The 72,089-nt window shown below is 35.5% G+C and overlaps 1 protein-coding gene and 5 long non-coding RNA genes across 7 annotated transcripts; 4 read left to right on the top strand and 2 right to left on the bottom strand.

The window, feature by feature from the left end:
* Window positions 1-25,935: 25,935 nt before the first annotated feature.
* On the bottom strand, window positions 25,936-26,558 carry LOC113328783. Its single transcript, XR_003349552.1, has 2 exons — window positions 26,443-26,558; window positions 25,936-26,315 (listed from the first exon to the last, which is right to left on the bottom strand). It is a non-coding gene; the product is annotated as an uncharacterized LOC113328783 (long non-coding RNA).
* An 8,597-nt stretch (window positions 26,559-35,155) lies between these two features.
* On the bottom strand, window positions 35,156-35,735 carry LOC113328793. The gene is made up of 2 exons (XR_003349556.1): window positions 35,610-35,735; window positions 35,156-35,482 (listed from the first exon to the last, which is right to left on the bottom strand). It is a non-coding gene; the product is annotated as an uncharacterized LOC113328793 (long non-coding RNA).
* Window positions 35,736-54,388: 18,653 nt separating this feature from the next.
* LOC113328774 lies at window positions 54,389-56,062 on the top strand. Its single transcript, XR_003349550.1, has 7 exons — window positions 54,389-54,413; window positions 54,569-54,634; window positions 54,742-54,806; window positions 54,908-54,943; window positions 55,420-55,604; window positions 55,694-55,790; window positions 55,981-56,062. It is a non-coding gene; the product is annotated as an uncharacterized LOC113328774 (long non-coding RNA).
* A 7-nt stretch (window positions 56,063-56,069) lies between these two features.
* LOC113328773 lies at window positions 56,070-57,951 on the top strand. 2 transcript variants are annotated; one of them, XR_003349549.1, is made up of 3 exons: window positions 56,070-56,144; window positions 56,377-56,503; window positions 57,847-57,951. It is a non-coding gene; the product is annotated as an uncharacterized LOC113328773 (long non-coding RNA). The 2 variants fall into 2 exon arrangements; XR_003349548.1 differs by having other exon boundaries at window positions 56,075-56,278.
* A 1,727-nt stretch (window positions 57,952-59,678) lies between these two features.
* Window positions 59,679-60,465, top strand: LOC113328822 (luminal-binding protein 4-like). Its single transcript, XM_026575828.1, has 2 exons — window positions 59,679-60,012; window positions 60,121-60,465. Exons 1-2 carry the CDS (start codon window positions 59,972-59,974, stop codon window positions 60,329-60,331), a joined length of 252 nt encoding a protein of 83 aa, XP_026431613.1. The 5' UTR covers window positions 59,679-59,971; the 3' UTR covers window positions 60,332-60,465.
* A 739-nt stretch (window positions 60,466-61,204) lies between these two features.
* LOC113328821 lies at window positions 61,205-63,707 on the top strand. Its single transcript, XR_003349571.1, has 9 exons — window positions 61,205-61,387; window positions 61,606-61,698; window positions 61,827-61,955; window positions 62,053-62,120; window positions 62,243-62,315; window positions 62,403-62,502; window positions 62,803-62,875; window positions 63,242-63,445; window positions 63,572-63,707. It is a non-coding gene; the product is annotated as an uncharacterized LOC113328821 (long non-coding RNA).
* The last annotated feature ends 8,382 nt before the right edge of the window (window positions 63,708-72,089 follow it).

Here is a 72,089-nt window from a genome sequence, read left to right as displayed (position 1 = left end):
TCCCTAATATTGCTACCTTTAGGAAGATAATGATTGTAACTTTAAATCTTGATTATTTAATCGTAGAACTTCGATTCAAGCTCAGTTGGTGCACAATCAATCAACTGAAGATATATGTGTACTAAACTATGAATTGGGAAAATAAGCCCCATCTAAGATGATATTTTGGGGCTAATAGGTCTTTCCTCTTGCAATCTTGAACTTTAGTAATATTAATGGTGTATGGTTTAGGCCCAACAAACACTAATCCCGAGCGTTGGTATGTTAAAAAGCTAATAATGGATTCGAGATGAGTTGAAACTGGAACATTAAATTCAATCATTTTCTCAAAAAATTGAAAGTAAGAAAATGAATTAAAAACTTTTAGAAACCGAAAAAGATGAGAAAAGGAACACTCAGAGCTTGTGCGCATCTTATTCATTCACTAGTTATTACATAATCTGTTATGATGCTTTAAATATTTGGTATCTTCCTTGGTCAATCATGCTAAGAACAAATCTTCACAATACAATGTTATCGATGTCGTAAAAACACAGAACTAATATCGTCCACTACTACTCACCGATATCCACCACCATAAAAATCACCGGTTGCCATTATTTCTTCCACGATAACAAATGTTACCTTCTATACCACTCAACCGCATCCACCCCTCACTAACACCCTCCACCGCTTCTACCGCCGCTACTTATTCAACTACCATTAATAATGTCTATTGATATAATTTTTATTATGTATTATTATTTACTCATCGAATATATATTTATTATATTAATTAAGCGAAATGAAAAATTAATAAACCATTCATTATTAGAAATTAATGAGACACCACAAATTAATAACTCATTTATGCTAATATTAAAGTTGAACAAACCACGACGATAGATTTAACTTTTTCCTAGATAAATCTTGACCACTCTTTATCTAAGCTAAGTTAGCCAAACTGTGTTTTATATTCTAGATATTTATCTGAGAAACTAGTTATCACCTACTTTATGAATATTTCGTGTTCGCCAAAAAGATAGTTATAATTAAAGTTAATAGAGCATTGCTCGGTTGTACCCACCAAGCGTTGGTATGTCAAGGTTGTCATATTTTAGTGTCAAAACTCAATTAGAGTCGCTTGATTAAATGTACTAGAAACCAACTTCGTTTTAGTTAAACTAGAAAGTCTAAGAATGTTGAGACATACAAGTATTATTCTGAAGATCGTGAAGACGTGTAAAAGGGTAAATATGATTTTATTAATCACTTAAAAAATGTGAGGAAATTCCCAGCCGAAACACTTATCATCCAATTTTTTTTTGAAGACACTGGAAAACTTACGGTTGGGAAAGTACCACCGTATAAAATAACTAACGGTTGGGATCTCAATTTTTACAAAATTAACGCCTGGGAGTTCTTGATGTCCAAAGCGTTATACATAAGTTACGGCTAGGATACGATATCCTAGCCGTGATCGTCTTAGAAACCCTAAAATAATCAATAGAACCTATTTTTTCAATCTAATGGTAAAATAACTGCTGGGTTTTTGGATTCTTACCTGGTAGGATCCATTTGTGGAGGATTTGAAGGTGTTTGAATATATTGGTTCACCATATCTCCATTAAAAGGAACATCAATAACTTGCCAAGTTTTAGAATCAGGGTTCAATCGGATATATATTGTCACTCTTGATCTTGTTGCCATTTTGAGAATCAACTTGAGTAGAATCGAATCACGTTAAGCTGCTTTGGAGAGTGTTTTTGAGAAGAAGAAGAGAGAAAATGAATGCCTTTTGATTTTTTGCTTTGATTTAAGATTAACTTTTGAATTTAATAAATTTTATTATATTAGGATTTGATTTTAAAATTGATTCACCGACAAAGGATATATCTGATTTTTTAATCACTTAAATTTCCCGTTATCCGTATTTTGCCTACCCAAAGTACATTAAACCCCCAAAATTCTATTTGGGTGACGCCCCAGTAATAAATTCTTCATAAAACCCCTTAGATTTGTTACTTTTACACCGGGTGCATTGTTGTTTTGCCTCCTCATGCTTTCAATCGTGTCACCCAGCAGGTAACCAAGATATCAAAATAGACGGTTGGATATTTTTTTTCTGCCACACCTGATTTAATATCAAGTCTTAACCAATTTCATGACAAGAAACATCTTGATGGGGGGAAATTTAGATGGGGATGTGGGAGACAAGTAGGAAGCGACATGTGTCAACTTTATTTTGAAATTTTTTAACTAATTCACCGATCGACTATACAACGACATCTATGTTCATCGATGGAATACTCACTGAAGAGCAAGAATTGATGATCCATTTTGACATCGGTGGAGGCAAAAATTCTTATGTATAATGCTTTGATCATGAATAAACTTAGAGTAATTTTCTCGTAATGAAGAAAGATGGTAAATGAAAAATTTGCTCATAATAGTGATTTGTTGATTCTTGATGTGGATAATAAGACCCAGGGTAGGAGTTTGTGGAAGAACGTTACTAACGTGATGACGATGGTTCAAAATACGACGATTTTCACGGTAAAAAATGGTAAAGGTATTCGCTTTTGGAAGGATCGTTGGCTAGATAGGGGAAAATTGCAAGACCTTTTTCCTGTTGTTTACAAGGCGGCGAAGTCTAAGGACGCAACAATTTATGACATGATAGAAAATGGAGGTTGGGTTTGTGATTTTAGGAGACCACTAAATTCTAGTGAGCAATTAGAATGGGATCTTTTGAGGCGTGACTTAAATCGTGTCCCTGAGTTTGTTGAAGAGGACGATGAATTGGTGATTATGGAAAACTTTAATACCTCTAGGTGTTATGAAAGACTATCAGGAAATCATGAAGAGTGCGGTTTTGATAAGTTCCTTTGGAAAGGTAATTTATTATTTGGGCTACTTTTCTTCATTCGTTACCTACCAGGGATATGCTTCGACATCGAGGTGTGAACATTGATAATGAACTGTGTGTTCTATGCAACGACGTCGGGAGTCAGCTAATCATATGTTCATTCATTGTAAGTACTCTTTTGAGATTTGGAATTATTTCATCAAATCCTTTAGGATATCCTGGCCTCTTCCAAATACTTTGATTCAGCTGTTCGAAGCATGGTCTAACAATGTGTTGCAAGGGAGAGGTAAGGTCGTTTGGCAAATCCTTCATTATGCGGTTTGTTGGATTTTGTGGAAGGAAAGGAACGGAAGAGTTTTTGGAGAACGTCACAAGATTGTGCAAGAAAATATTTATTTGGTTAAGCAATTGGAAGTCTTATGGTCTTGCGACAACGATACTTTTAAGTACGTTGATCCTAACTTAATTTGGAGTAATTGGGACACTTTAATGTGTTTGTAATTTCGTTGTATTAACCTTCGTTTGATCTTTGGTTCTCTTTTTTCTCTTTAATATAATCTTCTCTTCCAAAAAAAAATAAACATAGAGTTGAATCTTTTTCTTCATCTTTTTGTGATTAAAACAAGAACATAACGTTGCTTCATTCTCAAATATTTAGTTTTCATTTTGATCAATTTAGTGTTTAAACTGTTAATATGAAACAGTGCGTATTTATATTGCTGAGGCACAATTGCTTGCTCCATGATGCATCCCTTCAAATCTCCCTATATGCTGTGGAACAACATCACAAGGATATCATTACAGCATTAATTTTCTATGTGCATTTCCTCCATCATTTTAGTCTTCAAATAATTATATAGCATGAGAGTTATCAGCTCATATCAAACAAGAATTTATGATGAGATGCTAAGGTTGATACAATGATTGTTTAGCCATTGAGGGGAGAGAGATAACTAACATGAATACATGTTTTCCGTTTTTTTCTTTAAAAGAACTACTTGAAGACCGAGTATATTAGGCTGGTTTGGTAATGTTTTTGTTTTTCCAAACGCACTTTGAAAATCTATATATGTCAATAATTTTTGAATTTGGTGTTTGGTAAAAAAATATCAAAGTGGGTTTTATCCAAAACACTTCTCAAATTCCTCAATTTTTAAAAACTAAACTATTCTATGATACCATTTCATTTAATTTGTCAAAAATAAAAATAAATATTAAATAAAAAGGTGTTGGAGCGCAAATTGTTGTCCGACTTCCAATCTTTGACCTGTAATTTTTCTTGTTTTTTTTCTCTTTTTCTAATTGTATGCCTTCGGTGGTGTCTTTTTTATTAAATAAATAATTAATTTTTGTTTGATTTTTTTGTTTAAAAATTATATAAATATATATATATTAAAAAGTGGTTAAGTAAAATATTGTTTTTTAACATTCATAATGAAAGTAATAATTTGTAAGTTTAATATTTTATATATTTATATTTAATAGGAAAAAAAATTTAATTATTTTTAAACCCAATAAAATTGAATAAAACTATTTCAGAGATATGTTTGTTTTTGTCATTTGTCACAACAACAGTGTCTGAATATGATATTTTACCAAACACACTTTGATTGCTTTTTTAATCAATTCTAACATTAGTTAATATTTACCAAACATCTAACTGCTTTTTTCTCACAACACAGCATAGCAACGCACATCAGAAAAGTGCTTTTATAAAAGCCGCAACCAAACTAAGCCTTAGTTCACAAATTAAATCACGTTACTAAAATTACCATTAAGATAATTTATATATGTTACTAAAATTAGGAGAATTTAAAGAAGGGTAAATTTGATAGTATAAGATCAAAATATTTATTCATTAAAAACCCTCAAAATACTGTTGACACTGTTAGGAAATGATGGGTTTTCTTCTTAGGCCCAATTGCACACTGGGTGGATTTCCTATTTGGAGTTGGAAATATTTTAGGGAAGAGTTTAGTTCTTATTAGGATACTAATATTTGGTGGTCAAGTTTGTGTTCTCTGTATATAGGACTAGAATTGTAGGTTTGAGGTAATCCAACCTAGAAGAGTGGTAAATCCTTGTACTTAGAATTTTGTTTTCTTTGTTAGGGAGGATTGTGTGCTACTGTGAAGGTCAATATCCGTGTGAGAGAAAAACTTGCAGAGAAAGGATTTTGGTGTTCTAGTGTTTAGGGTTTGGGGCTTTTCCCTAAACCCAGTTTCTAGTGTTTTCATGTTTCTCCTTTGTTACTAGCAGCTGTAAAGAAGATGTAGAAGAGAAGACATGAGTCTGGTTTGAAGAGTGGTTAGAGAGTTGGTTTCTATGGTTTCTTCAATGGTGTTCTCGGGCATGTCTTGTTAACTCTTTGGTCATGTCTTGGATTTCGAAAAGAGCATGTAACGGTGTTTGATTTAATGGAAGTTTTTCTGGTGGTGTTGGCCGTGAATGTAGCATGTAAAGGTGAACCACGTATATCTTGTGTTGTGGTTGTGTGTGCTTCTTTATCTTCTGTCTCTCTTATTATTTCTCTCATGTTTGGTTCAAATCACCAATTACCCTTTGTGATCCTGTGTTCCGCTGCGCTCGGGATGGCAGCTTCCCAACAGACACATGTCGGATTTCTACTTGTTTCCCATGCCCCATCCAATTCTACTCCATCAAATATTTTCCCTTACATGGAAGGACCATCCAAACAATGTCCAACGGATACGACCGCCGATGTTGGGAGACCGGAGCTAGTAGCACCGAAGAGTATCTCGAAAGCTTTGCAACCTTCGGATCGAAAGCACTAGCTGATTTGATTGCAAGAAGACGAAATTCAGATGATTATACTCCGGTAAGCATGTACTCCCTATGTTCTTTTTTAATAGGCCAGTTTCTATAAATAAAAGTTTCAAAAAAATAGGCCAGTTTCTTAATTGGGAAAGTCAAATGTTATTTTAATTTTTTGGGACCACTTTTCTCTTAACTTCTTTTGATGACAAGTGTCATGTGGACCACTTCACTTTACTTCTTTTGCTAACAAGTGTCATTGGGACCATTTCACTTCACTTCTTTTATTGACAAGTGTCATGAGGACCACTTTCAATGATTAGTTCTTTTAATTTCTTTAAATTTCGCTAAAAACAAAACTGGCCTATTAAAAAAGAACGGAGGGAGTAATTTTTTATGATTCATTTGTGGCATGAGTTCAAATGTGACCTAAAAAGTCAACTTGGTTAAAGCTATTTTTTTCTCTTGGTGTTACAAGTATCTATTATTACCTATACCGGGGTCTGCTAAGGGGTATCTATTATTACCGGTACCGGACGGAGATATGATCTCAATTCCAGGATTGCCACGGTTTACGGTTCTGGAGTTACCTTCTTTCGTTTATGACGTAGATTTTTTCGCCCACTATGTACATGACTTGCACCGGCGGTTGAAGTTAGATAAAACCATTGACATCAAAAGGTTTCCAATGAGTGGATAATTCAAATGGGTTTAATTTCCATGAGGCTGGATAGCGAATCGGACACTTCTTTTTGTTGTCGACGTGCACTCAAGCATCTTAGAATATTGTTTTAGTCATGTCTTTTGTCCAAGAAGTACACATCATATGGCTTGGTTCGCATAAAATCTTAGTCAATGTAATCGTCATTCTCCAATGCACATCATCACAACAAGTGTAGGATCAATAGAACGGTCAGCTAGAGTTTAATTAAGAGATCAGAAATTAAAGTATTTTTGAACGAATAAATGCAGAATGTCTGTACCTGTAAACTTAGTAGTTGGTGGTGGTAGGTAGGTGCTCCTAACATATATATATATATATATATATATATATATATATATATAAATATAGACATCAGAAATATTGCGAGTATTATTGTCGCAAAAAATGCAAAATTTTGACTTTAGCTCTTTACAACTTGTTTTGTTCTGTAGCGGTCCTAGTGCAGGAGAACTGAGCTTAAAAACCCCAGATTGACTTTAAGACCTCACTTCTTGATTAAGGTAGGTGAATTTTAAGATGAAAATGATCTGCACTACTACAAAAAAAGACCCCAACATATGAGAACTTGTGCATCGGTAGGTCTTTGAGAAGATTACTTGTAATTCAACAACTGCTCAAGTATTTGAGTCTACAAAATCAGTTTTCAGATAATGGCATGCAGCTAGGTGAGGCAAGTGCTCCAAACACTAATTTTAATTTATAAGGCTTTATTTTACAACTGAAATTTTTGATATAAACACTTTGGTAAAACCCTTAAATTTGTTACTTACACACCTGGTGCATTGTTGTTTTGCCTACTCATGCTTTCAATCGTGTCACCCGGTAGCGTAACCATGATTTCAAAATGGAGGGCTAAATTATTATTTTTCTGCCACACCTGAATTATCATCTAACTGTTTTTCAAAATAAAAAACATAGAAAATTGAAACTTAGATTAGGAACCGAGAAGCACTGCTTTTCCTATACATGAATATGTTGTCAATGTGATTTCGAGCTTAAGAAACTCAAGCTTATTAGTGGGTACTACAAAGTGATTTAAAAGTGCGATGTGAAGAAGTACCACTGCAAGTGGCAAAAAGGGATCGTGATATTTGGACGTATATTCAGGCACAAGATTTAGTCAAGAGGTGATCCACTACTTAAAAAACATAATAAAGAGTATTCTTGTTGGCCGCTAAAAAATCAGTTAAAATATAAAACAACAGCTTAGGCAAAATGCCCAGATTGGAAACTATTTGAAGTTTGTGTATTTAGATTTATCAAACTTTACTTGTCTTCTAAAATATATAATCCAAAATCAAAGGTTAATCAACTGAAAATGTGTTAGTTAATATATTATTGGCCACAAAATAAATGACGCCAAAAACTTTGTATACAAAGTTGATTTTTTCCGATAAAACGGTCCTTAGAGTTAGTCATCTGCCATTGACCCCTTTCTGTCTGGTTCATGAAGCTAACGTTTATGATGAACTAGTAGTCCTGTAGACAGAGTTGTTAACGGTTGTGTTTGAGTAATTTTCCAAACTTAGATTTCTTTTAACGACCCCAAATCTACTCCTGTAAACTAAAACCCTGTAAGTGTCCCGTAACATTGTCTTGTTACCTTCTTCTGACCCATAATTATTTTTTATTTTTTTTATTTTTTTGTTTTGACATACAAAGTTACATGTTGACTCAGAGTGCTTGCAACAGCCATGAAGCTGCAAAATTAATGAGTAGCATTGGTCTCACTTTATTAATTATGGACTCCCGTTGATCTTAATTATTTCTAATCACCCGACATAACTCCATTTCCTGGCCAATCTCTGGCATTGGTATTTCAGTTGCAAAGTTGTAGTCTTATAGACTCGCCTCTTTAAAATTGTCTCTAGTTTTTGTAATTACCAAAATAAAGTCCAGATACATAATTATGAACTCACTTTATGGAGGAAAATGAATCAGCAAGAACCAAAAATTGTGACAATAATCATTTGGCATGAGCACGGAAAATGAACTTGCCGATCCATATAGATAAATGAAACTGGCAAATAGCTTGTGAGTGCGTCCAATCAAATGTCGACAAAAATGATAGAAAAGTCTTAGCAAATGGCACAGCCCTTTGCTCTTAGGAAATGAGTTCTTTCAGATGACGAAACGTGGCCCCCTTAAATAGGAGACTCAAGTAATCCATTTTAGGGTTTCTGTTCTAAATCATTACATTTCTTCTTAAACTACATAAGCATGTGTACCTTACTTATACTCCACACACAGACAGACAGACTGCGAACATACAGGCAAAAATGGATATCCATTTCGAACAACAACCAATGAACATGCATCTTGATGTATCCCACCATCAACTATATCCATTTTGGGGTTTTCTAACAACTATTGCTCAATGTGGAGGGCAATTATTGAACCAAATTAAAAGGTTAATTTCTCGTCTGAATGACCTTCTCAGTTAAAAAAAAAGTAGATTCCAGAATCCATAACCATGAAGGGAAATCACTACTGCTCTATACTCTTAGTTAGAGATATAACCCTCATCCAAGGATATTTTTTTTGGGCAGGTAAAAAACTGCAAAAGGAGATAGAAATTTTGATGTAAACAGCTAGACCATTCGAACTATATATTAGACTTTGTCATACAAAACATCGAAGTGGCTCATTAATTGAAAGGCACTAACTTTTCCATTTCCATTTTAAGATATGAAATTAGCTTGTTGTTGTTGGCAGCATTGACGACGTAATAATTCAAAACAGAAAAACCTTCACATTGAAGAAAAAGTTGGAGAAAACAAGGGTTTCCAAGATATTAATGTGAGTGGGTCTGGATTATTAATTCCAACACCTTCCCTGAATTAAAACACACATTTTAGATCATCATCGTTTTCATCCATGTAATCCAGTCCTCATAATTCATTTTAGAGAAGCATAATCCATCATCATACTATGTAACATCATCATCATAGTTCAATACTCCTGCAGACAAATTTTATCTTAATATGATCATCACTCTTTCTCTGTCAGATCACTCTCTATTTCTCTCTCAATTCTCCAATGATAATCTGTTTTGATATTTGGCACAAATCCCCTCAAGAATTTGCAAACCCAATTAAGTCATGATCTGATCATCATTCTTTCTTTCTGATCAACCTCTGTTTCTCAGTCAATTCTGAAACATTTCTTTGGTGATACAAACCTTCCCTGATCACTCCCTCTGTCTGGTGATGATCAGATGATCACTCTCCGTGTCTCGCCACACTCTATCTCTATCTCAATTCTGCTAGCCATGTTTAAACCTAATTCATCCATTATCCTCACTATTTTTCTCTCTCTTCTCATCACCACCGTCGCAAGGCCCGCAACTCTGCCACCACCATCACCCTCATCACCTCAAGGTCTTCAGCAGATACTCCCAAGTAATGGTGCTCGATCGACTACTCAAGAATGGCGTTTCTTAAACATGTCGCTGGCGTTATTGGTACCAGATATCGTTTTTTCCCAACATGCTACAGCAACATTCCGAACAATCACAGAAGCGATTAACGCTGTTCCTGATCATAGTTCAATGCGCACAGTGATTTATATAAAAGCAGGTACAATTGGATTTATCCCAATTTTTTAGGGTTTTCTCCTTATAGGGGCTTTTTTTTTTGGGTATTACATGGTCTAGTTCTTTTAGACTTAAGTAATTGTTTCTATATGACTTTGCATTTCTTTGATGTTTGGCTTTTTAGACTGAGCTGAGTTTACTGTATCTTATATTTTATTGAGAGTTTGTACAATGCACTTACTATTCTATTTTATTTATATAACTAATCATAATTTTTACTGATAAAAAAAAACAGGCAGATACGAAGAAGAGAACCTAGAGGTGGGTTCGCAGAAGACAAATATTGTAATGATCCGAGACGGGATCGGGAAGACGGTAATTACCGGCCACAAGAACGTTAAAGACGACCACGTACACACGTACCACACAACATCTTTTGGTAAGTAACACTCTAAACTAGGATTCTCATCCAATTACCAGAAGAAATTGCTAGGGGTGGGGTGGGCAGTTTTGCTTGGGGGTGTCTTTAGTAATTTGTTTTATATGGGATTTGATATGCATCCCAAAGCAAAATGGTCTCCCTTTTAGCAACCATGAAGCATGATTGACCTTTCCCTAGTTAGTCCAAAATTGACCGCATTGCTTGGTTAACCTTACCCGCACGACCAGCTTGCACATGTGGATGTTAGCATGTGAGCTGCACGTGTAAGTCAAAAACATGGACTCGAGACAGATATTTGGATAAACCTGTCCACGTTTTGCCATCTTAGCTTTGCCCAACAGAGACGAGTATTTCTTCTAGGTGGTGATCCAAATGGTGTTGTCCACTGAAGAGGAAAAATTCATAATTTAGATGGTTTCTATCAAGGGGTTGGAAACAATAAAAGAAGATAGATTTTGGTTTGTAAATGTGGATTTTGTTAAGTACATTTCAGTCTTCTTTGATTTTGTTAAGTACATTTCAGTTTTTTTTTGAGAATGTGATTAGGGCTGCACATGGGTCGGGTTGGGTCGGGTGGTGGGTTACCCGTCATATTTTATATCTTGCGGGAAATTGAAATCAATTTCAAATGAATCCCTAAATTTATTTAGAAAGTCAAGAAAAATCAACAATACATAGAGTTCAACTAGTTGGGAACAAGTTTTAAGTTGATTCATACCTTCAGTTCACTAATCAAGATTCAAGAACAACGAATTGACGAAGGAAGAAGAGTCTCTGTGACTCTGTCTCTGAGAAGGAGAGAAGAAGAGGCCGAAGTGATAGGTGTGGGCTGCGAGTGTGATGCTTAGTTAGGGTTAGGTATTTTATTTTTTCAATCCAATGGCTGAGATTCATTCTAGGATAGAAAATCTAAGGGGTAGCATGCTAGGGAATATTGGGCGGGTTGGTGGGTCGGGTCGGGTGAAGGAAGTTCCTACCCGCAACCGACCCAACATACGGTGGGTTTTCACGTGCCTCACCCATAGTCGACCCATACCTAGGTGGGTCGGTTCGGGTACGGGTATTTTTCGACGGGTGTGGGTCGGGTCGGCGGGTCGAGTCGGTTATGTGCAGCACTAGATGTGATGCCTCCGGGATAACTGACTCGAGGGTCGTGATCCAAAAGTCTAATATTTACACTCGCGCACCATTGATTGGACAACCCACCATTATCACAGCCCATAAGCGGGAAAAGTCAAATGATATCATAATTATTTTCCTACAACTTAGAGCATCTCCAACAGTAGGTCAAAAAAATCCTACGTGGATGTCATTGTTAGATCCCCATTTATACTAAAACTCACCTCCAGTAGTTAAGGTTACAAAATGTATTTTAGATTTAGATAAACACTAACAAAATGATATTTAGTTTGATTCCACATTAAAAATTATTTTTTTAAAATAAAATTGATGACATGGAATTAGTTAAGGGTTATCCCGAAAGTGTAGTTAAGATTTTCTTTAACACCTTCGTATTTAGTATTTGATCCCTCCTAGTTTGTAGGACCTAACCATTAGAGAAACTTTTATACTAAATGGGGATCTAAAATCCTATGTGTCATTCAAAAAAAAACTTTCACCCTCTGTTGGAGATGCTCTTAATTGTTTAATCAAATACACCTACAGTTGTTTGTTATTGAGTTGATCAAAACCAACATCCACGTTATTATGAAAACGGATTTAGTGTTTTAACTTTTAACATTCGCATTTCACGTTTTCTCTTTCACTTTTGTTTTTAAAGTTTAAGTTTGACAAATAACCATGTTTTAGGACATACCTAAAATTTTTAGGGCATACCATATAAAGATGAAAAAGGTTCTTAGAAAGTAATCTTAAAAGCCCCTTATCCAAATATTTTGCTTAATACCAAAACTGTCCTTATTTGCATTTTTAATTCTTAATTTATTTTTCTAAAATTTTTAAAAGAATAAATATTTTAAAAAGATTAAATTTTTTTAAAAATTAATATTTTGAGAAATTTATTTAATTTATTTCTTTTTCTTTTCAGTTATTTTTGTTGTTTTTCTTAAATTATTTTTTTAAGAAAAATATAAAACTAATTTATTTAAATAATATTTTTTTATTTTTTTCTAATATTTTCTTTAAAAGATAGTAAATATTTTTAAAATACATTTCTAAATTTTTTAATTTTATTTAAATTTAAAAAGAATAACAGAAAAATAAAAAAGAAAATTAAAATAAAAAATTAAATAATTCTTTTTAAGTATGGTTATGTTAGTTTCTTAAGCCCAGCCGAGTTAAAAGAACACTAAATCACCTTAATCAGTTTAACTTCGATTTTCTTTTCTCAACTAAATCACCTTAACCAATTTGAATTGGATTTTCTTTTCTCAACTGAATCATCTTAACCAGTTTGACCTGGATTATCAAGACACAACAACAAACCAACTTTTTTTGTGTGATTTACATGCTAACCAATTCATATTTTTTGGGAAACAGGTATTATTGTTCATGATTCTCGAATTCTTCCCGCGCCACAGTTCGTGCAATCCAAGAAGATCTTCCAAACCTATCTTGGACGACCGTGGGCTAACTATTCTCGAGTAGTGTACATGTCTTGTTGGATGGATGATCATATCAGTCCTCAGGGATGGATTCCTTGGAGTACTATAAAAAATGACACTGTCCCGGATACTCTTTTCTATGGTGAGTTCAATAATTCAGGTCCTGGTGCTTCAGTGTTCCCCCGAGCGAATTGGACGAGCTACCATAGGATTACTGCTCCAGAAGAAGTTCAGAGGTTTACCGTCACTCAATTCATTCTTGGATCGGCATGATTGCCTTCGACTGGAGTACCTGTTACTCCAGGATTATCAGATTGAAAGATTGTAAGAATAGTTGAGATTTGATAAAATCATAGTATTGATATATTCTTATGTATTAGACAACATGATACAATATTTATCATATGAAAATTTTCTTTACTTGCATGTCTTTTATTTTAATAGTTTGTTTTAATGTTCCCTGATAAATATTCCGTTCACCAAGTATGACCCCATAAAAAGAGAACCCATACAACCAAAAGTAACTTATCGAGTATCAAAAATATTTCCTTCAACTTTATAATAACATCATTGAGATAGATACCAGGAAAAGATATAGTCGAGAAACGTCTGTGATGGTTTCATCGAATCTTTTCAGCTTGGACATCAAATTTTAGAGCTTCTTTCGACCCAAATTGACCAAAAATAAGCATCAGCATGAAATCCTTTTCCAGATTTACGGGCCTTTAAGAGTGGAGGATAAACTTTCCCAGAATTGCATAACTTCAAGAACCGAGTCCTAGAGCCTATAGGACTCTGCGTGTTGACAACTGCAATGAAGAAATTCTCTTAACGAAACTGCATTCCAAAAAGATGTGAGCACTTGCAGCATGAAACAATTTGAGAAAAAGGAAAATATTAGCAATTGGCAGACTATTTCCATATACAAAAGCACTGTTTAGACTGATGAGTGTCACTAAACACAACTTCCAGAGAGATAATCCCACTTTGTGAGCGAGGCAAACTTTTTGCCCAAATCTTCATTTTAGGGAAAGAAAAACAAACATACATACTAGCTTGATTACGATAAGATGATTTAATCGAGAAAGCTCCAGAACTTTCACCTACACAAAAGATCTCGCAACCACTATCGAGAAAGGGGATCACATAATCAAAAATACTCTAAGGGAAAAAACTAGGTAATTCAGATATTTCATCACCATAAATCTTCGTCTGGAGAAACCTGAATTCCAAGAAAAAAACTTATCAAATAGATAAGGAAAAAAACTTATCAATGAGATAACACTTGAAAGAAAAAAAACTAACATATTCTTCAAAGTTGAAGCGGAGAATAGATTTGGGAACAAGTCTATCATGATGAATCCATGAATATACCGCCTATCCTCCCAGAACCTAGTAGCCAAACCGTTGCCCAGATTGATTTGAGTGAACTTGAAGAAATCATCTTAAATATGCACAAATGTTCTTCCCCGCTGACCCCATGAACCAACTTAGGCACAACAATGCTCCAATCCAAGTCTTGCAACCCATAAATTTCATGCACGATCCTGAAACAAAGAACTTTTATTTGTCATTTCCTAATCTCTTCCACCACTTCACTAAGTGAGATTTGGTTATATATGCTTAAGCCTCGTAATGCCTAAGCTCATTTTATCTATTGTCTTGGAGAGAGAGGTCCAGTTAACCTAATTACGTGTCTTCCTTTTTTTAGCATCATTCCAAAGAAAACTCTAATAGTATTTGCTAAGAAACTTATGATTGATTGAGGAGCCATGAATAAGTAATAAACAGGATTAATTTTCAGTACAGATTTGATCACAATAAGGTTACCTTCCCTTTTTTTCATCAAAGAATCCATCCCCTTGACTTGGAAATCTCGGTAACTTTATCTCATTTAGACTTAGAAATAACTTTGTCTCCGAAAGGCATAACCAGATAGATGGAAGGAAACTCATTGCACGCACAACCAGGATATCGGTAAATTTATCCTATTTAGACTTATAAATAACCTACAGCACAAGTGATTATATTTGCTGAAGAAATTTTGAGCCCAGAGGTGAATTCGAAAAGAATAAGAATAAAATGTAAATACTTCACTTGCGAAAGGTATGTGTCTATAAACACCAGAGTTTTAACACCCCATGTTTTTAGCACGGCGCATGCGCAAAGATGCGTCATGACATGAGATGAATCTTTATCTCAATCTCCATTCGTGTTAAGAGGACATTTGGTGTAGAGCCAATATGGCGCCAAGTAAGGAGCATTAAAAAAATATATGGGCCAAGTGACAATGTCACACCAAAAGGGTACAAGTTGTAATTTGTATTGGCCAAAAGACGATGTCGCACCAAAGATGCTTGAGGTCAGTTGGGTGGTTTTCCAAGAAAAAAGTAGCGTGAGAATGACGCATAACGCAGGTCATTGGCATATGGTCAATATCGCAATAAGCTAGAGAAGGATGGCCTTGGAAATATACACCCATCACGGCTGAATATTGGAGTGCCCTATATGCCAAAGACGTATATACATCCATCATGTCCCTTCACTGGACCTGTCTAAGGAAATGTCAGCCATCATGGACGAACATTGGAACTATCTTGTGAGCCAGATTTGAATGTATAGCCATCAAGGTAGTTGTGACAGACCATAAAATTACGCCTAGCGCACTAGGGCGCGCAGGCCATAACACCCATGATGCACCATGATGATGCTACAAACCGGGCCTTAACATTAGGAAAATACACGTTCATTTTCCCTTGCAATCATGCTTATGGAACATGATGCAAATAACTTAGCTTCCACACTATCCCAACTTCCCACAGAAATCCCTTGCAATCATGCTTATGGAACATGATGCGAATAACTTAGCTTCCACACTATCCCAACTTCCCACAGTATTTTCCAAGAATAAGGATAATAATCACCAGAACTTAGGAATATGACGCTTTGAATTTTTTGTCGCTTACCAATTTAGCTAACTTTCATGGCCATGCCCAATGCGTTGTTGTTTGAGGACTACGTCGAACGCCTTGATAGGAAGTATGAGCATCCAAGAAATTGAATGCAACTTTCCTCATCAATCTCGTCCACAATCATATCTTGCGTCGCAACACTATGCATCCCATCGTCGCAACCAGAAGAGTATAATAATCTTGTATCAAATCCCATGGACGTGGATTCAAGGCGATGCAATGAAAATAGGCTACACATGGGGACTACCAGCACGGGGCGCTTTCACCCCACCTCGACTAGGTTATTTCTGATTTCAACATCACTGTCGAAGTTTTACGAGCCGAAGGAATTTCTCAACAAGAAGCCGTACATGTGCATCGAAGACTCCAAAAGCACGCCACAGATATACATTCACATGTTCGGCCGTGCCATCAGATCTAACAGAAATATAACTGGGGACTGCTCACCGCATCCCATTCCATACGATAGTCTAATATTCAGAAGATGGTTCGAAGGATGTCTTTTGGAACAAAGTCCTTGAAGACTTGATAGCAGCACGTCAGTAACGAAACGTCTCCCAACTCATCTATTTCATCTAGTGTCTATAGATGCTTTCGACCATGCAAGCATTCACAGCACATCATCATCACGATCAGAAGGTCCAGACACTGAACAACCTAAAGTCGAGGATGGACCGACAACGCAACCACAATCTCCAAGATTATCCCTGACATGATCGTTTCCGAGCGTATATTTTATCCATCCGTCCCAAGAATGCGATGTAGTTTGGAAAATTTTGGAATCCACTAGAGAGACTGCAGACGAAAGCACGGATCCGGATGAGCAACAGAAAAACAGAAGAGGGTCAATACCTCTTTTCATACGGACGGAGTTTCTAGAGTTTTCGCAGAATAAAGTTTCCTTCTTGCTCCATGAACGGGAATAGAGGACTCGGCACGACTATGCTACCCCGGGCCCGCAACATCCCTTTTGAATTCTTACTAAATTTCACTGTCGGGTTGTTTTCACCTCCTAAACGAGGTCAAAACCTAAACGAGGTCAAAACCTAATTTCACTGTCGGGCTGTTTTCACCTCATAATGTCTCAACTTGTATAATGTGAAGAGTCTAAGAACATCTTTTTTGACTTGATTTTTCTTTTCTTACGAAGGAGTGTCAATTTTGTAAACAATTTGATTTTTGAGTATACACCCTTTTTTTTTCCTCTGGTTGTCAGTTCTCACTTATGTTGATGTGTCACCGGAAAAATGAATGGTTGGAACACCGGAAAAAGGAATGACGTTCCGGTAAGAAACTTTTCTGGTGGTTACCGCAATTGGTAGTTAGTTGGACAGTAGTGGCGGTTTTAAAGGCGTCAGAATAACAAAAATCTATAATCCACCCAAAGTTTTCCAGACCGTCCCTAAAACTAAAAAGTCGTCATAAATAGTATTTGTTACGGTGGCTATTTGGACGGATAGCACACCGTCCTAACTGATTATTCGGGACGGCTTTTTGGCTTTTGGGACTGTCTTTTAGGCGTCCTTAGAACCCCCTGTTTTATAGTGTTACCTGAATGGACAATTTTGTCATTGTTCGAGAAAATGAGTTTTTTAATAGTTTTGGTTTGGATTTGATCTTGTTACCTATGAGTCAATAGGGTTTTCTCATTTTCTTATGAGTGAATGAAAAAGGTAAATGTCCTCTATTTGTACCATGAGTAAATTTGTCACATATAGGGCCAGAATGTTGACTGGGCCACTATTCTGTTGTCATCCAGCCCGCTAACCAGTCAACCAAAGCATCCCACCAGCCTGCCCAGTATTACAATGACCGATCAATGGTCAAAGTCAACGCCTGGTCAACGATCAAAGTCAGTCATTGGTCAACTGTCTAAGTCAGGATGCACATCACACTTCTAGACAAATTTTCAACCATATTTCCAGCAATACTGCTAACCAATTTCCAGTCTGCCAGCCAGCATCCATCCACGCCGCCAGCCGCTGTCAACCATCAATCCAGTCTGTCAGCATGCAGAATTTATCATGGAAGCATGAATGAGCAGTTTCATGCAGAATTCATCATGGAAGCATGAATGAGTAGTTTCAAGCAGAATTCATCATGGAGGCATAAATGTGCAGTATCATGCAGAATTAAATAGAGAGGCATGAATGAGAAGTTATGACCATTTAAGTTTATATTGAAATTATGTATTCAAACTGTATAAATAAAGAGGAGCATAAATCAGAAGGAGGGAAGAGCAGAAAGGAGACTAGCTCATACTGAAAAATAGAGTGTCATTATATTATCAATAATACAATTCTCTCCAAGGGGATTCACCCCGTGGATGTAGGAAAACCATGCCGAACCACGTAAAAACCCGTGTCTCATTCTTTGTTCTTCAATTCGTCTCCTAACCCAAAATACATACCAAATCATCGATTACATTGTGTTTCGTGCCCAAAAGTAATTTTGAGTATAAACAGTCCTCCATATATGCTGAGTATCTTAATTAGTTACCAATATAGATGGGCGGGCACGAGTGAGAAGACAATACTTGTTATCGCTAAGGTTTTGGGCTTAGGGATCGGGCTTGTGCCTGCGCCATGGACATATGTCAACCAACAAAGGTCTATTTTTTTTAGTCAAAGTTATTTTGAATTATCTTAAAGAATTTAAAATGAATTTTTGATTCTCTATTAATTGATTTGCTTAACTTGGGGCTTATGACTTGGTTGAAAGTTATTTCAGTTATTTACTTACCAAAATAAGCTTTATAACTTATGTCAACATTATGACAGAATATTTCCTAAACGTTTTTTAATTAATTTCTGTCATAATCTATGACTTAATTTGTCCTTAATTAGTGCACTGAATTAACTCTCTTTTTTGCCTATAAAAAAAATGAATTTCTCATTTGCAAAGTGTGTCCAGAAGAGCTACTATCCTCTTCTTTTTGTCTCTCTCCCTCTGTGTGATTTTTTACATTGTTTGTGCCATTGTTGTTGAGTTCGTAAGAGTGGGAAAGTATTGTAGTGCTAACAGTGCTTGCATCGGGAAGTTTTATCTTGGATACGACCTGACCACAGGGTATAGGCATCAATCATTCTTGAGGCGTACCGGTCAACTATCGTGTTAAGGACATCGTGTTGAACACGTGACTCCGTCCTATGTTTGCTATCAACAATTTGAGTGTTTGTTTAAGCTTTCCAGAAAATCATTTCTAACATTTTTATTTGAGTTTTATTGTTACAGCTGCAACAATCTTAACACGATAGTTCTTTTCTGTATGTAACAATGGGTAAGAACGATGTTGAAAGGCCTGCAAAGTTCAATGAGAAAGACTTCAAAAGATGGCAATCAAAGATGTTATTTTTTCTGAGTTATCATGAGTTGGATCATTATGTTTTGGTTCCTTTTGATGAGGTCTTGAAGGATATGGGACGTGAACTTGAGTTGGAGGGTTGGGTTAGGCGGAACTATATGGCCAAAAATCATATTCTCAATTGTTTAGAAGATGGTATGTATGACTTCTATATTGCAAAGATAACTTTAATGCTTTTGATTTATGGGCTTATTTAGAGGCAAAATACCAAGATGAAACTGCTGGAAGTAAGAAATTCTTGGTATCTAGGTTCATGGAATACAAAATGTCGAATGACAAATCTGTGGTTGATCAATTCCTTGAATTCCATCAAATTATCAATGAAATTCTTGCGGAAGGTATGGTGATTGATGAAACTTTTCAAGTGTCTGCTGTCATTGAGAAATTTCCTTCTTCCTGGTCTGAGTACAAGAAGAAACTGAGACATGAAATTGGTGAAGTCTTTATGGTTGATTTGGGTAAGAAGATTCAAGTTGAAGAATTGTTGTGCTCCAAGGACAAAAATGTATCTTCTGCAAGGGACATGTCTAATAAAGCTCATGTGACCGAACACGAAGGTTCCAATGCTGATAAGAACTGAAACAACTCCAAGAAACCTCCAGGCAAGAAACGTATGTTTCAGAAACCTAAATCTAGCATTAATAAAAACCTTAAGGATCTTAAAAAGAAAAATAATGCTAATTTGGTTGATAACAATAAAGATGAATTTTCTAGCACGGTGTCGTAAATCAATTTGGTAACAAATGTGAGAGACTGGTGGGTAGACTCTGGTGCTACCAAACATGTCTGTGGAAACGGAGATATGTTCACCTCCTATAATAAGGTAGGGGAAGGCGAGAAACTCTATATGGGTAACTCATCTGCAGCTTCGGTTGTAGGAAAAGGAAAAGTTGAGCTCAAACTCACTTCTGGCAAGACTCTCACTTTGATGAAGTTCTTCATGTTCCGGACATCTGCAAAAATCTTGTTTCTTGTGGTGTTTTAGATTATAAGGGTTTTAAAATTATAATAGAATCTGGGAAATGTGTTGTAACTAAGGGTAAGGATTATGTGGAGCAGGGTTATAAGACTGAGGGTCTGTATAAGATTAATGTAAACTCTGCTGTAATGAATAAGAATGATTCTTCTGCTTATGTTTGTGAGTCTTTCAATGTTTGGCATGGTAAACTTGGACATGTAAATTATAAGTCAATGCTTAAACTGGCTAATGTAGGCTGCATACCGAAATTTAGTTTGGAAAAGGAACACAAATGTGAAATATGCGTAGAATCAAAGTATGCTAGAAAACCATTTAGCAAAAATGTTCATAGAAATTCTAAACCCTTAGAATTCATTCACTCAGACCTAGTTAACATGAAATCGGTTCAAACTAGAGGTGGTAAGAAATGGTTTGTTACTTTTATAGACGATTGTACGAGGTAGTTTCATATATATATGCTTAGAGGTAAAGATGATGCCTTAGAAGCCTTTAAGATGTATAAACTAGAAGTTGAAAACCAATTGAATGCTACCATTAAACCAATTGGCCGTGGTGGTGAGTACATAGTTTCGATAGGAAATTGTTGTGTAGAACATGGCATAATACACGAGGTTACCCCTCCTTATTCACCTTAGTCCAATGGTGTAGCTGAACGTAAGAATCGTACCATTAAGGAGATGATGAATGCCATGTTAATTAGTTCAGGAATACCTTCGAACTTGTGGGGGGAAGTTGTCCTCTCAGCCTGCTATATCCTGAATAGAGTAACCTTTAAAGGATCAGATAAAACTCCATATGAATTGTGGAAAGGTAGACAACCTTCTTTTGCATACTTCAAAGTGTAGGGGTGTTTGGATAAGGTTCGGATCCCTAAATCTAAAGCAACCAAGATAGTACCCAAAACTGTTGACTTTGTCTTCATAGGGTATCCTGAGCATACTCCTGCATATAGATTTATGGTTGTGAGTTCTGAAATTTCTGAAATTGGTGTAAATACTATTATGGATTTTAGGGATGCTGTGTTTTTTGAAAATATTTTTTCTTTGAAAACTGACTCTCGTAAGAGAGGTGTTGATCCCCTAGATGTCCCTTCAACCAGTCAAACTTTACCTTTAGTGGAATACGAAGTAGATATTGATCCAAGGAGAAGTAAAAGGGCAAGAACCAAAACCTCATTTGGACCTGACTTCGTAACTCTAGCAGAGTCTGATCCTCAGACTTATAGAGAAGCCATGACTTCTTCTGAAGCTCTAGGGTGGAAAGAGTCTTCTATTAGTGAAATGGAATCCATGAAAGAAAATGATACGTGGGAGATGGTAGATTTACCTCAAGGGTGTAAGTCCATAGGATGTAAATGGATCTTCAGGAGGAAACGTAACATAGATGAAACTGTTCAAAAGTACAAGGCTAGGTTAGTAGCTAAAGTCTATAAACAACAGCAAGGTGTAGATTTCTTTGATACTTACTCATCCGTTACAAGAATTACTTCCATTAGGATGTTAATTGCGATAGCTGCGGTTCATAACCTATAGATACCTTAAATGGATGTAAAGACAACTTTTCTGAAGGGTGATTAAGAAGAAATTTACATGGAACAACCTGAGGGCTTTGTAGTGAAAGGTTGTGAAAACAAAGTTTGTAAACTGAAAAATCTTAGTATGGATTGAAACAAGCACCTAAACAATGGAATGAAAAAATTGATCATGTAATGTTTTCTAGTGGTTCTAAAATCAATGAATCTGACAAGTGTGTCTATACTAAACTTGTGAATGATGCCTGTGTGATTGTATGCTTGTATGTTGATGATATGCTTATACTTGGTACAAACATGGATGTAATTAATTCCACTAAGAGCTTGCTAAATGATAACTTTGACATGAAAGACTTAGGCCCCGCAGATGTAATCTTAGGGATGAAAGTTAGAAGAAATTCTAACGGTCATAGTCTTAGTCAATCTCATTATGTTGAATCTATACATAGAAAATTCAATCATTTTGATTGTAAACCTGCTTTTACTCCGTATGATCCTTGTTTTAAAATCAAAAATAATAAGGGTAATGGAGTTTCACAACATGAATACTCACGAGTTTAAGGATGTATGATGTATTTGATGAACTGTACTAGGCCAGACATTGCTTATGACATGATTAGGTTAAGTAGGTATACTTGTAATCCAGGGAAGGAACACTAGGGTGCACTTTTTAGAGTGTTGAGGTATTTGAAATACAATTTGACCTTTTGTTTAAATTATGAAGGGTACCCTGCGGTCCTTGAGGGATTTTATGATGCAAACTGGATATTAGATTCAGAGGAGACTAATTCTACGAGTGGATATGATTTCACTCTAGAAAGTGGGGATGTTTCTTGGAAGAGTTCCAAGCAGACCTGCATATCTCGATCCACTGTGGAATACGATTTTATTGCGTTAGATAAAGCAGGAGAGGAAGCCGCTTGGCTAAGATGCTTTATAGAAGACATTCATCTCTGGCATAGGCCTGTGCCATCTATATATATACATTGTGATAATCAAACTGCTATAACTAAGGCTAAAAGAAAAGCTATTATAATGGGAAGTCTATACATATTAAAATAAGACGCGATACCCTGAAAAAAAATCTAATCTCAAAAGGCGTTTTTCCATTGAATGGGTAAAATCCAAGGAGAATATCGCGGACCCTTTGACGAAAAGTTTTTCCAATGAGATAGTTAATATTGCATCGAGGGGGATGGGGCTTAGGCTCATTAAATAAACTTGCCATGAAGGATACTCAACCTTGCTGACTGAAGATCCCAAGATCAAGGTTTTGAATGAGATAACTAATTTGTGGCGGGTCCAGGTAAACACTATCAGAGAATCTCATTCTATGCCCCTTCCCTATAGTGTACGTGATAGTGTGACTGCATGTGAAGGATGACTTTTTACTAAGTCTTAATGAGTTATATAGTTTCAATTTAAGATTGAAGTGAGGTATAGCAGTAAACACTCTTGATGGAACTCACCTATTTGAATGTGGAAGTAGGTTGCTTCCTATGAGAATAGAGCAGATTCTCTAGAGAATTATGAGAAACGGGATTTGTCCAGGGTCAAAAAGGACACAACGACACGAACTTGGAAGCACTTAGAGAGATATCACGCGTGGTTATTATCGCGGATTACACCAAACGATGGCTGTTCAAGACATCACGTTCACTGTCCATCAAGTAGTTCCGGCAATTTTTCACTAATCAAAGGTTCAAGACCTCATTGACACCTTTTGCCTAAGTGGTATTTCTCGCTTTCCATTTTCTGGTTTTTTTTTTTGATCGGTATTTCATTCATGTGGGGGATTGTTGGAGAAAATGAGTTTTTTAATAGTCTTGGTTTGGATTTGATCTTGTGACCTATGATTCACTAGGGGATTGCTCATTTTCTTATGAGTGAATGAAAGAGGTAAATGTCCTCCATATATGCTGAGTATCTTAATTAGTTACCAATATGGATGGGCGGGCATGAGTGAGAAGACAATACTTGTTCTCGCTTAGGTTTTGGGCTTAGGGCTCGGGCTTGTGCCTGCTCCGTGGACATATGTCAACCAACCAACGTCTATTTCTTTTATTCAAAATTATTTTGAATTATCTTAAAGAATTTAAAATGAATTTTTTATTCTTTATTAATTGATTTGCTTAACTTGGGGCTTATGACTTGGTTGAGAGATATTTAAGTTATTCACTTACCAAAATGAGTTTTATAACTTATGTCAACATTATGACAAAATATTTTCTAAACGTTTTTTAATTAATTTCTGTCATAATTTACGACTTAATTTGTCCTTAATTAGTGCACTGAATTAACTCTCCTTTTTTCCTATAAAAGAAAATGAATTTCTCATTTGCAAAGTGTGTCCAGAAGATCTACTATCCTCTTCTTTTCGTTTCTCTCCCTCTATGTGGTTTTTTATATTCTTTGTGCCATTGTTGTTGAGTTCATAAGAGCTGGCCAGTACTGTAGTGCTAATAGTGCTTGCATCGGGCAGTTTTATCCTGGATACGACTTGACCACAGGGTATAGAAATCAATCATTATTGAAGTGTACCGGTCAACTATCGTGTTAAGGATAACGTGTTGAACACGTGACTCAGTCCTCTGTTTGTTGTTGACAATTTGCGTGTTTGTTTAAGCTTTCCAGAAAATCATTTCTAACATTTTTCTTTGAGTTTTATTCTTACAGTTGCAACAATCATTCGACGAATCGCGAAGCATATTTCTCGAGACTTACATCAGCAAGAAGTATTTGATACCAGGAATAGAGACGCTATTCAGTCTAAAGTGAAAATAGGAAAAGAGTTAAACAAGTCAAGTGACGCCATGGAGAACAGTGTGAAACGATCTTGCTGGGAGAATAAGTGAAAGAAATCTAATTCACGCGTTCAATAATGCATTATGGGCAACAATCTTGCTATACACTTGGATATTTAAACTAAAAGATAAGTTGAATATGAAAGAACTAAGAGGGTATCAAGAAGAATACATCGCTTTAGAAGAAAGATGGATAGAGGCGATAATATATACAACAACCTACAACGAAATAAGGTGCTTCGCGAATTCTTCCGCAAACAAATAATACAGTAGAAAATACTTCCCAAACTGAACAAGGAGAACCATCAACTGATAATCGACAAAAGTAGGTAGCCATGTCAAGATTAGACGAGAAAATGTTCATGCGTTTTAGGGAGAAAAACCAGGAAGGAAGATATGACGATTAAAGGGAAAGGTATAATTATCCAATAGGAAGATACAACAACCACAAGTTTGGGAAGCGTAGACCAAACGCACAGACGTTCGAAGAGGTGAAACTTACGAAGCTAAACACAACAATAGAGGGCATTATTTTTCTTTTAACAATAATTTGTATTTGGTGTGCGAATTTCCTTTTTTTTTTCTTTTTTTTTTGCACATGATATGTTTGTTTTTTTTCTCTTTATTATATTTTTTTCTTTTTAGTTACAAAGTTATTGGAGTAATCAACACCTAATATAATTATTTGTGGGTTTTTCATACATATAATTTTAACGGTGGGTTTGTGATAAAAAAAAATTAGATAGAAGAAAAATATGGTGAAATTAAAATAAATAGGAACATCTTTCTACCTGTAGCATCGGTATGTCGTAAACTGATGCAATCTATGAAAGTTGTAAGTAAATAATTTGATACAACAAAAACGGAGTTCTTGATTTTGTATGTTTTATTTTATTCATATTTTTAAAGGAGGAGTATATTTATTAATTTCGTAAAATCTAAATCAAATGCATCAGGGATGAAAAACACTAAAAAAAATGCATACATCAAGTATTACAAAAATATCAACATTTTAATACAATACAAGTATCAACAACATGATTTTCGCATAAAATATTGATGATATTGAGGGGTGGATAAGGTTTTCATGAATTCTGATTCTTTCATGTGAAGGTTTGGATGATAAAACACCGTAGAATTGACAAAAATTTACCATACCCATCAAAATAATGGAAAATTAAAAAAACATAATAAATAATATTATTTCCGATTAAATCTGAGCAAATCAAGGTTTGGATGAAGCAAAAGGGAAAAAGAAAAGATAATATCTAGGGAAAAATGATTATGCATAAAGAAAAGAGAGAGTATATTTTAATCTTCATCTTAATGTTCATCGTTATAATTTCCGTATGGAAATCGGCCGAAAAAAAGTGAAGTAATTAAAGGACACCAACATGTGCAGTGCACGGTCTAATAGACCTTGTTTATTCAAAAATGAGATTATTGCAACTTCTCAAGGACATTTTCCTTTTATTGATAACACTGAGATGTGTTACATTCTAGGTAATATGGAAGATGAAGTAAGGATACTTTACTACCATTGATCTTGGATAAAAAGAAGTGTTGCTAATTCATACTAATTAAGCTCTTTGAGGTGGTTTATGGCATCTAGATATACACCCATCCTTTTCCTTGGCACATCCTTGGTACATGTCTTTTTCGTAAACGCAACACCAACATTTTCCTATATCGCATTTTCTCGGGACGCATCCTGAAAAATAAACATTACTGTTCCCTGAAGTAATGATTTCTCCGATCTCTGATATGTCTCTACTTGCTATACAAAAGGAAAAACAAATAATAATCATTAGTCACTTTTGACGATGACAACAATCATACTTTTTTGATATCATTTTTCAAAAACATAATGATCAAACCAATTGAATCATCTTATAACAAAATACCTTGGCTGAGGGCTAATAGAGTCGTGAGAAGAAGTAAAACAAGACCCAAATGTTTGATATTAGAAGTGGCCATTGAAAACAAAATAGATGATTAGTTATTTTTTCTTAGTCGAGGTAAATAATAGATGTACCTTTGCAATAGTGTGAGATCATCTATTTATAACATTTATAAACATAATCAATATGAAAAAGATTGTCACAATCCCTTAGCATTTATTAGAAAGATTTTCCCTGTGATAAGAATTGGTGAGAGAAATTTTTTTTGGTCCAATATCAATATTTGAATCTTACTCCCTCTATTTATGGAATATCGATACAATTACTTTTTCATTTTAGCCACTTTTGACCTAAAGAGAAGAAGCAATCGCTTCTTTTTTCCAGAAATGTGATAGTATTTAATAATCAAGGAAATTAATACAGTACTAATAATCCTATTATAAGAAAATTATTTATTTGGTAGAAACATAACTATGTCAATAATATTCCGTGGCCCAGATAGAAGTCCTTCATCATTTTCGTCGTCGTATTTGTATTTGTTTTTTTTCTTTATTTTGTATTAGTTTTATTTTCAAACATTAATCGACAACTTTGACTCAACTCTCCCTTAGAAACGAAGTCGCTTATCCGTACACTACCAGTTCGTTTAGAAGTAAGGAATTTATTTTTTGCAAATTTGACAACTCATCACAGTTACATAAACATATCTTTCTGGATCTACTATATTTTAGTGAATCAAAACTCATTTAAGAATCACTTGATTATGTACTAGAGTCAACTTCGTATAGGTTAGCTTGAAAGTATTCAGATATGAGACATTACAAGTATTGAGAAGACTTGAAGAAGTAAGAAGCTACAACGACAACATCATCCTTCCGCTTGAGGTTAGTGATATTTGACTTGAACTGTTTCATTCCCTGACGTATCTTTCAAGTCGCGCATATTGAAAACGAAACTGCGAAGCATGTTTGAACTCTAGATAGACATAGTATTAAGGAATACAATACGAGGTTTTATTGCTTAAACATTAAACTTTGTAGATAAGACATCGATATAATCATTTAACTGCTATTGTGATTATGTATGGGTATGAGGTGAGGATTTCATCCTAGGAAACAATGTTTTACATGTGTTTTAAGGAAGTAAGTTCATAAACTTGTTTATGAATCGAAAAGGAAACCGCCGGGCGCTTGGTATCTGATTTTTCACAAGAACGAAATGGCTTGCGGAAGTAGAAGGAGAAGTTGCAGCGAAAATACCAATCATTTAGGGAGCGGGCTAGCCGGAGGTATTCGAAGGCAACTCAGCGTCGTGTGAATGAAGAGAGTCAGGTTGCGGTTAACTGGATTGGCGATAAGCATGGGCTTCCGCGGGAAGAGTACCCTCAGGTTTCCGTCAGTGATGATGAAGAAGAGGAAGATGTTACTGTGGGTATTTCTGAATGCGAGCACGCTGATGGTAATAAGTTTGGTTTAATTCTGATAGTATCGTGAGGGAAGAATATCGCTCCCAGGCTGGTGACATACCGAATCAGCAAGTCGTTGATGGTGTTAGTGCTTTGACACTCCAAGTCACTGATTCTTCTTTGGTTGTTCCTGATGTTACTCCCTCTTAGGTTTTTGTTCTTTTCTTCATTTCGCGAACATCCTTGTCCTGGTTTTGGATGATTTTTTGGGTGCTCCCAAGCTTGGGGGGGAGAAACTTATCTTTGGTTGCCTCTTTTCCCTGTGCTTTAAAAATATAACAAGTAATCCAAATTTTATCGTTATTTGTTATGTTTTTCATTTTCGAAGTATTTCTCAGTATGCTCCTACGTGTCTGACTGAGAAGGCGAAAAGCACGGAAATTTTAATATTCCGCTACTTGCCTCTGCTTTCCAACTTCGAAGGAGGGTTATTGTCTTAAATATTATGTTAAGGGGTTGATGCTAGTATTCCTACATGCGAAATAAATGAGGTTCTGAAATAAGAATAGAGTGCGAATGTTTATTTATAATTTATGCGAATATTGAATTCAGATATATGCGAACCAACAAAGTAATATGAAACAACACAGTAATGCGAATGATAAGTTAGTACTAAAACTAAATTCTTATTTGTATCCTGTCGTGTTATTTAGGCGTGCAAATTCACATTATTTTCTTATGGTTTGAAGTTTATACGAAAATAATTTGTATTCTTATGTTGCAGTTCAATTGCATATAGTGTGTGTCCATAGTAATTGGGTGATCATGGATGTGTATCCAGCTACTACCTAGCATTCATTGGCAAGTAAGTATGTCAGAATTTATAATGATTTGAAGTGTACTTAGCTTAGATGGAGCGTGTTTCCTTGTTGCTCCTCTCGTGTCTCAGCGCCACCTATTCATTGCCTCAGTTTCCTTCGCGCTCCTTAGGTTATTTTTATTCGCACGAACTTTTATAGGTCTTATTTTCCTCCTAAGTAAGGTCTTACTTCCTTACTCCACATAGAGAATATAAAGGACTTATGGTCGCCATGGGTAGGGTCTTCAACATTCGGCGACGAATTCTCAGTTCCATGTGCTCTTGCGAGTTATTGGCCATTGATCTCGCCTTATCTGTGTTAGAATTTTTCCCTCCCCAGGTTATGTCTGCGATAATATACCAAGCCTAAGATACTCCTGTGAGTACAAAGCCTCAACACATTGCCGTCTTTGACACAATTCAGGTCTCTAGTGGAGGGTTCTCTAGTGAAATAAATCTAATTCACGCGTTCAATAATGCATTATGGGCAACAATCTTGCTATACACTTGGATATTTAAACTAAAAGATAAGTTAAATATGAAAGAACTAAGAGGGTATCAAGAAGAATACATCGCTTTAAAAGAAAGATGGATAGAGGCGAAAATATACAACAACCTACAACGAAATAAGGTGCTTCGCGAATTCTTCCGCAAACAATAATACAGTAGAAAATATTTCCCAAACTGAAAAAGGAGAACCATCAACTAATAATCGACAAAACTAGGTAGCCATGTCAAGCTTAGACGAGAAAATGTTCATGCGTTTTAGGGAGAACAACTAGGAAGGAAGATATGATGATTAAAGGGAAAGGTATAATTACCCAATAGGAAGATACAACAACCACAGGTTTGGGTAGCGTAGACCAAACGCACAGACGTTCAAAGAGGTGAAACTTACGAAGCTAAACACAACAATAGGGGGCATTATTTTTATTTTAACAATAATTTTTATTTGGTGTGCGAATTTCATTTATTTATTTTTTCTTTTATTTTTGCAGAAGATATGCTTGTTTTTTTTCTCTTTATTATATTTTTTCTTTTTAGTTACAAAGTTATTGGAGTAATCGACACCTATTATAATTATTTGTGGGTTTTTCATACATATAATTTTAACGGTGGGTTTGTGATAAAAAAAATTAGATAGAAGAGAAATTCGGTGAAATTAAAAGAAATAAGAACATCTTTCTACATGTAGCATCGGTATGTCGTAAACTGATGCAATCTATGAAAGTTGTAAGTAAATAATTTGATACAACAAAAACGGGGTTCTTGACTTTGTATGTTTTAGTTTATTCATATTTTTAAAGCAGGAGTATATTTATTAATTTCAGAAAATCTAAATCAAATGCATCAGGGATGAAAAACACTAAAAAAATGCATACATAAAGAATTACAAAAATATCAACATTTTAATACAATACAAGTATCAACAACATGATTTTCGCATAAAAAATTGATGATATTGAGGGGTGGATAAGGTTTTCATGAATTCTGACTCTTTCATGTGAAGAAAAAAGATAAATCAGAATAGTAAACGGAATTCAAGCTATGATAAAACACCGTGGAATTGACAAAAATTTACCATACCCATCAAAATAATGGAAAATTAAAAAAACATAATAAATAATATTATTTCCGATTAAATGTGAGCAAATCAAGGTTTGGATGAAGAAAAAGGGAAAAAGAAAAGATAATTTCTAGGGAAAAATGATTATGCATAAAGAAAAGAGAGAGTATATTTTAATCTTCATTGTTATAATTTTCGTATGGAAATCGACAAAAAAAAAGTGAAGTAATTCAAGGACACCAACATGTGCAGTGCACGGTCTAACAAACCTTGTTTACTCAAAAATGAAATCATTGCAACTTCTCAAGGACATTTTCCTTTTATTGATAACAATGAGATGTATTACATGCTAGGTAATATGGAAGATGAAGTAAGGATACTTTACTATCACTGATCTTGGATAAAAAGAAGTATTGCTAATTCATACTAATTAAGCTCTTTGAGGTGGTTTATGGCATCTAGATATACACCCATCCTTTTCCTTGGCACATCCTTGGTACATGTCTTTTTCGTAAACGCAACACCAACATTTTCCTATATCGCATTTTCTTGGGACGCATCCTGAAAAATAAACATTACTGTTCCCTGAAGTAATGATTTCTCCCATCTCTGATATGTCTCTACTTGCTATACAAAAAGAAAAACAAATAATAATCATTAGTCACTTTTGACGATGACAACAATCATACTTTTTCGATATCATTTGTCAAAAACATAATGATCAAACCAATTGAATCATCTTATAACAAAATACCTTGGCTGAGGCTAATAGAGTCGTGAGAAGAAGTAAAATAAGACCCAAATGTTTGATATTAGAAGTGGCCATTGCAAACAAAATAGATGATTACTTATTTTTTTCTTAGTTGAGGTAAATAATAGATGTACCTTTACAATAATGTGAGATCATCTATTTATAACATTTATAAACATAATCAATAAGAAAAAGATTGTCACAATCCCATAGCATTTATTAGAAAGATTTTCCCTGTGATAAGAACTGATGAGAGAAATTTTTTTTGGTCCAATATCAATATTTGAATCTTACTCCCTCTATTTATGGAATATCGATACAATTACTTTTTCATTTTAGCCACTTTTGACATAAAGAGAAGAAGCAATCGCTTCTTTTTTCCAGATATGTGATAGTATTTGATAATCAAGGAAATTAATAAAGTACTAATAATCCTATTATAAGAAAATTATTTATTTGGCAGAAACATAACTATGTCAATAATATTCCGTGGCCCAGATAGAAGTCCTTCATCATTCTCGTCGTCGTATTTGTATTTGTTTTTTTTCGTTGTTTTGTATTAGTTTTATTTTCAAACATTAATCGACAACTTTTACTCAACTCTCCCTTAGAAACGAAGTCGCTTATCCGTACACTACCAGTTCGTTTAGAAGTAAGGAATTTATTTTGTGCAAATTTGACACCTCATCACAGTTACATAAACATATCTTTCTAGATCTAGTATATTTTAGTGAATCAAAACTCATTTAAGAATCACTTGATTATGTACTAGAGTCAACTTCGTATAGGTTAGCTTAAAAGTATTAAGATATGAGACATTAAAAGTATTGAGAAGACTTGAAGAAGTAAGAAGCTACAACGACAACATCATCCTTCCGCTTGAGGTTAGTGATATTTGACTTGAACTGTTTCATTCCCTGACGTATCTTTCAAGTCGCGCATATTGAAAACGAAACTGCGAAGCATGTTTGAACTCTAGATAGACATAGTATTAAGGAATACAATACGAGGTTTTATTGCTTAAACATTAAACTTTGTAGATAAGACATCGATATAATCATTTAACTGCTATTGTGATTATGTATGGGTATGAGGTGAGGATTTCATCCTAGGAAACAATGTTTTACATGTGTTTTAAGGAAGTAAGTTCATAAACTTGTTTATGAATCGAAAAGGAAACCGCCGGGCGCTTGGTATCTGATTTTTCACAAGAACGAAATGGCTTGCGGAAGTAGAAGGAGAAGTTGCAGCGAAAATACCAATCATTTAGGGAGCGGGCTAGCCGGAGGTATTCGAAGGCAACTCAGCGTCGTGTGAATGAAGAGAGTCAGGTTGCGGTTAACTGGATTGGCGATAAGCATGGGCTTCCGCGGGAAGAGTACCCTCAGGTTTCCGTCAGTGATGATGAAGAAGAGGAAGATGTTACTGTGGGTATTTCTGAATGCGAGCACGCTGATGGTAATAAGTTTGGTTTAATTCTGATAGTATCGTGAGGGAAGAATATCGCTCCCAGGCTGGTGACATACCGAATCAGCAAGTCGTTGATGGTGTTAGTGCTTTGACACTCCAAGTCACTGATTCTTCTTTGGTTGTTCCTGATGTTACTCCCTCTTAGGTTTTTGTTCTTTTCTTCATTTCGCGAACATCCTTGTCCTGGTTTTGGATGATTTTTTGGGTGCTCCCAAGCTTGGGGGGGAGAAACTTATCTTTGGTTGCCTCTTTTCCCTGTGCTTTAAAAATATAACAAGTAATCCAAATTTTATCGTTATTTGTTATGTTTTTCATTTTCGAAGTATTTCTCAGTATGCTCCTACGTGTCTGACTGAGAAGGCGAAAAGCACGGAAATTTTAATATTCCGCTACTTGCCTCTGCTTTCCAACTTCGAAGGAGGGTTATTGTCTTAAATATTATGTTAAGGGGTTGATGCTAGTATTCCTACATGCGAAATAAATGAGGTTCTGAAATAAGAATAGAGTGCGAATGTTTATTTATAATTTATGCGAATATTGAATTCAGATATATGCGAACCAACAAAGTAATGCGAAACAACACAGTAATGCGAATGATAAGTTAGTACTAAAACTAAATTCTTATTTGTATCCTGTCGTGTTATTTAGGCGTGCAAATTCACATTATTTTCTTATGGTTTGAAGTTTATACGAAAATAATTTGTATTCTTATGTTGCAGTTCAATTGCATATAGTGTGTGTCCATAGTAATTGGGTGATCATGGATGTGTATCCAGCTACTACCTAGCATTCATTGGCAAGTAAGTATGTCAGAATTTATAATGATTTGAAGTGTACTTAGCTTAGATGGAGCGTGTTTCCTTGTTGCTCCTCTCGTGTCTCAGCGCCACCTATTCATTGCCTCAGTTTCCTTCGCGCTCCTTAGGTTATTTTTATTCGCACGAACTTTTATAGGTCTTATTTTCCTCCTAAGTAAGGTCTTACTTCCTTACTCCACATAGAGAATATAAAGGACTTATGGTCGCCATGGGTAGGGTCTTCAACATTGGGCGACGAATTCTCAGTTCCATGTGCTCTTGCGAGTTATTGGCCATTGATCTCGCCTTATCTGTGTTAGAATTTTTCCCTCCCCAGGTTATGTCTGCGATAATATACCAAGCCTAAGATACTCCTGTGAGTACAAAGGCTCAACACATTGCCGTCTTTGACACAATTCAGGTCTCTAGTGGAGGGTTCTCTAGTGAAATAAATCTAATTCACGCGTTCAATAATGCATTATGGGCAACAATCTTGCTATACACTTGGATATTTAAACTAAAAGATAAGTTAAATATGAAAGAACTAAGAGGGTATCAAGAAGAATACATCGCTTTAAAAGAAAGATGGATAGAGGCGAAAATATATACAACAACCTACAACGAAATAAGGTGCTTCGCGAATTCTTCCGCAAACAAATAATACAGTAGAAAATATTTCCCAAACTGAAAAAGGAGAACCATCAACTAATAATCGACAAAACTAGGTAGCCATGTCAAGCTTAGACGAGAAAATGTTCATGCGTTTTAGGGAGAACAACTAGGAAGGAAGATATGATGATTAAAGGGAAAGGTATAATTACCCAATAGGAAGATACAACAACCACAGGTTTGGGTAGCGTAGACCAAACGCACAGACGTTCAAAGAGGTGAAACTTACGAAGCTAAACACAACAATAGGGGGCATTATTTTTATTTTAACAATAATTTTTATTTGGTGTGCGAATTTCATTTATTTATTTTTTCTTTTATTTTTGCAGAAGATATGCTTGTTTTTTTTCTCTTTATTATATTTTTTCTTTTTAGTTACAAAGTTATTGGAGTAATCGACACCTATTATAATTATTTGTGGGTTTTTCATACATATAATTTTAACGGTGGGTTTGTGATAAAAAAAATTAGATAGAAGAGAAATTCGGTGAAATTAAAAGAAATAAGAACATCTTTCTACATGTAGCATCGGTATGTCGTAAACTGATGCAATCTATGAAAGTTGTAAGTAAATAATTTGATACAACAAAAACGGGGTTCTTGACTTTGTATGTTTTAGTTTATTCATATTTTTAAAGCAGGAGTATATTTATTAATTTCAGAAAATCTAAATCAAATGCATCAGGGATGAAAAACACTAAAAAAATGCATACATAAAGAATTACAAAAATATCAACATTTTAATACAATACAAGTATCAACAACATGATTTTCGCATAAAAAATTGATGATATTGAGGGGTGGATAAGGTTTTCATGAATTCTGACTCTTTCATGTGAAGAAAAAAGATAAATCAGAATAGTAAACGGAATTCAAGCTATGATAAAACACCGTGGAATTGACAAAAATTTACCATACCCATCAAAATAATGGAAAATTAAAAAAACATAATAAATAATATTATTTCCGATTAAATCTGAGCAAATCAAGGTTTGGATGAAGAAAAAGGGAAAAAGAAAAGATAATTTCTAGGGAAAAATGATTATGCATAAAGAAAAGAGAGAGTATATTTTAATCTTCATTGTTATAATTTTCGTATGGAAATCGACAAAAAAAAAGTGAAGTAATTCAAGGACACCAACATGTGCAGTGCACGGTCTAACAAACCTTGTTTACTCAAAAATGAAATCATTGCAACTTCTCAAGGACATTTTCCTTTTATTGATAACAATGAGATGTATTACATGCTAGGTAATATGGAAGATGAAGTAAGGATACTTTACTATCACTGATCTTGGATAAAAAGAAGTATTGCTAATTCATACTAATTAAGCTCTTTGAGGTGGTTTATGGCATCTAGATATACACCCATCCTTTTCCTTGGCACATCCTCGGTACATGTCTTTTTCGTAAACGCAACACCAACATTTTCCTATATCGCATTTTCTTGGGACGCATCCTGAAAAATAAACATTACTGTTCCCTGAAGTAATGATTTCTCCCATCTCTGATATGTCTCTACTTGCTATACAAAAAGAAAAACAAATAATAATCATTAGTCACTTTTGACGATGACAACAATCATACTTTTTCGATATCATTTGTCAAAAACATAATGATCAAACCAATTGAATCATCTTATAACAAAATACCTTGGCTGAGGGCTAATAGAGTCGTGAGAAGAAGTAAAATAAGACCCAAATGTTTGATATTAGAAGTGGCCATTGCAAACAAAATAGATGATTACTTATTTTTTTCTTAGTTGAGGTAAATAATAGATGTACCTTTACAATAATGTGAGATCATCTATTTATAACATTTATAAACATAATCAATAAGAAAAAGATTGTCACAATCCCATAGCATTTATTAGAAAGATTTTCCATGTGATAAGAACTGATGAGAGAAATTTTTTTTGGTCCAATATCAATATTTGAATCTTACTCCCTCTATTTATGGAATATCGATACAATTACTTTTTCATTTTAGCCACTTTTGACATAAAGAGAAGAAGCAATCGCTTCTTTTTTCCAGATATGTGATAGTATTTGATAATCAAGGAAATTAATAAAGTACTAATAATCCTATTATAAGAAAATTATTTATTTGGCAGAAACATAACTATGTCAATAATATTCCGTGGCCCAGATAGAAGTCCTTCATCATTCTCGTCGTCGTATTTGTATTTGTTTTTTTTCGTTGTTTTGTATTAGTTTTATTTTCAAACATTAATCGACAACTTTTACTCAACTCTCCCTTAGAAACGAAGTCGCTTATCCGTACACTACCAGTTCGTTTAGAAGTAAGGAATTTATTTTGTGCAAATTTGACACCTCATCACAGTTACATAAACATATCTTTCTAGATCTAGTATATTTTAGTGAATCAAAACTCATTTAAGAATCACTTGATTATGTACTAGAGTCAACTTCGTATAGGTTAGCTTAAAAGTATTAAGATATGAGACATTAAAAGTATTGAGAAGACTTGAAGAAGTGAAGAAGTAAGAAGCTACAATGAAAACATCATCCTTCCGCTTGAGGTTAGTGATATTTGACTTGAACTGTTTCATTCCCTAACGTATCTTTCAAGTCGCGCATATTGAAAACGAAAATGCGAAGCATGTTTGAACTCTAGATAGACATAGTATTAAGGAATACAATACGAGGTTTTATTGCTTAACCATTAAACTTTGTAGATAAGACATCGATATAATCATTTAACTGCTATTGTGATTATGTATGGGTATGAGGTGAGGATTTCATCCTAGGAAACAATGTTTTACATGTGTTTTAAGGAAGTAAGATCGAAAAAGAAACCGCCAGGCGCTTGGTATCTGATTTTTCACAAGAACGAGATGGCTTGCGGAAGTAGAAGGAGAAGTTGCAGCGAGAATACCAATCAGTTAGGGAGGGGGCTAGCCGGAGGTATTCGAAGGCAACTCAGCGTCGTGTGAATGAAGAGAGTCAGGTCGCGGTTAACTGGATTTGCGATAAGCATGGCATTCCGCGCGAAGAGTACCCTCAGGTTTCCGTCAGTGATGATGAAGAAGAGGAAGATGTGACTGTGGGTATTTCTGAAGGCGAGCACGCTGATGGTAATAAGTTTGGTCCTGTTAATTCTGATAGTATCGTGAGGGAAGAAGATCGCTCCCAGGCTGGTGACATACCGAATCAGCAAGTTGCTGATGGTGTTAGTGCTTTGATACTCCAAGTCACTGATTCTTCTTTGGTTGTTCCTGATGTTACTCCCTCTTAGGTTTTTATTCTTTTCTTCATTTCGCGAACATCCTTGTCCTGGTTTTGGATGATTTTTTGGGTGCTCCCAAGCTTGGGGGGGAGAAACTTATCTTTGGTTGCCTCTTTTCCCTGTGCTTTAAAAATATAACAAGTAATCCAAATTTTATCGTTATTTGTTATGTTTTTCATTTTCGAAGAATTTCTCAGTATGCTTCTACGTGTCTGACTGAGAAGGCGAAAAGCACAGAAATTTTAATATTCCGCTACTTGCCTCTGCTTTCCAACTTCGAAGGAGGGTTATTGTCTTAAATTTTTTCTTAAGGGGTTGATGCTAGTATTCGTACAGGCGAAATAAATGAGGTTCTGAAAGAAGAATAGAGTGTGAATGTTTATTTATAATTTCTGTGAATATTGAATTCAGATATATGCGAACCAACACAGTAATGCGAAACAACACAATAATGCGAATGATAAGTTAGTACTAAAACTAAATTCTTATTTGTCTCCTATCGTGTTATTTAGGCGTGCGAATGCACATTATTTTATTATAGTTTGAAGTTTATACGAAAATAATCTGTATTCTTATGTTGCTTGCATATAGTGTGTGTCCATAGTAATTGGGTGATCATGGATGTGTATCCAGCTACTACCTAGCATTCATTGGCAAGTAAGTATGTCAGAATTTATAATGATTTGAAGTGTACTTAGCTTAGATGGAGCGTGTTTCCTTGTTGCTCCTCTCGTGTCTCAGCGCTACCTATTCATTGCCTCAGTTTCCTTCGCGCTTCTTAGGTTATTTTTATTCGCACAAACTTTTATAGGTCTTATTTTCCTCCTAAGTAAGGTCTTACTGCCTTCCTCCACATAGACAATATAAAGGACTTATGGTCGCCATGGGTAGGGTCTTCAACATTGGGCGACGAATTCTCAGTTCCATGTGCTCTTGCGAGTTATTGGTCATTGATCTCGCCTTATCTGTGTTAGAATTTTTACCTCCTCAGGTTATATCTGCGATAATATACCAATCCTAAGATACTCCTGAGTGGAGGGTGTTGTCCCTTTATATTCCCTCTGAGTTTCCCCTTCAAGGAAGTCACCCCTAAACATTTCAGTTGGGCTCCTCCCATCCGGTTATGCGACAATTAGTGTTGTCGTGACATCGTTCCTTCTGCCTATTTGGCTTACGGGCGCGAGATCACACTCTAAGTGGGGTTTCTTTGGGACCGAGTGTATCCAAGACGGGAACTCCTTCTACTCCACTGATCATGTTTCTACACCCCATGCCGGAGAACTTATTCGCTGAGTAGTTCGTTCTTAGTTGCCTCCAGCGGATAGGTTTTTTCCGTCCCAATAAGTAACTTCTCTAGGATTCCCCAATATGACGCGTGTTAGGGCTTATGGTCGCCTCTTACACATTGTGTTGTCCTCCAGTCGCACAATTGTGCGAACTAAGTTGACATTCCAAAATTGGGTATCACAGCCTCCCTAATTAGAGGTTTTAAATAGTAACTTACTGCCCCCTATTGAAGTCTTACAAGATTGTCGCGTAGACTTTATTTCGCCTTTGGCTTGTTCGCATATAGAAAGAACTTTGCTTCGCATTAATATTTTTTTAGTTGATACATAAATTTCTTTCTTCATTACATCTCTTCATCATTGCATGTGTCTTTTGGATGGTAACTTAAAATCGACGCATATCTCCGTTGTTGCCTTCAGTTGTTACTTTCAGGAGGTCAATTTTGGTGTTTTTTTGTTGACCCATGGTCCCCTTCTTGCTTATATTTGCAATTGAATACTTGTTGCACGATCAGAAGTTTCATTGTTCTGATTCTTCCACCATAATACCAGTTCTCGCGAGTTCTCGCCTTGATTTCTTTTTAAGCCAAATAGTGTGTCTTTTCCTTCTTTGAGCAAGGCAAGATGTGCATATGCGTTTATAAATGCATTTTGCAATCCTGGGTAAGACAACTATATTCACGTGCAGGATCTCTGGGGATCTCTGGTGACGGAATCTGTTTCAGTTTTTCTTATTCGCCAGGCTTTTGGGAGGTGTCCATGTATGTCGCCCTGCTACTTTCTTCTTCGTGCTTCTTCTATATAGATGATCATCGCCTTGTCTTTATCATGTGGCTCTCTTCGCGCTCTTCTTCTTCTGTCGTGTGATTATTCTTCGTCATATCTCTTGGTAATTATTGTTTCTTCGTGCTAAAGGAGGTTTTGGTTAGAGCGAAATTGTGAATCTTTCTTGTGCGATATTTTGCCCCTACAGAATTTGAGAGACAGATATCATTCGTGATGTTGTGTGTAACAATTCTCATAAAAAAGCAGCACGATTTCATTCCCAACCCCGGATCCCACTATCATTTTGCAGAGAGAAAATTTCGAATCACAGAGAAGTAGGTCTGCAGTAACAAAGAGAGAGAAGTGGATATCGGACAAGGCAGCTAGGTTTTGTTTGCTATAGAGAGATTCTCAAGTAACCCCGTTTATATGGTGATCACCTTCCTAAATCCTAACAAGACGGAATTTAATCAAGTCCGTGAGGCCCAAGTCCATTCTATTCTGAACTCACATGTTAAAATAGCAAACTCTAGTGCAAGTTCAACCGCGAATACCAACCGCACAACAAACAAGTTGGTTTTGATGCTTTATTTTCTTTGTTTCTAAATTCGGATGTTGAAATTATTAGTCCCACCTTGTTGGGCAATATAAGATCATGTGGTTTATAATTCTTAGAGCCTCTCCACTCATTGCCAATTGGTTTTGAGTTGGATGCCCGTATTCTAACATGGTATCAGAGCAGACTATTTGCGACACGTGTTAGACACAACGAGGCTACACGTGAGGGGGCGTGTTGAAATTATTAGTCCCACCTTGTTGGGCAATCTAAGATCTTGTGGTTTATAATCCTTAGGGACTCTCTACTCATTGCCAATTGGTTTTGAGTTGGATGCCCGTATTCTAACATGAAAAGAATCAGCGGGTTCCATGCCAATAGATTACAACTCCGTAACATGCATTGTATTTGCACCAAAACAGATTACAAAGTTGACTTCTGAAATCCTGTGGTTACTCAGAGCCTGATGAATGGAATACTGCTTTACGTCTATTAGCACTCGGTAGACTCTTGTTGTTTAGATTACGACCCCAAATAGTCAATTGTGAAGGTCTTTTTTTCCCTCTTGTCCTAGGTGGACCTATCACATACCATCAGTATCAACATTTCAGGTTATAAAGGTTAGCTCATATATTCATGGTTTCCAAAATTAGAAGACTTGTCATCGTTACAATATTCAGTTATAGATTGATTTGAACAGGAAGTTTGAGTGATGCTACTGACTTCATATGATCTGATCAAACTCTAAACATGTTAAAAGAATGACTCCAGAGAAAGATTATATAACGACCACAGATAAAGATAAACCATGAGAACCATTGGACTAGGAAATATAGTAAGACAGCAAACACTTCCTGGTGTAAAATCAACCAAAGATAAACATACCAAATTCAGCCCTTCTGGATACATACAACTGATGGACTCCTTGGTATTCTGATCTTGGAAGCACATCGATGTAAAAATCAGCATAAAAGAAAAACCTTAACAACCCCAAAAAGTTATAGTGATATATGTTGCACCATACAGGATGTAATTCCCTTCCATCGGCGGGGTAGGCTCTGGAGCAGATTTATGGTCTTGAATGTAATCCTAATAGAGCCTGTAATATGGTGGTGGTATGTTGCTGTTGGCATGCTTTCTCAGTTCTTGTAATTGTAACAGTAATCTATAGTTAAACATTAATACGAATGATACATTAAACCCTAAACTAAAATTATCCCCATTTAAGCCTAAAAAACCTGAATCGGTGTTTACATTTGTAGAATTAAGGTTTAAAGAAGATTAGCAGTACTATCACACAACAGTAATTTCCCCATAGCTAACGCCACAAACCCGTAAAATCGATTAACGGTTTTAATGTCTAACATCAACCATGCCCAACTGAAGCCTAAACTATTTTAATATCCAGGGTTGCATTATGATAGCAATGCTGTGTCATAACAGCTGACTTAGGGTAAATTCAAGATAATTTACATGCAGCAATTCACCAGTTGTGTAAATGAGCTTGATTTCTGCATTACTGACTAATGTTAAGATGGAAATAAGGAGAAATGGGGATAATGCAACTGTAGAACTTCAATAAACTTGATCCCATATAAGACACTACCTCGGTACGCATTTAAGGTGACATGTCTTCTGTAAACTCCAAAACATGTAACAAACTATTTTCTTCTTGTTTACATTTAGAGTATTTATGCGCGGGACACAAATGTTTAATGAACTTTTGAAGTTCGTATTTTCAATTTCATTTACTGGATAAAGCAAGCAGATCTACAGCACATTTGGAATGGAAAAAATGGCCACAAAATAAAATTAATATGCAACACACTTAATTTCTTTTATAGCCATTTTTATCATCCTAAATGAGTTGCAGTCTGCGATATCTAGCAAATGAAATTGAAAGTAAAGAACTTCAAAAGATCAGGTAACATTATAGTCCAAAGCAACGGAAGTTTGTCGGCCCAGCAGCATCTGAATTCCTGCGTGAACAGCCAGACCCGCAAAATACTGATTCTTCAAAAGTGAATTACTTGGGATAACCTATGAAATGTACAGACCACCCAGTCGAACCAAACAGTAACCCCCAAATTCAGCAGCATCTCTGCACAAAAAAAGGACGAATACAGTTGTGCACAATCACTATTGAAATATAGTCATACTGAATACAAAGTGCACCACTACACAATGTACCAAAACCATATAAACTCAATGCTCAGTTTCAGCATACCAAATTTCGTGATCGGTGAGTTATCTGAGGGCAAAAAACAGAATTGCAATAAAGGATTCTCGGTGTCTCCATATATAAAAGAGCTCCTCCACTGAATTCCCACACTTGGGGTAACCTAATGAGTAAAGACCCACAAAAAATTTCGCATGACAACCGATATGAAATCTATAATATACAAGCTGAGTTCAGTTCCACAAAAGTAAACTACAAACTCAATTGGTAATTCATATGAGATCCAATCGCCATCACGTGGCCAATCTCTTACACTTTCTAGCTGAGCTCCAACCTCCATATGACCACATTTTCTAGAAATTAAATCTAAGATGACTTGAATACAGTGATTTACTTCGGATAGCCTACAAAGTGGACAGACCAGTCATGTCAATCGAAAAATATAACGCCCGAACTCAGCAGCATCTCTAGCTCTGCACAACAAAGTCGGAAAATACAATCAACACTGACAACTACGTAGAAGGTTTACATTCCAAATCAAAGCAAAATGCACTATTAAACAATATACCAGAACCATATATACTCAATGTTCTGTCCCAACGTACCAAATTCTACAACAGGAATCACCATTTTCTGAGAGGAAAAATCATTGTTGCAATAATGATGGATTCATAGTGCCTCTTTGAACAAATTAGCTCCTCCACTAAATTTCCACATTATCAGTAACCTAATAATTAAATAACCACAAAGAATTTAAGCATGACAACCAACATGAATCCAAGTGCAGGAGCTTTAATTCAGAACGAAATCAAGAGTTCACCTTTGAATTACCTTGACATACATGATTTTAGAGGGGATCACTCCATGGAAGACCTGCAGAATAACGGCGTTGGATCCCGTTTTAAATAGTGGGATAATCTTCTCCCATAATAAAGAAGCGGGAGTATCTAGTTCAGTACCAAGTTTCTCATTGGGCCAGCAACAAGTTTCTCATTTAAATGAAGATAAAGAAGAACCATTTTTTGGGGACCATGGTTTTTTTTTGGATCATGGTTTTATTTTGGGTAAAGACATTAGAAGTAAATCTAGGTCACCCCTTATCTAGATATATTTATATTAATACCTAAATTACCCTCCTGATTAATTTTGGGTGATGATTAGTTAGTGTTAATAATTGTTAGTGTAATGATTAGTGAGATGATTAAGTTAAAGATAATTAGTGAGATTAAAAAATCAGATGGTTTTTTTTAAAGAAGTAGAATTATTGAGAGACTAAAGTTAGAGAAGATGAAGAAGGAAAACATGAAAAACGATGGATTTTACGAACCACAACCGGAGGAAGGGTATTTGGGTACTCATGTATGCTTCAAACTTAGATAATGTTGGTTGAATTGCTCCAAACTTTCAAAAAAAATGAAATTTTTTATGTAGATTTGGGCCAGTTCGGTTACCATATGTCAAGAACATGTAACCGAACACACCTGAAAGTGTAGTTCGGTTAAGTTTTCCAAACACGCAGGTTACCGAACTCGCTCGTTAATGGAGGTTTTGGTCGTACAATGTAATGTTCGGTTACCTAGGATAAAATGGTAGGTAACCGAACTTTGAACTTCACAATTTATTTGGGTACATCTTGTGTCTTCGGTTAGTTCACAAATTTCAACGCAACCAAATTCCCAACCGAACTGCAGGTTAAAAGTAACCTAGTGTTAGAAGTTCGGTTGGTTCGCAAACTTCAACATATTTTGCGAATCAACCGAACTGGGCTTATATATGCAATTAGGCGAACGTTCGGTTACTACGAAATTTATTTCTTGGCGAATTAGGTAGAGTTCGGTTACAAAGTTTTAAAGGTAGAGTTCGGTTACAAAGAAAACTCAACATTTTTGCGAACAAACCGAACTTGTGGACTTCTCACTATTTTCGTAAACTAAAGTTCGGTCATATCTTTATTTTGTGAAGGAACCGAACTTATGGACTTGTGTTGTTCTAACACAAGGAGTTCGGTTAAAAGTATTTTTTTGCGAATCAACCGAACTCTGAGTTCGGTTGAGAAAAAATTAATTCTTGATAACCGAACTTTTCTCTGAAAAAAAACCCTCCATTAAATCTCTCTGCAACTTCCATTTTCAACTCATTTTAATGATTACTTCTCATTCATTCAACCAAAAACGAATGACAAGTAATGGGTTTGTGAGAATATCTTTGTTAATGTTTTAAATTAAGCTATATATATATATATAGTGGTGGTGGTTGGTGGTGGTGGTAATCGGAGGTGGTGGTGGTAATCGGTGGTTGGTGGTGGTGATAATCGGAGGAGGTGGTGGTGATAATCGGTGGTGGTGGGCGGTGGTGGTGGTAGTAATCAGTGGTTGTGGTGGTGATAATCGGAGGTGGTGGTGGTGGTAATCGGCAATGGTGGGAGGCGGTGGTGGGAGGAGGTGGTGGTTATATATATATATAGGTGGTTATTGGGTTGGTTTTAAATTAAATTAGATTAAGGGTAGGTTAGTCATTTCAATGCTTTAGGACATCCCTTATAATTATAGGGAAGGTGGCCTAATAAAATCATGATCCCTTCAAAAAAAAAACCATGTTCCCAAAAAATGGTTCATAAAGAAGAGGAATTATCTAGTTCAGTACCGTGTGGGTTGGGCCTAGGTGGTCATGCATCGAGTTCTATTTCTTGTTTCCTGGACAATTCATCTCTGAGAAGTCTTAAAAAGAAACTGAAATCCAAATTGTCTAAAGAAGTATCTCATAACCTTACAGACACTTTATCTGGAGACATTTCAAGCAAGAAGGTTGCAAATGGAGAGTTGGTAAGAGGGACCACTACCTCATTGGATAATTGCAACGAAAATGAAGCTAACTCAATGCACAAGGAGAATTCTATTGGTAGTGAAGATGTGGCATCACAAACAAGCAATAGTAAGATGCGGCACGATGACGGTGATGCTTTGGAGATTGCAAAAGGTTTACATGAAAAATTCAAGGTACTATTCGGAAAACTTAAAGAATCCGGTAATAATTCCGGGATCGAGTTCTCGAGTAAAGAACTCATTTTTGTGTCCAATTCAATTTTTCCCCATGTGAATGCCTTTATAGATGAAATGGGTCCGGGAACTAGTGTTACAAACTAAGGTTTTGTTGACTTGGTTGTTGTGTTCATTGGGTTGTCATATTTTTAAATGTTTAAGATAGTTTCTTGGAATGTTAATGGTCTTGGAAACCCGGATAAATGCTCCAAGTTAAAAAAACTTGTAAAACGGTGGAAGCCTACTATTCTTATGATTCAAGAAACAAAACTTAGTGCTTGCACCGATGATATTGTGCATCGATGTTGGGGTGCAACTCCGTGTAGTTGGATTGCATTAAACTCGTATGGAAGATCGGGTGGAATTTTGTTGATTTGGAATTCGGATTTGATTGAAGTTGATGAATTTCTTGAAGGTGTTTTTACTATAAGTATATCTTGTCGTAGTATAGAGGACAACTTCCGTCGGGTTTTAATTGGTGTCTATGGTCAGTGCAATGTGAATGAGAAAAAAAGTTTTCGTATGGAGCTAGCTACATTACATGGTTATTGGCATGGGATGCCTTTGTGTTTCGGTGGAGATTTTAATGAGATAAGATACATGGAGGAGAGAAGAGGTTGTCGTAGAGTGTCAAATTCAATGAAACTCTTTGATGATTTATGTAATGACCTTGATCTTGTGGATTTGCCTCTTTCCGGTGCCAAGTATACTTGGAGTAGACCTCCTAACAAGAAGAGCAAGATTGACCGTTTTCTTTTCTCGCCGGATTGGGAAGATCATTTTCCAAATATCATCTTCAAGCGCCTTGCAAGACCTTTTTCGGATCATTTTCCTATTGTGTTATGCTTATTAGATTCTGATTGGGGTGCTTGCCCTTTTCGATTTCAATTAGCTTGGCTTGAAGGTACTAACATAATCCCTTTAATGAAAGAATGGTGGGAGTATTTTTCCTTTGTAGGTACGGCGGGAGAATGTTTTGCAAAAAAGCTAAATGCTTTGAAGGAGAAATTAAAAGTGTGGAATAGAGAAGTCTTTGGGAGCATTAATAGGTCTATTGACACGGTCTAACCAAGTTGAAAGAATTGGATGATTTAGATGATGATAGGGGTCTCCCCGAAGTTGAAGAAGACATGCTTGTGACGGATAAAGTGGATTTTGAGGTGGCTCATCGTCGTCAAAGCATAATGTTGAGACAAAAATCAAGAATTAAATACTTTAGAGATGGTGACCATAACACAAAACATTTTCATCGAGTAGTGAAAGGTCATAGAGCGTTTAACAACATCAATAACCTTCGTATCAATGGACGTTGGACCGGAAACAAGGAAGAAATCAAGTTGGGTATTTCAAATCATTTTGAGTTAGATTTTAAAGAAATTTCATACAATCGTCCAAGAATCAAGAGTATGTGTCTAAAGCGTATTGATGAGAATGCAAGTATTTGGTTGGAGAGACCTTTTAGTGAAGAGGAAGTCAAGATTGCAATTAAAGATTTGGGAATTGATCGTGCTCCGGGTCCGGATGGATTTCCTATGAAGTTCTTTATTGTTTGTTGGGAATTCATAAAAGAAGATTTGATGAAGGTTTTCAAAGAATTTCATGACAACAACGTTCTTCATTTGTCATTGAAAAATAATTTTATTGCGCTTATCCCTAAAAAGGTGGGCGTTGAAGAAGTAAAAGATTTTCGGCCTATTATTAGCCTTATTGGGAGCGTGTACAAAATCATCTCAAAGGGCGGAGAGTTTAAAGGTATACCTTCGTACTCTAATCTCAACATCTTAATCTAGTTTTATTAAAGGAAGGCAAATCCTTGATGGAGTTTTGATTGCAAATGAGTGTGTGGATTCTAGACTTCGTCAAAATTTACCGGGGTTGGTTTGCAATATTGATTTTGAAAAGGCGTTTGATAATGTGAATTGGAAATTTTAAATGAAGTCTTATTCAAAATGGGGTTTGGTGGTGTTTGTAGGGCTTGGATTAGAAATTGTTTAACATTCTCAAAATTCTCGGTTCTTGTTAATGGGTCATCTTGCGGTTATTTTGGTAGCGAAAAGGGATTACGTCAAGGAGATCCACTTTCTCCTTTTCTCTTTACTATCATTGGTGAAGTCTTAAGTTGTATGTTGAGAAAAGCACAAGAACTTGATCAAATCTCGGGTTTTTCGGTCAAGGAGGGGGGGGGGGGGAATTAATCACTTGCAATTTGCCGATGATACAATCATTTTTCTTGATGCTAAGAGAGAACAAGTTGATGCCCTTCGTTACCTTCTTCCTTGTTTCGAGTTAACTTCGGGTTTGAAGATAAATTTCTCTAAAAGTAGCTTATTTGGTGTCGCGGCCGAAGAGGAAGTTGAAACTTATGCTAACATGTTAGGTTGCAAGTATGCGAGTTTTCCTAGTATATATCTCGGCTAATTTGTGCGAAAAGAGTCACTTCTTGGAACGGAAAAACAATATCAAGAGGAGGTAAGTTAGCTCTCATCAAAAGCATTTTATCTAGTCTCCCCATTTATTATCTCTCTATTTTTCTTGCTCCATGCTCCATAACTAAGAAAATTGATAAAGTTGTGAGAAATTTCTTATGAGATGATGAAAGTAGGAAAAGAATTCACAATATTGGTTGGAAATTGGCTTCAAAACCAAAAGAAAAAGGTGGTGTTGGTATAAGAAGAACTAAGCAAATGAGCTCGGCTTTGCTAAAAAAATGGTGGTGGTGTTTTGGCGTAGAGAAAGATGCATTGTGGAGGAAGCTCATGGTTGAAAAATTTGGAGAAACATTTACCGGTTGGGAAACTCTCCAACCCAAAGGACCAAAAGGTGGTAGCTTGTGGTTTAATATCTACAAAGAACTTGAAGATTTCAACAAAAGTATTAGATTCAAGATCGGAGCGGGCAAGGAAACTAGATTTTGGGAAGATTCTTGGCTTGAAGAAGGAAGATTATGTGATATGTTCCCTTTGGCTTATGAAGCTTCAAGGACCAAGGAGTTTGTGGTGGCTAGTATGTATGAAGTTGGGGAAGGTTGTATAAGGTGGGGGTGTATGTCCAGGCAAAGATACTCTCATACCATTTCAAGTGAAGTAACATCCATATCAAATCTTCTTTCTTCCATCTCTATTCAAGAAGGTGTTTTGGATAGCCGAGTTTGGGTCGGAAATAATCATGGTCAATACACGGTTAAGGATGGAATTAAGAGCGAAAAAGATCAAGGTGAGCCAAATTTTCCAACCGATGTTGTTTGGATCCAGGAGTATCCTTGCAAAATCAATTTTTTTCTTTTCCTTCTTTCTCATGATAGGATAATGACGGCGGATAAGCTTTTAAGAAGGGGTATGGATGTTTCTATCTTATGTTGTTTTTGTGACGAAAACGATGAGACTAGTTCGCATTTATTCTATGAATGTTAGAAAACTCGATGAATTTGGGATTACTTTGTTGAAGGATGCCGTTTTTCTTGGACTTATAATTCAAATGTCACCATAAACGTGAAATCTTAGAAGTTTAATTGGGGTGACGAAAGACTTAATCGAATTCGGAATAACATTCCGGTTGCAATTTGGTGGTGCATATGGAGAGAGCGAAATGCAAGAGTCTTTGAAAACAAAAAGAAAAATTTGGTAAGCCTCATTAGAAACGTTAAACTACAAGCCTTCTTTTGGGCGGAATCGGACACAACGATGCTAGGTCTAACGGCGAATATGGTGATTGCTTTATGAGACTCTTTATTTCAGCCTTTGTGAACTTCATCTTTGTTGTTTTGGGTTTGGCAAATTGCACTTCGCTTTTTTATTTCTTCTTGTATTCATTGGATTGAGGTACCCCTCTTAACTACCTCTCTTATCTCTTGACCGATCAAAAAAAAAAATCTTCTCCCGTAATATTCTTGAGAGGAAATATGATTGTGCTCATTGGATTTAATGTGTTGTCCCTCCATATTCCCATATGAAATCACTTACAAATCTACACGATTCCATTTGTAGATTAAAGAAAAGGAGAAATCACCACCAGAAGATATATGAGAAAGCAAACTAAGCTTTTGCTTGATCCCGGTATTGTACAGGACTCGGATTTGGCGATATTATGGTTTATGGCGGCGTTGAAAGGAGAAAACGAAGAAGTAGAGAGAAGAAGAAGAATAGGATCTAGGGTTCTTGGAGTATTGAATAGTAAGTTGGGTCAAAACTAGTCAAACAAAGTCAAGGTCATGGCCTTTGGGTCTGGTGGTCAGTCATTCAAATCTTTGGCCTAGATTTTATTGATATCTTAGAAATTACGGAAGGAAACATAAGTTGAATTTTACTCGGTTTTGGCCTATTAAGTGTGAAATCATTTACTGGGCTTTGGCCTATCTCAAGTGTCAAATCATTTGTTTGAGAAAACTGATGATTTAAAAAAAAATTTAATGTCTGATCACTCTACTCGAATCATTAGACTAGAGTTTATTAATTTCTTAAAAATAGAAGATTTGAATTTGACTCAGCGTCGATTAGGCCTAAATCATGTGTCAAATCGTTTGTTTGAAAAAACGGAAGATTTAGGGCCTGTTTGGTATAGTTTTGAAAAACAGTTTTCAAAAATAGTTTTCCACTGTTTTAAAAACATACCATTTTTTCCTTGTTTTCATTTTCTAAAAATTGTTTGGTAAACTGTTTTTGAAAACAAGGAAAACCAACTAAATCGGATCAAATGTAAAGATTCGTCTAAGAGATAGTGATATTAGCCATGACTCACTTGCAGTCATTCCCCATCTCTTACTTTGTTCTGAAAAGAAGAAAAGAATAAAGAAAAGAAAAAAAGAGAAAACACAGAAAACAATAATTTGTTGTTTTCATTTTTTTGTTTTTAAAAACAGAAAACAGATAGAAAACATTTTCTGAAAATGTCCTTACCAAACGCGTTTTCTCCTGTTTTCTGTTTTCTCTGTTTTTAAAAACAGAAAACTGTTTTTGAAAACTATACCAAACAGGACCTTAATTTGACTCAGAGTCTGATTTGGCCCAAATGAGGTGTTAAATCGTTTCTTAAATTTTCCAATAACTGATCACTCAGCTCGAATCAAAAATAATCGAGTCAAATATAATAGAGGGCGGATCCGCTCACATGGCTCATATCACGCTATCTCATATGACTTTCTCCACGGTCATATTTTTAAATGTAGACAGTCTAGATTTTTTTGATTTTCACACTTTAGTTCCTGACTATGATGGTTGCCGGTGGCCCGGTAGCTTAAAACCTCTGTTTTCTATTCAATTTCTTCTCCCACTGGATATTCTCTTTTCTAATCAACTTCCTTCAAAGTCATGAAGGTTAAAGGTATAAAATCGTGATTGAACAACAACATTGAAATTTTGTTTCTAGGGTTTATTCATTAAGAAACATTTATCTTTTGGGTTTTATTGATGATCGATTAGATTGCAATTATTTTTATCTCATGAAAACTATTACCTGAATTTTTTATATATTTTTTTGATACAAATTTTTACCTGATTGATTATTCGCAAAAGAGTTGTCTAACTTATACAATTTTATGCTGCTTTGAAAGTTTCTTCTATTGTGAAAGGACAAATAGTCCCACATCGCTATAATCCGCTTAATTAACTTAAATATAATATGGAAGGGCCGCTCCACTCATTGCCAATTGGTTTTGAGTTGGATGCTCATATTTTAACATGGTATCATAGCTAAGCCCCAGACCCAGACCTGCGTATGCCGGGTGTAGGCCGAATTACTGGCCGAAGTGTTTAATAGGTCACTTGTGCACATGGGGTGTAGAAATGACTAGTATGATTTCAACACTTGCACGATCAGTCTGTTTGGATCGTGAGGTTGGGATGTTGATTTACCAAGATCTATCTGTGTTTTCATGTTTTATTGAGTTTTCATTCATGTGGGGGATTGTTGGAAAACGATTAATAAAAATATAATTTTTTAAAGTTTTAATAAAAAATTATAATTTATTGTTTTATTTTGTGAATGAAACTTTTTAGTTCCACATCGTGGAGTTTCCAATTTTTAATAGTTTTAAGAAACTATATAAACCTTTTAGTTCCACATCGGGGAGTTTTTCTTCTTAAGTTGTATTTGTCAATTATATAAAGAAATTCACTACTTTTGTAAAATCTATGGGAAAGGGGTTGCTCTATATTTTAGAGGGACCCCTAAGGGAAAACATTTTATAGCGTTTCTTAAGAGTTCGCGATTTTCCTTAACGGTTTTTTCGGAGTTGCCAAGCTCAAGTTGAGCATCTACTACATATGCTAGTAGTAGGTGTAGTAGGGTGTTTTATCCTGGAGATATCCGTCCTGTGAGGGCTATAGCATCACTCTTGAGTGTAGCCGGGCGCTAATGTCTTAAGGGCAACGTGTTGAACACGTGACTCACTCTGTTTTTCCAAAGATTTGCCTTGTTGCTGTTGTGGAGATATGAGAAGCTCGTTCGTTTCGCCAATCGATCAATTCCATTATAAAGGAGATAAGTATCAATAACTTTTGCTTATTTGATTTTTTCTTTATTTTAATTATGCACCCAACAATCTTAAGACATTATTATGTGTAATAATAAAAAAATGGTTGGTTGGTTTGTGAATCATGGATGTTAATTGTGGAGTGAAAAACAAAAACGAAGTTTTTGGTCAGATGTAGAGTTTCGATATTATCTCTTAACCTAGAAGGAATTTAAACGAACCCTTTTGACACAACGTAGTATACATCATGTTAGTTACCCACGTAAAATTTCAGAACTTTTGGAGTTGTAAAAGTATTTGTTTGATATTTTACAAAACAGACAAATGTTCCTGAAAAATTCTGACGGGCAAACTTTTGTTGTTAACTAAAGTATTTTTTATGGGGTAATCATGAGTTTTTTGATACGGTGGTTCAAACGAAGTTTGTAAATCTAGATATTATCTTCAAAACTCATATTTTATCTTCCATTTCGGAACTAAGGTTTGTGAGATGTGGTGTATTAGGTGATCGGGAAATTACCGTGTCCGTGGTCAGAGTATAAACGAAGATTGTGACATGAAATTGAAAAGAAACATGGCTACCAGGCGCATGTGGATGAACACAAGTCTTCCAAATCTTACAAAGGCGGGAATATCAAACACAACTCTAACCTAGTCTTCATAAGAAAGGTATGTTTCGTAAAACTGAGTCCGGCGTTACTTTAATTAAGGGTGATTGTTATGTTTGTAAAATTCCGGGCCATACGGTAGTAAAGTGTAGACAACATAAAACCTTAATAAGTATAAAGTTAATGATAATTTAGTTGAAACAAATTAGAACGAGTTCATTGACATGATGTCGGAAGTTATTTTAACAACCAATGTGAGAGACCAGAAGGTGGACTCTGGAGCCACCAAGAATGTTTGTTGAAACAGAGACCTCTTCACCTCCTATCAGAGGATAGGGGATGTCGAGAAACTCTTTTTGAGTAACTCATCTGCAATAGAGGTTGCATAAAAGGAAAAGGTCGAGCAGAAGCTCATATCTTTAATACTCTCACATTGAATGAAGCTTTCATGTTCCAAGCATATGCAAGAATCTTGTATCTTGTTCTATTGTAGATGGAAAAAGATTTAAGATCTTAATTTTTTCTGGAAAACTTGTTGTAACAAGGCAGTTATTTTTTAAGCAAGAGTTATAGGACTTTGGGACTATATAAGCTTAACGGAAAAAACTGATGATGTGAACATAGTTGATTCTTGTGCTTTCTTTATGTGATTGATTGTTTTATGTGGTAAGCTTGTAACCGTAAACTTATAAGTCAATGCTTAACTGGATAGCATGGGCTGCGTACCCAAAGTTAGTTTGGACTTTGAACACAAAAGTGAAATCTGTGAAGAATCAAATTTGCTTTAAAACCTTTTAGCACAAATGTTCAGAGTAATTCTAAGCCTTTAGAATTAATTCAGTTAGGCTTAGATGACATGATTTCAACCTAAAATCACTGTGGTAAAAGATGGTTTATGACTTCCGTAGATGATTGTACGAGGTACTGTCTTGTATAATTGCTTAGGGATAAGGATGATGCCTTAGAATCCTTAAGATGTATAAACTTGAAGTTGATAACAAATTATAAGCCTTGAACATATTAATTGTATCCTTAAGGAGATCATAATTACCATGTTGATTAGTTCAGGATTACCTGCGGTCTTGTGGGAGGAGGAAGTCCTCTTAACTAGTATATCCTGAATATAGTACCCTTAAGGATCAGATGAAACTCCATATGATTTATGGAAATGTAGATGACCTTCTTATGAATATGTCAAAGTGTGGGGGTGTTTGACTAAGATTTTCATTCCTCTTCCTAGAAGAACAAGATAGAAACCAAAAATGGTGATTGTGTCTTCATACAAGGTATGCTGAGTATGCTTCTACATATAGATTTTTGGTTGTGTGTTCTGATTTTTCATACTTTTGGTGTGATTTTTCTGACTTTGTTGTGAATACTCTTACATAATCTAGGAATGCTGAGTTCTTTGAACATGTTTATTCTTAAACCTGTACCTCATTAGAGATGTGTTGTTGATCCCCTAGATTTATTTTTAAATAGTCAGAACTTATCCTAAAGGAAGATGAAGTTATGGTTGAGCCTAAGAGAAGTAAAAAAAAATAAAAATAAAATAAACTTGAGACTTCTTATGAAGCCGACTTCATAACATGCCTAGCTTAGTCTAAGCTCCGTACTTGTAAAGAATTCTTGATATCTATTGAAACCCCATTCTGGTAAGAAGCTTCATTTAGTGAAATGGACTCAATCCGTCGGAACCTGACTTGGGAGGTTTATAGTTTACCTCCAGAGAGTAAGACCATGAGATGTAAATCACTGGTGGAAAATAGGTATTATACCACCCACATCCGAGACCCTCACTGACCGTAGTTGGACCGTTGACCAAATTTAACGGTCTCTGATATGGTAAAAACACGGAAAAAATCCGAGAGCTTATGTAGCGGTCTGTGAATAACTAAATAAATTTACCATTCTGCCCTCCAATTTAGAGACCCTTAAACTCCGACGTAGATCTGGTGGTATTGTGTCAGGAACTTTGGGCCCACTCTATGTATGGCCAAGATTGAGCAATCTGAGATACAGAAGTGAGCGGGCACGTGGATGAAAAAAAAACCTTATCTGGTCACCCCACCTCATATCTTTCCATCTCTTTCACCATTGCTTCTCTCTCCATTGCTTCTCTCGTTTCAAACAACTAAAAACCCAGGCTTTATGGAACAAAGATCAATCCAAGAAGAAAAATCCCACCATGATTAAATCATATTACTAGTGAAGCTCTAACCTTTAATTTCGAGATTCCTCTCAATTGAATCAAAATGAAGAATTTTTTTCGAATCAGCGTGAGGAATTTTTTTCGTTTAGAAATTAATGTAAGTTGGAAATCTTCTTGGGTTTAAATCAGATACAATCGATTTAGAACTGTTATGTAGAAGATTTATCCGTACATTATTTCAATGTTTCGTGATGTTAGTTTGCTACAATCTAAGGATTTATCTGTATTTTTTTTTTCCAATTTGGGATTTAGGGGTTTCCTGATGAGGATGGATGTAAAAGTCATTAGATGTTCAATTTGTAGAAACTTCACGTCAAGGTAGTGCTAATGGAGATGTTCTTCCAACTTCTAATAGAAATAGGGCTTGAACGTTATTTTTGATCAATTAGATTCGGGGTTTTTAATGTGATGTGTGTGCTTTGCAGATGGAAGTTATATTAAGAACGAAACATTGAATTCGATTATACCAACTTCCGTATATGAAATTCAAGTATAATTTTTATTATTTTTCTCTTCAGACTAGATCTGTTTTTCAATTTTGAAACCCTAGATTTTTATATGTAGGTTGATATTTGTCATGTTTCTTTGCAGGTGTTGCTTTCAGAAACAATCTAATGAAAAGATGAGGTAATTTATTCAATTTTCTTAATTAATTCTTGAATCAATGGGGAGGGTTTTATGAATGGAATGGTCAAAATTATTATTTTAGGTTATAAGTTTGTGGATGAAGGTGAATTGAGGAATTCTAATTTGAGTAATGTTATTGGTTTGATCTTTTTTTCATGTAGTATTATTAATTAATGATTTTGATGTTGGGTTTTGAATTTTTTTTTTAAATTGGCAGAAGTTCTTTATATAATTTTAGAATATCTTGGCTTATGTTTTGCTATAATTTTTTCAATAATGTATCACGTTATGTGTCCTCATCAAAGTCTTCTTTTAATACTGATTTGATTGTTCTTTCCATGCAGGTAATCGATTTCTATGGTTAGTTTTTATTTCCATCGCACAACGATTGTTTTTAGCCCACTGATTAAATGTCCCCTGTTTGGTTGTTTTAATCGACTTTGAATTGTTTTCGTTTTGTTTTCTGTTGATTGCAGTTGGGTCATTCTTAGATGCCATGGCAACAAACTTAAAGTGGATTGTTTTTAGGAGCTGTTGTTGTATCAATTTCAGGATCTGTTGTATTTGATTCATATTTAGATTCTCTCTAGGAAGTCTTTCAGGTAGGAGAGAAAATTTTCTGAGTCACTCCAGCCATATGTTATCTGTCTTACAAATTAAGGTAAGTTCAAATTTTCATTGATACTAAAATTATGCTAATTGATTTTGTTTCTGGAGTGGAATATTGAAATGAGTTTGTGTATTTTACAGGACTTAGGTTTGTGTAGTACTGGATACTAGTGTTGCTAAACATTTTCTCTGTAGTTTGCTTATGAAGATGCTAGAAGTTGAACATCCAGGTGCTAAGGTAATATCGATACATTAGGAATGCGTACATTTTTTATTCTTTGGGTTTGTTTCTGTTCTTGAGAAGGATTAATTTTCAAATTTAGTTTGAGTTATATGCAAATGGATCCACTAAATGTTGATTGTAATGTCGCTTCAATTTATCATACATTTATTGAGGAAGTTCCTTATGTGAATGAGGTTAATCACAGGGTTTAAGCAGTGGCTCTTGCTATGTCACTTTCCTTGTCGAGGAGAAGGACGTCAGTATCTCAAACTTGTGGGAATGCAGGGCAATTCTGCGTAGAAGTGGTGTGGCTGAAGCTCTCACTACGAACCACAGTTCGATGAGAAGATGAGTGGAACAAAGAACAAGGTAGTTATGTAGTAGATCACGAACTACTTAAGAAGCAAAATTGTTGAGTTCTTGTAATGTTTTTGCCTTGTAGAATATGGAATGAAGTCACATGTATTGGAAAGCAATTAAATTCATGTCATATGTTTGTGTAGGTAATTTCTTTAGTCATTATACTATGTGGTTACTGTACTAGTGATGTGCTATAGGTTCATGTCGAATCATAACTATTCAATCATGTTGTTGGTTTCAGGGAGCACAATCTTAGGAAGGTGCTTCTGCGAAATTAATAACTTGAATTGTGTAAGCTCTTCTTCTCAAGCACCAAATATTGTCACTCGTGCTTGATACAAAGCCTAAAAGATATTAAAAAAAGAAAGGTAACTGTTCTCTATTGTTTTCTTTGATATATCTTAGAAATATTAACTTGAATTGTGTGTGCAGATGGTTTTTATGGAATCTTCTTGTCTTGGTTCCTTTTTCGAACTAACTTGAATGGCTTGGAACATAGCTAGTTAGTGCTTATATACATAGTTAGAGACACTTTTCTTATATGGGTTTATAAATGGTGTGATTTCTGAAACGCATTTCTACTGTGTCCTATAATTGTTTGTTGAAATGCCTCAAAGAATTACTATTAAAAGCATGATTGTATAAATGGGTTATCCTCATGTCATGGTGTCTTTAAACAAGTATAAAGGTTCCATCATGACATGGGTTAGCCTCAAGTTGAACTAGATAGTTATAGGTAATTATCCAACGACTTTAGGAAGATATTTCTCGTCGAATTTGGATGAGCGCCTAGGAAAATATACATGCTTTAGTATATGCAGTGAAAAGCAACAAAAATGATTAGTACCTACAATTGCGTGAACAAAAATGATTCAGTACATTTTTATTGGGATTTTGTCAATGCTTTCTTCACGAGACATGTTTATCTAGATCTCCTCTATAATCTGTTAAAACAGCATGATGTTTGGACTTATAAATTAGAAGTTATAGCTTGAAACGTACATGTAGTCACAGCTGAGTTTTCCTGAAGGCAGCACCTGACACAGTCTTGTCTTGTGATTTTGAAGCATTTACACTTTTAATTTGGCATGAGTTCCTTCTAGGAAGTTGTAAAGGGTTGTGAGAGCTTTCGGGAAAGGTGTAGCATGCTTGATTCAGGTCATTAATTTAGGAGTTATCGCATTGCAAAAACAGCATGTTGGTGCTGAAATTTCTGGAAAACGGATCTGTTGGGATTTTTCTCATGATACGTTCCCACATTTTTGAATAACTTAGAGCATGAATTAGCTCGGGACTTAAACCAAGAACTTTTAGATATTTATGAGAACTTTTCCGTGAAGAAAGTAATTAAGAGACTTTATATTGCATTAAGGTAGATGTTTTTAACATGTAAATGGCTCTTGATATACTGTGTGAGTAGGGAAGAAAGTCCAAATAATTCTTATTTTGCAAGCATTTTATTTAGTCTAAGAAGATTATAAATCCTTGAGTTTGGTTTACTTTGTGCACCTGACTTATCCATTCTGAATTTGGTATGTATGTGTGTATGGTTGTCGTCTATGGTGGCACAGCCAGGTGAAATGTTAATAACTTGGTGTTTTTAATCTGATTATTGATTATAAAATGTTTCATGAAATTATATTTGAGTCATGAGATTGTCATTTATAAACAAGTGCTGGACACATAATACCTTTATCTGCATTCATAATAGGAGAAGACACTCGGACATTGTGGAGTGACAAGTGACAACAGACTACATAAGCAGCAGAAATCTCAATGATAAACAGTAAGTTCTGTCCCTAAAAGACCCTCTTCATCTTTACCTAGATAGAGCCTTATTGGTGCTTACTTAGACTTGATCATCTTGTTAGTCAATGTAGCCTTATTCAACCCACCTGGTGCTCTAAATAGCACAAGTTTGGTGTATTCTATGAAGCATATTTTATTATATTAAAGTTTTGTGAGTTCATAATTCTGTTAGAATGCGAATCTTTAGTCCTTAGAGGTACCCGAGTGTTGGCATTTTTTCGATTGATAATTACTTACATGAGTTTCGTTGTGTGTTTGTCTTGCAATGGTTACTTTAGTGTTCATACTTAAATTCTGAACTCATTATGAAATGTTTTCTTGGAAAATGTATTTCGATGCAACCTTTCTTGATAATATTACGCTTAGCGTTTGATGTCATTGTGACATTCTATTTCTGTTTACATCACTGTATTTTTTAACCAAAGGAATACCAAACAGATAAGGCAGCCTTAGAACGGAAAGTAGAGATGCCTCATGCACCTTATTCTTTGTCTAAGGCAGAAAGGGAAGTCATCTGTAAAACTCTTAGCACACTTAAAGTTCCAATTGGTTACAGTGCGAATTGGAAAAGGAAAGTATGCTTGAAAGACTTCCAATTAACCTGTTGCCTGTTGATACGAGCTTGAACATTATTCCCCTTTGATATTAGTATTTGCATACCAAAAGCATTCCACAAAAGTAATTCCCTTATAGTCCTTTTCTTTTCCTGAATTCCCAGCTTTCTCCATTTATGTTTTCACTCTTGTTGCATGATTGTATACCTGCTACGGATGAGCCAACTGATGTTTACATGACCTAGATATAGGTTTAATCTCTCAAATTACCTCACATGTGCTGGCAGCATTAAAAGAATGAATATGAAGTATATTATGGTAACTTAATCTTTCTCTACTGTGTATTATGAACTAAAGGAAGTCATTGCGCTGTTGTTGATTTGTTTTGCAGGAACGATGTTCTTTGTCGTATGTGAACCAGGGATACAACACATGGATGCTCAACTTGATATCATTTATGAAGTATTGGCTAAGTTCACCGTCATCGGAGGAGCTTATCGTTTTGTTGTTTAACATGTTGTTTTTAGCTTATTGTCTATTAGTTTAGCATCTTGCTGTTATCACTAGTGGAAAATGAGTGTTTACCGACCCACATCAGAGACCCCCAAGTAACGGTAGTTAGGCCGCAGACCCGTAAAAGCGGTCTCTGATTTAATAAAAAACCGTAAAACTTCTGAGAGGATAATTAGCCGTCTCTGAATTGAAAATTATATTTATCATTTTGCCATCATAAAACTACTGATTCACCGACCCTCAGCTTTCGATGCAGATCTGATAATGGATTTTGGGCCCCACATTTTATATGGTCACGATTTGCCTATTGAAAAGAACGGCTGGATGAGAACTTCTTTGTTTTTATCAATGTACTCGTCTTTATCTTTTATCCCAGTATCTTTATTCTTTCTTACCTATTCACTAGCTCACATCGAACTCATCTCCATCTCCATCTTTTTCTTGTTTTGTTTTTTTTCCAATCTAAGTTTAAAAACATTTGCTCTCCATCGACATCCATCACCTTCTTCTTCTTCTTCTTCTTCTTCAAAGAATCGATTTCTTCATCTCGATCCAGATCCAGAAGGTGAAACAAAAATCAATACCCTCAAGCTAATAACCGATGTCATCGGTAATCTGTGTTTTCAATGATGAAATACTTCTTATGATTCATTGGGGTAATTATCTATGACTCAATCTTGTTACATCTTCAATTTCAGAAATTTAATTTTTAATATTAGGGTTAGGGTGAATTTTCAATCTCTTGATTTTCCTGGTAATAGTTTCGATTGTAGTGTTATTTTTATGAATAGGGTTGTGGTTTACTTCAACTGGTTCTTATAATGATTCCTGATGATGATGGTGTGGTAGTGGTGATGAAGCAGAAGTTGGTCGCATTGCTTATCAGTTCTGTTTGTTTTTTTTTACTTTGATTTTTTTTTTTTACTTTGATTTGGTGTTCGTTGATTTGATGGAATTGTAATGAGAACTGTCTTTGATATCAAGAGACTTATCAGAAGAAGGTAAGTCAAAAAAATACTTAGATTTGGATTAGATTAAGATTTTTTGTGTAATTGGTAGTGGAGATTTTTCTGGGTTTGTGATTTATGAGTGATTTTGGTTTTGTGTAGGTTTGATGATAAAGAGGTACATAGAGATATGAAACTCTTACCATACAAGATTGTCAACAAGGAAGGAAAGCCATATGTTGAGGTTAAACTTAAGGATGGGGAGACTAAGGTTTTCAGTCCTGAGGAAATTAGTGTTATGATTCTGACCAAGATGAAGGAAACCGCTGAAGCATTCTTAGAATGCTGTCATTACTGCTCCTGGAATGATTAAGAACCAAATCAAATTAATTCATGTTTGATTCCACAATTTATTATGTGGATTTGGAAGAATTTGAAATTTTTTATGTGGATTTTTTAAATGTAGCTGAATCGTTGTCGTGTTCTTTGTTCTACAACATACTTTAATGATGCTTACTACCAAGGATGCCGATGTGATTGCTGGATTAAATGTAGCAAGAATCATCAACGAGCCAGCCGCAGCAGCTATGGCTTATGGTTTGTACAAAAAAAACGGAGAAAAGAACATCCTTGTTTTTGATCTTGGTGGTGGTACATTAGATGTCAGTATCTTGACTATTGATAATGGAGTTTTTGAGGTATAATTCTCACATAGTTTTCAATATCTGTTTTTGTTCTATGGTCTGTTGTATAATTCTGCTTAGAGGCCACACTATGCTAATAATTCATTAGTTGATTTAGCATAATTGCTCTAATTACGTGCAACTTGATAGGAATTCGTTTCCATTTTCAGAATTATGCTATCAGTTACTGCTAACATTGTATAATAATAAATATGGTAGAAAAATTATTATTTAAGAAATTAACTTGATGGCTATAAATGTGATTAATTTTTATTTCCTAATCAAACTGTCAAAGAGATTTATTACTAACGTGAATCACGAACATAAAAAGTGATTCAGATTAACGTGATTGATTTTTGTTTCCTAATATTCGTCAGTAATTGGTTTTATTACTTTTATAGATTTTATTTCCTAAGATTCATCAGTAATTGGTTTTATTATTACTTTTATAGAAAATTTCATTCATATTATGTCCTAGCTTTCCCTATATGTCTTGTTTACCAACAAATCCTTGTCTTAGATGTAGAGGAATAAATGATTCTGGTTTTGGAGAAGATGATGATGATGAAAATGGAGGAACAAATGGTTCTGGTTTTGGAGAATTGATGATGAAGAAAATGAAGGTGGTCACCACGACGATGATAATAATGATTCGTTCTCTTTGTTCTGTGATATATACTAATATTATAGGTTGGGATAACGTAGTTGATGTAGAACCAGGGAGAAGAGAGTTTGAATCTTTCCATGTAAGTTCTAGTAATGATAATAATGATTCTTTTTTGTCCTGTACATCGCATAATGACTTAGTGTACATGAAAGTAATTAAAAAGGATACTTACTTTGGATTTTTGTTTATGTTCGCCTAGAGCGCCTAAGTCGCGCCTAGGTAACCAGGCGTGAGGCGCTTCGCTTGGCGCCTCATACAACACAGATCTTATATACATGTAATTTTGTTCTGTTGTAGCTAGAGACGCAATACTTCCATGATCATGCAACTTTCACAGTAGTTGTTGGCCTGAACCAGCAGTGCGAGCAAGTGAATGCTCCTGATCCAATTGTGAGTTCAGTTTTCCTTGAAAAAATGTTTTAAATGAGTTGAAGTTTTACCAATCAAGATCGCAAATCCATTGTTTGTTGATTACACTATGATTACCTGACATTGGTTATATTTACAAAATATCGCAGATCAACACTTGCAGTGACTTTTACAAATTCTGGCAGGCAACCCATGATTTGCACGAGGCCATAAATCTCTGTTATGCAGCATCGATAGCAACTAATCCTATGGAAGATAATCTTGGTGATAACTTAGAGGTAACATTTTATCGTGCATATGTCTTCAATTATTATATTATTTTTGAAGGGGTCTAATTTGTGGATACGTAATGCTCATTGTGCATCACTGATGAAGTTTCTGTGCTTATGGAATGTTATGACGTACTGAGATTCTCCATGGAAAGTGGTGCCAAGGGTTGCAAGGTTATTTCCTTAACTGCGTGCTTCACTGAGACTAAGTTGTTCATGATTGCATCTTCTATTATTCATGAATGTTACCTATCCATAAACTTGAAAGATCTGAATTTTTGCGTGCTAATATGTAGGTTCTGTTCATGTCCTGGTTACTTTGGGGATTATACCATTGTGAGAGGCATGGTAGTCTCAATGGTAGAGAAGGTCAGTTGTTTGGTGGAAACTCATTTTTAGTGGACTTATTTCATACAAATAAATATTCACTAGTATGTTGACTGTAACTTTCATTAGTGTCTTAGGGCTGTGGTAACAGGCAAGAGGGTTGAAGAAGCATTTGAAGAGGATCAATGCGCTTAAGCATTGCATGCTTGGCAAGCTTGGTGGTGCCTTTGTAAGAATCAATAGTCCATTTCTTGTGTATTCATATATTTATATCTGATGCTTATTTGGATTTGGTTTTAATGGAAGATTTTTATCTTCATAGGCTCCAAAACCATCATCTGGTCCATACAAATCTAGGTTTAGTTTTGGTATTTAGATGGAGTAACATGTTATTAGGTTTAGTTTTGTGGATTCCAATTTATGTAAAATGATTTTTGATTTGGGGATTTGCTTATATCATGCAGTACTCTGCAACCATTTTTCCATTCCCAGTTCACCATAGAGATAAGTTTCATCTCAAATCTTGCAGATAAGTCCTGCTGGAATCCTCCGTTGTGCTCAAGGATGTGTTTTGCTTGACAGAGACGGGGTTCGCAGAAAAGGTAGCAAAGTTTTAACTCCTTTAGTTTTTGTTCTTAAGATGTTAATTACTCCTTATTGCACTATTTTTAAGAATTTTTTCATAATATTTGTGCCTTGTAAGATACTTTACTAGTGTATTCATGTCTAACAAACTACTTGAGTGGGTATCTATGGTAACTATTTGTCATTTGTGCATGAAGACCATTAGCCTTTACTTGGGGTTGACTGAAACTTGATAGGGATTTATTGCATCAAATGGCTTGTGATTAGGTGTATTAAATGCTTACAGAAAGGTTAGGCATTTGGTCCAATTTAATTTAATTTGTTTTTTTTTTTATTTCGTCTGATGTGCGAGTATTAAACCTTGGTACTTCCCTGTGATGCAGAAAAGCTACACATTTATTACAATTTATTCTCAAACTCAAAGAAGTAGCTGAAGATATTTAGAAGGTTGTTGCTGCCTATGACCGCAAAATTGCTTATGGTGTGCTCAGCCATCAGCTGAAGCAGTTTGTGGTAGATGAGAACAAGGTTGTACTCATTATTCCAGGTCCCGATACCAGATTCAATGATGCTGAATTTCAAGAAATGTATGACTTTCTTACTGCTAGATCTCAGTCATCCTATCTGATCTATTTGGCTATGTAAATATTTATATCCCTTTCTTTCTTTTATTTGTTGTTTTCTGAATCATAACTTATTTTGCTTTGCTACAGATAGCTAGCTTGGACATGTGTTGTTCTGAACTAAGAATTTCATTCTTATGTGTAATTTAAACCCAATGAATGAAAGAATGGAAGTTGAATTCTCAATTGGAGTTTAAATTTGAGTTAAATTTGAATTTCAGTTTGACTTCGACTTGACTTTGCTGTGACTTTGACTTCCATTTGATTTGACTTTGACTTGAGTTTAATTTGACCTGACTTGACTTTGATGCAGTCAGATTTTTCAGATTTAGCCATTCAGCCATTTCAGCAAATCTGAATCTATATTTTTTTTATATTATAATTTAAATCTGAGACCCACTGTTAAGGGTCTGTACCTCGTTACCATTAAAATACGTCGTTATTTTGAGACCCACGGCTTAAGGTCGTACAAGACAGCGACGCTTTATCAGAGACCCCAACAGAGACGGTTGGAAGTAGTCGTATAATACGTATATATGACTTGTTCTGACGGTCGCGGAACTTCTGTTTTCCACTAGTGTATACTACTAGCCAGCTATCTTGGACATGTATTGTCTTGAACCAGAATTTCATCTTTTTTGTGTAATTTTAAACCCAATGAATAAAATGAATGAATGTGGAATTCTAAAGTTTCAGTTTGGGTTTTATTTGAGTTCTGTTTGACTTGACTTTGCCTTGACTTTTCCTTGACTTTGCCTTGACTTTGACTTGAGTTCCATTTGACTTTTATGCAGTCAGATTATTTCACATAGCCATTCAGGCATTTCAGCAAATCTGAATCTATATTTTTTTTATATTATAATTTAAATCTGAGACCCACAACTAAGGGTCTGTACCTTGTTACCCTTAAAATCAGTCGTTATTTTGAGACCCACGGATAAAGGTCGAACAAAACAGGGACGCTTTATCCGAGACCCCAACAGAGACGGTTAAAAATGGTCGTATAACTCGTATATATGACTTGTCCTGACCGTCGCGGAACTTCTATTTTCCACTAGTGAATGAGTCTTTAAGAGGAAACATTAGGTACATGGAACTGTAGAAAAATATTAGGCTAAGTTGGTAGCTAAAGGCTATAAACTAAAAGAAGGTGTATATTTCCTTGATTCTTATTCACATATGACGATATTTACTTACGTTGAGATGCTAATTGTTATTGCTGTCATAAACAAATTACATATACATCAGATGGATGTTAAGACAGCTTTTCTAAAATCGTGAATTAGATAAAGAAATTTACATAGACCAACCTGAGGACTTTGTAGTGAAAGGTTATGATGACAAAGTTTGTTAGTTGAACAAAATTTTGTATGGTTTATAAAATAAGCACGTAAACAGTGACATGGAAAATTTGATCATGTGATAATGTGTAGTGGATTTAAGTTAATGAATCTGACAAGTATATTTACAAGTAACTTGTTAAGGATGCTTGTGTGATTGTATGCTTGTATGTTGATGATATGATTATACTTGATACAAACATAGATGTGATTAATTCCACTAAAAACTTGCGCTGAATGAGAACGTTGACTTGAAAGACTTAGGCCCTATTGATGTAGTCTTAGGGATGAGGATTAGAAAATAATCTAACATATGTAGTCTTAGTCGTTCTCATTATTTTGAATTTGTGCTTAAGAGATACAATCAGTGTGATTGTAAGCCTTCTTGTACTCCGTACGATTATTCTTGTAGACTCAAGAAAAAAGGGTAATGGAGTATCTTAACTTGAATACTCAAGAGTTATAGGATGTCTGATGAATTTAATGAACTGTAAGAGTCAAGACATTGCCTATATTGTGAGTAAGTAGATATAATTATAGTCCAGAGCAATAGCATTCAGATGCACTGAGTAGAGTATTATGGTACCTAAAATACTCTATTACCTTTTATTTGATTTATCAAAGGTATCTTGCTGTCCTTGAGGGACTTTCTGATGTAAACTGGATAGTTGACTCAGAGGAGTCTAAGTCTACGAGTGGATATGTTTTACTCTAGCATCAGGGTTTGTTTTTGGAAGATTTACAAACAAACATATATTGCTCAATTCATTATGGAATCTGAGAGTATTGAGTTAGATAAAGCACGAGAGGGGGACAAGTGCCTAAGATGTTTTTTAGAAGACATTCCTCTCTGGCATAGGCATGTGCCAGCTATATCTATACATTGTGTTAGCCAAGATATAATAGCTAAAGCTGAAAATAACTAATCTCAATCGGCGTTATTTCCATTGATTGGATAAAGTCCAAGGAGAATATCGCGCAATATTTGACGAAAGGTTTATCCCAAGAGATAGTTAGAAATGCATCGAGGGGGAAGGGGCTTAAGCTCATAAATTAAACTTGCCATGAAGGATACTCAACCTTGCTGACTGGGGATCCCAAGATCAAGGTTTCGAATGAGACAACTAATTTTTGGTGGGTAAAGGTAAACACTATCAAAGAATTTTATTCTCTGTCCCTTCCCTATGGTGTAGACGTGATAGTGTAGCTGCATGTGAAGGATGACTTTTAAGAAGTCTTAATGAGTTATGTAGTTTCAATTTAAGATTGAAGTGGGGTGTAGCGGTAACACTCTTTATGGAAACTCACCTATCTGAATGAGGAAGTGGGCCGCTTCCTATGAGAATATGAGCTTTGATTCTCTAGAGCATTCTGAGAAACAGGATATTCCAGGGCCAAATTGGACAAAACGACACGAGCTTGGCAGCAATCTTGGAGATATCACACGTCGTTGTTATCACGAATTACATCAAATGCTAGCAATTCAAGACATAGTTCACTGTCTATAGCAAGTAATTCCGGTAATATCTCACTAAGCAAAGGTTCAAGACCTCATGGACACCTCTGCCTAAAATGGTATTTCCTGCGTTTTTTATGTGATTTTCGTTTTGATGGTTTTGGTATTACTGGAACTTAGGACCTAAAGGTCACTAAGGGTTCACTAGTTCATGCTTTTTCACTTTGGTGAAAGATACCTATAGTCTCACCATGTGAGAAGTAAAGATGAAAGCTCTCTATACTATTATGATTTATGCAATCCATAGTATGACCCTGGGGTCAACACACTTTTTTTCGAGGGAGAGGACGTAGAAATGACTAGTATGATTTCAACACTTGCACGATCAGTCAGTTTGGATCGTGAGGTTGGGATGTTGATTTACCAAGATCTATATGTGTTTTCATGTTTTATTGAGTTTTCATTCATGTGGGGGATTGTTGGAAAACGATCAATAAAAATATAATTTTTTAAAGTTTTAATAAAAAATTATAATTTATTGTTTTATTTTGTGAATGAAACTTTTTAGTCCCACATCGTGGAGTTTCCAATTTTTAGTAGTTTTAAGAAACTATATAAACCTTTTGTATTTGTCAATTATATAAAGAAATTCACTACTTTTGTAAAATCTATGGGAAAGGGGTTGCTCTATATTTTAGAGGGACCCATAAGGAAAAATATTTTATAGCGTTTCTTAAGAGTTCGCGATTTTCCTTAACGGTTTTTTCGTAGTTGCCAAGCTCAAGTTGAGCATCTACTACATATACTAGTAGTAGGTGTAGTAGGGTGTTTATTCCTGGAGATATCCGTCCTGTGAGGGCTATAACATCACTCTTGAGTGTAGACGGACGCTAATGTCTTAAGGGCAACGTGTTGAACACGTGACTCACTCTGTTTTTCCAAAGTTTTGCCTTGTTGCTGTTGTGGAGATATGAGAAGCTCGTTCGTTTCGTCAATCGATCATTTCCATTATAAAGGAGATAGGTATCAATAACTTTTGCTTATTTGATTTTTTCTTTATTTTAATTATTGCACCCAACAGTTCATATTGTGCTGAACAAGGTATCTTTTCCAATGGAGCTGTTTATTTTATGGGCAGTCAATTAGATATACGATCTTAGTCTTCGATTTATCCGAAGAGAAGTTTTGCAGGAATCTTCCAACACCTCCTTTGCCACCATCACCAGGCAGCAATTCTTGGCATCATAATAAAATAGGGGTTTTAAATGGGTTTTTGTATTTTTCTGTTTTGCTAATTGACGAAGGCTCCTGTGCCATTTATATGACGTATGGCTATTGAGAAAGAAGAATGACAATCATGACATGAAAGAGAAACAAGATCATCAGTCATTTGTTTGGAGTAAAGAGTTTAGGATTGACTCATACAGGTCCAGATTAGTATCCATTACGAAGCCAGATGGTGTTTTAACTTACATTGATAACCATCTCTACATTTTTGACACAGAAGCTTCGATCTCAAAAACGCTTATGGAATTTAAAGACCGATTTCTTAGCGTACATCCTCACAATAACACCTTAGTTTCACTGAAAGAATTAGTGGAGGAAGATACAAAGGTAATGCAGTCAGTTGAAGGAGATCGGAAGCCATGAACTGATTACATCTTGAAATTGGATAACAGGGAACCTTTATGCCGCCAACCTACTGCTATCGGAATTGTACTAGTGAGTTTTATTTTAAAAATTATTGTTAGTCCTATCTTTATATTGTTAGTTTTAATTTATAAATTATTGCAGTGTTACTTGTCTCGGTCTAAGCTATATTAAATTATTAATTGCTTTACTATTTGTGCATTTTGTTAGTAACTTGACCTTATTTGAATGGGTGAATTTGATGCATACTACGGTGTACTGTGACTTGTGCTATATGGCTCATCATAAGGGACATGTTGCACCATATTTCTTTTGACAGCACTGTTTTGCAGTTAGCTTTTGTGGGGCTTCCCTGGAGGTGAACACGGTTTATACAAGGTTATAATATCTTTCCCTAGAGTAACTCTTTTGATGAACATATGAAACCAATAAAAAAATCTACAACTCAATAGTTATCCAAATAGATGGCAACGTACGTGAGTATTGCTTTTTGACTAAATATGTACATTCAGATTATAAGAATAAAATCATAATGTTCTTGATGTTGTCCAGGAGGATCTGATTCATGCAACCATCGCCTAATAAAATGAATGCTTCAACATTTCCGCAAGGTGCTGAATGTATTGGTATGCGATCATAAAACAGCCGTGCTTCTTTAGATTTATCGTTGTTATACCGTATGACTGCTTCGTTTGTTATAGCATATGCACTACATTGCAATTACGCACAGACATCATTTATATATTCCAGTTACTAGACTTCGAATTTGGGGCTCCCCAAACTCGGATACAAAATGGAAAACTTCCTTGCACTTGGGTAAGATTTCGATGAAATTCATGGTTTGACCGTTTGTATTTCCGGTCCTATTTTAATTACCAGACCATTCAAATAAAATGACATATATTGGCCTAACATATACTTTCCGCCAGTGGTGTCACAATGGATCATCTAGAGTGAATGATCAGTCCAACTTCAAACCCTTTTTTTTTTCTCTCTGTTCATTCTGTGTGCATCATCGAAAACACAAGAGGTTATAAAGCTGATTACAGAAATCAAATATGGAAACTCAGAATCTGATATGACAGCGTGATGCTTTTATATCTGTTACGGATCATTAAACTTTTGTTTGTTTATATTGTGACCCCAAATATTGTCACTTCCGCAGGTCTTGTTCTCCCTCTAGGACTAGGTGTACCTGCCACATAACTATCAGCATTTCCGGTTCACATTATAAAGGTCATGAACTGATATATTATTCATTGCTAAGATGTTATTTGTTTTGATACAACATACCAAACTTCCATTTTCATAGTTCTGGTTTTAACAAATCACTTTGGAGTCATTACCCATTGGAACTGAGAACCACAGAGGTAATAAAAGCAGGCCGCGCGCAGATAAAGCCAGCAGGCAATGGTATATCTTATTTTCTGTCCGAGTTTAGCATTTGTAAGAATCTTGTTGTTGAAGCTAGTCGATGACTTTCCTTCCACAAGGACCAAAGAATTGCAGCAGGTAAGGCTTTGATGATGAGAGATTTTCTGGTTTTACTAGGGTACTCAAATTCTGCTCGAAAGAAGTCCCATATATGAATAGCTAGGTCACAGTTGACAGTGAAGAAGCAAAGGCGATGGTGTTTCTTCATCCTTAATGCACATATAGCAATGATTGTAGCCCACGGTCTCCAATGTCTTTTACAAAGATGATCTTGAGTTAAAATTTTGTGTTTAGTAGCACTCCACATGAAAAAGCTGACTTTTGCTGGCCAGATATTCGACCAGAGTTTCTTTGGATGAACACAAGATAACAAGCTGTCTTCTTCGATATTTTCCTTGATTAACCAATTGTAGCATTTCTTAACATTAAACTCACCAGTATTTTGACCATTGGAGGTGAAATAAAGGGTGGACTCTCCAAGCTGTCGTCTTCGATATTTTCCTTGATTAACCAATTGTGGCATTTCTTAACATTAAACTCACCGGTATTTGACCATTGGAGGTGAAATAAAGGGTGGACTGTCCAAGTGTTATCCTTAAAACCGGCCACCAAACCAGATGGGTGTGCACTAGTGAATACTCCACATGGCATGTTTACGGCTCAGTCCCAGAAACTTTTATGCTCCAATGCTGGTGAACCATCATCTGTCAACGACTGATTTTCCTTGGAAATATTTTTGGAAACCAAAAGCAGTGGCTTCAAAAATCCACAATTCATGTGGAGGGTGTTGAGAAATGGTGCGGTGTCCTTGGAAAAAATTGGGAGGCATATAGAGGGTATGCACATGGACTGCCCTTTATGTCAAAATGCTGTAGAGACCAATAATCATCTTTGCATCCAATGCCAGGTAACCCAGACCATTATCATCCAGAGCATTATTACGGAAGGTCTGTATTGGTACAATACTTCTAAAGAAGTGAAAGCTGAAGAAGTAGTTCTCTCTAGCGTTGATGACCAGTCTGCACACCCTCCACATGGCTCCTCCCTGCTCCTAACATTTTCAAGGTGAATGTGGATGCAGCGATTGCCATTGACAGAGCTCATACAGCTGCTGCGGCTAGAGATGCAAATGGAGAAATTCTTGGGCTGGTTCAATGTTTGTCGACACCGTCCATCCTTAGTGGCAGAAAATCATAGTTTTCTCCTCGCCTTCAACCTTGCCCAGCGTGTCGTAATTCAGAATATAGCCATAGAAGGTGACTGCCAGAGGGTAGTTCATATTTTGCAGAAGAAAGCTAACTCCATCCCATGGAGAACTCATCATCTTATTGATGAAAGTGCCAAGACCACCCTTATGAACTCAGTTGAGTTCCAAGTTGTCCCGAAGAAATTCAATACTTTGGGTTATGATATCTCTGCTTACGCGAAACTCCACAATGTCCGAGCCTAGTGGACATCTTCTCAGATCTTATCACATGCATGTTGTTCAACTGGATAACACCATGATAGCTTGTTTTGAGTTTTTTTTGTTTTTTTTTTCATTTCTTGTTTTGTCCCTCTGCTTTGGAAGAGGTATGATCATCAAGGGATTGGTAATGAAAACATGTTAAACAATCAGGGTAACTCTTTTAACCAAAAGTATATTTATAGTGATTTGGGTACACTACAAGAAAACCTGGATTAAACAACCATGCATTTTTAGTTGCAAAAGCCCATTTTGAGTCGCTCTAGCCATTATAGCCACTAAAAATGGCACTCGCTCTCGAGTTGCAAGAAGTGGGATTTGTATAGATCTAGAGCAGCTAGGCACTCGTTCTAAATATGTTTCAACTACCATCCGTGATTAACTTATAATTGGTTTAAGTTTATTCCAATTATTCTAAATTGGGTCGCTCTAAATATGCTTCAACTACATCAGTGACTAGCTAACATTATTGCTTTAAACTTACTCCAATCATCCACAAGTGAGTCGCTCAAAATATGCTTCAGCTATCATCAGCAGCCAAGTAATATCATTGCTTTACAGTTATTCCAACCATCCAAGCGAGTAATATGTTAAGTTGACATACGCCTTAAGCAACTTAACTGACCAATAATCAGTTGCTCAAGGTTGTTTGAAGTACCAGATTTTAGTCGGTGTAAACTTTGAACTCATCTGAATTTAGTTGGTCTAATTACTCATCAAACAGAGAATGTCCCGGTTTGCGGTTCGTTAAAAGACTTCCGGCCAATTTGACTCAAATTAAATAAATTAAAATTAATACAGAAAATAAATATGAACCAAATTAAATGCAAAATCAATTTTTTTTTTCGAAGAAGAAAAGTTTAATGCAAAATCAATTTGATTTATTATCACTAAATTCAATTGACAACATCTGTTATTATTCAGAAAAATTACAGTCTCATGTTTTACAAAAACCAAAATTAGATAAAATACAATCTGATATCTTTGAAAAAATAAATTAGAATCTCATCATGGTAAGGAACAACGTAAATACAACTACTTCGACTTTGAAGCACCCATCGAAGTTCTTTTAATCACTGGAAGAGCTTGAAAACACTGAAATATCATTCAAACTGTTCTTTTAGCTCTGATTTAGAGTACCCATTCCAGATCTAGTTTCTTCCTCCAAAAAAAGTGATAAACTTTGTTCCTGCATATATACAAACAAGCAAATCAAAAGAAGAACTAACTATAATAACGTAATGAAACTTAAACAAAAATAGG

The sequence above is a fragment of the Papaver somniferum genome, unplaced genomic scaffold (assembly GCF_003573695.1).
Source record: "Papaver somniferum cultivar HN1 unplaced genomic scaffold, ASM357369v1 unplaced-scaffold_114, whole genome shotgun sequence".
Classification (NCBI taxonomy): domain Eukaryota; kingdom Viridiplantae; phylum Streptophyta; class Magnoliopsida; order Ranunculales; family Papaveraceae; genus Papaver; species Papaver somniferum.
The sequence above is the reverse complement of the archived record's forward strand: the minus strand, read 5'-3'. Positions and strand labels throughout refer to the sequence as shown.

Excerpts from the sequence above, each read along its gene's own strand:
- LOC113328822 (XM_026575828.1), top strand. The coding sequence starts at position 59,972 with ATGAGAACTGTCTTTGATATCAAGAGACTTATCAGAAGAAG. Across the intron at positions 60,013-60,120 it reads AAGAGACTTATCAGAAGAAG|GTTTGATGATAAAGAGGTAC; the intron begins GTAAGTCAAAAA and ends GGTTTTGTGTAG.